Below are 72,089 nucleotides of genomic sequence, written 5' to 3' on the forward strand. Positions count from 1 at the left end.
CACAGAGTTGCAGACCTCTAGAACAAGGAATTATAAATAGTAGACCAGGCCTCAGGAGTCCACCCGACTGTGGGGTTATAGCTGTATCCTTGCAGGTGGGGTTGGGCTAGACCCTTATGCAGCCTGTTTCACATAAAGCCAGCAAACCAAGAGCATAGTGTGGGGTATGTTTGGAGAGGCTTCGCACTAGTCCTTCTGTTTAGGGAGGCCTTTATATCGAAGGCCTTGGGACATATCTGAATTCTGTGCAGGACTTCCTTTTCTTCCTTCCACATATATTTTAATGCCTGGCACTGGGCCAGAAAGCCTTCAGTTCTGTGTTGCAGGAGATGCTCTTCACACAATATTCTGTGTCATGGTCTAGAAGGCATTTGATATCATGTGTATCCAAACAGTACTACCAGGCTTCCCATCTTGCCTGCTATGTAAAGATCAATGAAAAGCATCTATCTTCTTTTGACTATCTGGTTATATCCATCTATCTAAACTTGCTGTAAATTACATCCAACAAATATCTTAGAATGCCTACTCTGTTACAGGCATGCCAGTTACCACTGGGACTGGTCATTGGAAAAGCCCTTTGGCAACAGGAAAAGCACCCTCAGGGTGACCTAACGATGGAGAATTATTCCATTTCTGAGCACTGGATCTCCCTCTTTACAAAACTTTCTCTCCATCTTCTGCCATCACATTCATAGTACAGCTCATCTTATGGCTTGAGCACAAAGGTGAGATGGGACAAACTCACAACAGTGCGGGAAGTGAACTCATTCCATTAGCTGATTGGTTCATTCATCAGTTCAATATTTATTGCACACCTTATGTGTGTCAGACACCATGTTGAATGTTGGTAGTATATGGACTAGTGCAAAGACTAGCAGATACAGTCTTTGTCCTTAATGAACTCACCATCCAACGGTGGAAGCAAGTGAATGAACAGCTACAATAATGTGAGTGATAGATGGTAAGGTAGAAGAATACATAGGCCAATATCTAATTTCTTGAGGAGCATAAATTCTCTGAGAGAAATGGTGTTTGTCTTTCATAGTTCCTAACAACATGATCTGTAGAGGGTGAGTACTCATAAAGAGTCAAAAGGCCTAGATTCTGGTCCCAGTTCTGTCTTTGACTAGCTGTCTATCCTTTATGTTAGTTCAGCTTTCTGAGCCTCAGTTTCCTCATCTGTAATGTGTGACGGACACTAGTCCTGCTTACCTCAGTGGGTTATTGTGAAGATCAATGGTCATGAGAGTGATTTTTAAATTAATTGTAAAGATCTCTATGAAATAAAATATGCAATCGTAAGTTACATTCTTAAATGTTCTTTTGAATTTTAAAACAGATGTTCAACACTTCAGTAAGTGCTGAATAATCCTTCTCTTAAAAGAAAAAAAAAGGAAAGGAAGGAAGGAAGAAGGAAAGAAAGAAAGAAAGGAAGGAAGGAAGAAGGAAAGAAAGAAAGAAAGAAAACCAGCAGGTAAGGGTCACTGTTGCCACCTTCACAGTTCAAAGTAGGTCTGACTTGATCTTTTCAGCACACTAGATATTTACTATTATCCCCGTTTTACAAATTAGAGACGTGAGGCGCCAAAGAATTTATGCAAGAGCACGGTCTCTTCAAAACCCAAGCCTGGGTTACTTGCCAAGGTCTTTACAAGTCAACAAAAGTCAAAAGGACCAAAGCCTCACGGTTCCGCAGCATCTTTTTCACTGAAAGCCCCGCTGAGCATGGGAAGGGCTGGCCGAGGCTTCGACTCCGCCCCGTGACGCATAGGACCCCGCCTTCAGGCCCTCCACCTCTCGCGGGATCTCTCGAGAAGACGGCCGGGGTCAGGTTCCGTCATGGCGGCTGAAGAGGCGGATGTGGATGTCGAAGGGGACGTGGTGCCAGCGGCGGCACAGTCTGGGTGAGGCGTAGAGACTGGGTCTTGCAGAGACGAGGAGGGGCGCAGATGTGAGGAGGGTATCCTAGAAAGGCCGCGGTTCCGGCAGGGGCCAGGGGAGCGGAAGACCATCCGCTGGGCCAGGGTCTCCTAGCGGCGAGGGAGACGCCTCGCCCATCCCGCTTGCGGGCTCCTCCTGAGCCCAGGTTGCGGGTACCGGAGGCTAGTGACCGACGGCCCTTTAACCTTTTACCGGCATGCCGTGAGGGCGCCGGCCGCGCCTAGCACGTTGTCCACTCTTCAGCAATTAGATTCCTTCTTCCATTACTGCCACCGCCCAACAATAACTAGAACAAGGGCGGCCCCTGGACAGTACCCGAGCTTAGGAGTCTTGTTCCATCGCTTGCAGGCCGTGTGACCTTGGGCGTGTCGTTTTATCCCTACCGGCCACCGGTTACCTTTTCCATGTAGGGATAGTTAAGAAAAACTTCCCGAGAAGCAGCGTGACTTGAAGGAAAGGGGCTGGACTTTAGAGTTGGACAGCTCAGGGTTGACCCTGCCAGTTACTAGCAGTGTGACCTTGGGCCTCAGCTCGTGTGTTAGCTGACAATCATGTTATGTACCTCATTGTGAAGATAAAATGAAATAATTATGGGATGTGCTCTAGCATAAGGTAGGTGCTCTGTAAATGTTGTGTTCTTTACCATCCCACCAGGGAAAGTATTTTGAGGACCCAGTGAGGGGGTCATAATTTATTTACCAATTCTTGCAGAGCAGGCCAGTGTGATTTTAAACAGCATCCTCCAGCTTGAGACATCTAGCTGTTTGACTCCTCGCTTGCAGAGAGAGAAGTTGATACATGCCATTTTAAAAATGTGCTTTCAGAATCTTCTTTTAGTAATGGAAGAGGCCTAGACTCTAGGCCTAGGAATAGGTCAGGAATCAGAAGACCTCAATTCTAAACTCAGCCATCTGTGTTGCTTGTAACTATGAACAACTTCATTAGAAGTCTCTAGGTTGAACCATGTAAAACTGCCAATCTTAGACCATTTTTGACCTATAAAATAGCAATTTCACATGGTCCAACCTGATAATAGCCCCTCTGTAAATTGTGGAGAAGAGGACTAACCCTGCTCATGAGGCCCCAAGATAGTGGGTTTAAAGTTCATGTAGTCATTCTCTCTCAAATCTTCAGGCGAAGCAGCCTGAGTCTGTACAAACGAATAGGAAGCCTTTAATAACAATCATTGTTCACATTTGTGTAGATCAAGTTAATCTTGATCAAGTGCTGTTACATGCATGATTTGATTTACTTTTCACAATAAGTCTGTGAAATAAATGGAGGGATTCTTATCTGCAGTCCAGAGAGAAGTGAGCTGGCCTTGGAAACACTAAAGATCATCTGAGAGCATTGGCTTTACCCCTTTCCATGGGTTCTTCTTTATTTTTCTGATCGTGTTTTATTTCTCTTTTTCCTTTTTCTTTCCTTTCTGATTATTCTGCTGAGCCTTAAGTCTGCTGGTGGCACCTGTAATCATATTAGTCTCAGGCAACCAATAACAGATTACTGGTTCCTGATGGTCAGAGCCATTGCCTTACACAATTCCACAGAGCATCATTAACATTATATTCTGGTGAAAGTTGCTCCTTGGTGTTGGGGGCTCTGATCATATGGTATTTGGTGTGAGCGAACACTTAGTTGCCTCTCTGAATTGTGTAGTTACAGCTGATTATAACATCTGTGGAACCCTTGAGGATTAAGTGAAAACACTTTTAAGTCCTTGCTAAGTGCTGGTTACCAAAGTTAGAAGATGACGTTGAAATGTTTTGGTTTCCCTTCTTTGTCATCCTCCATTTCTTCTGCTTATTCTTTAAATCATAATGTTCCAAGGGATTTTTGTCGTAAGACTTCTCACTAACCACACAGTCCCATCTCTCAAGACTTAAATTTCTGTTAAGTTGGACCATATGAAATTTTCCCAACGTTCCACCATTTTTGACTTACAAAAACAACAGTTTCTTAAGTTCCACCCAATACATGCTGATGTTTCCCAAATCTCTTTCCTGAGCTTCACATCCATTTATCCAATTCTCTGAATCTTTTTGCCCTTGGACTTTCCACAAGCACCTCAGCTTCACTTTATAGAAACTTTCCTTACCCAACCTGCCTCTCCAAGTTCCCCAGTTCAATGAGTGGCACCATCCACCTAGTCATGCAAGGCACAGACCTAGATTTTATCCCTTTTCCTTACCTCTCTCCTTCTATCAAAGTCTGTTGATTCTGAGTATTCTCTCAAATGTGATCACTTCTTCCTGTTCACAGTTTGTTCTTTAGGTCTGAATTACTGTCACCTCTCTCTAGTATCTATATAATCACTCCGTCTTAACCACTTCTTGTCTCTTTGACCCCCTTCTAGTCTTCTCTGAAGTTAGAGCAGTCTTTTCTTACATCCAGATCTTATCATGTTATTCCCTTCAGTCCTCAATTAGCTTTATGATAAAATATTCCTTAACTCCTAGAGACCTGTGTGATCCATGCCCCACCTATCTTGTTCATTCAGTCATTCAGCGAATATTGATTATCTTTTATATGCCAAGCCCTGGGTATATAGCAGTCATCCAAACTAAGTACTTGCTCTCATGGAGCTAACATTCTTATTGGATGAGACAGACAATAAACCTTATATATATGCCAGATGGAGAGAAACCTGTAGATAGGTTTTTGCAGTCTAAGAGGTACAAATTCTTTACACTAGACTGAGAAAAGTCAGTAACTAGGAAACTTTATAACCTCAAAACGTACAGAAGCAAATATTGAATTTAATTATATCACACATTGGGCCTCCTCAAACTTAACTATTCAGGCTTTTTCCATATGAAGTGAGCAGGGTGACTTTAGAAACTTCTAATTAGTGAAAAGAGTGAGAATTAAAGTTTAATCCCCCATGAACATAGAAAAGCCCCCAAGTAACCCAAGTTAATTTTTTTTTATGTGAGTTGTTACTAAAGCATCACATTTCTTATCTCTTCACTGTACTGCCCTCCTTTGAGTATTTTCTTTTGGTTCTTCTATCTGTTCTGGCTTTTTCTTCATTTTGAGGGTGGTACTGTTGATGGGTGGCTTCTATGCTTCAGATATAACTAAAAGAATTAATTGTAAAGTTGAATTCCTGTATACACATGCATATTCATCAAACGAAATCTGAAGTGTTGGTTCATAGCCACAGAATATGTTGTAGTTGCTGTTTGGAGGTATTTTTTCCCTCATGAAGTTGTTTATTGGGAGAAGGAGAAGTCTGATATTTAGCAATTGAAATAGGGTGGCTTAAAGCCACTATATATTTCACAGGCCAAAGGTAGAGCAGGCATCTGCAATGTTAAATCTGTTAAGGGGGGAAAGGAACTAAATATTTGCTTAACATCTGAAACCTTCCAGTCACTGTGCTCTGTAAATTATGTTCATTAACTGGTATAATCTCACTTTCATACCCATTTTCTTAATTATTACAGAAGTGATGAAAATACAGCATCTGTTTTACAAGACCACTATCTTGACTCATCGTGGAGAACTGAGAATGGTCTTATTGTAAGTATTTTATGGGAATATCAGGTGCATTAAGCCATTACTCAGTACCCAGAGTACCTCTTTTTTTTTTTTTAAACTTGGTGCTAGTTCTCAGCAGTCACAGAGGTAATATATTGAAACCTTTCTCCTTAAAAATAGAAGGAATTTATTCTTTCTTCTTTTGACTTTGAAAAAATGGCCTTTTAGGAATCAACTTAGGAGCCAGTTAGATTTAGGTATGAATCATTGCTCTACCACTTATCAGATTTGTGAACCTTAGTTTCTTCATCTAAAAAATCGGGATCATTGCATGCTTCGTTTCTTCATTTAACAGTTATTTATCAAGTACTTACTATGTGCCAGACACTAGGCCAAGTTTGGGGGATACACCTGTAATCAAGACAGACATGGTCCTGCTCTCAAGGAGCTTATATTCTAAAGGGGAGTCAGGTGGTAAACAAGTAGACTAATTATAGATCGTGAAGGACATAAGCAAGATGCTGACTGAGAGTTACAAGGTGGGGAGTCTACTTTAGATAAAGTTGGTGAGGGAAACTGAGGAGGTGACATTTAAGTTGAAAACAATAGATATGTGAAGAATTGATGAAAAATATTCTAGGCAGAAAGAATAGCAGCACAAAGGCTCTGGTTGAAACCCAGTGTCTAGAATATAGTGGGAAAGGGGAGGGGATGACAGCTGTGACAAGGTTGGAAAGGCAAATGAGGGGAATCAAAGAGACTAGTTAGGAAACATTTGTAGGAATCTAAGCACGATTTGGTGGTGGCTTGGCCTAAGGTTGTGGTAGAAGTTGACAGATTTGAATTATGTTTTGGAGGTAGAACTGCTTGGTAAATTGGGTGTGGGGATTGAGGAAAAAGGAAAGAATCCAGGATGATTCCTGGGTTTCTAGCTGGAATAGCTTGGTGACTAGTAGTACTGTTTACAAAATTGGGAAGGCAGGGGGAGAAGCAGGTGAATGTATGTTATGGTGAGTTTTATTTTGAATATGTTAAGTTTAAGAAACCTATTAGAGGGGCTTCCCTGGTGGCACAGTGGTTAAGAATCCGCCTGCCAATGCAGGGGACACGGGTTCGAGCCCCGGTCTGGGCAGACCCCACATGCTGCGGAGCAACTAAGCCCATGCACCCAAACTACTGAGCCTGCGCTCTAGAGCCCACGAGCCACAACTGCTGAGCCCACATGCCACAATCACTGAAGCCCATGAGCCTAGAGCCTGTGTTCTGCAACAAGAGAAGCCACTGCAGTGAGAAGCCCACACACCGCAATGAAGACCCAACACAGCCAAAAATAAAAAAATTAAATAAATTTATTTTTTTAAAAAAGAAGCCTATTAGAAATCCAAGTGGAAATTTTGAGTGAGCAGTTAGTTATAACAGTCTAAATAGAGCTTGGAGAAGAGACCTGGGCTGAAAATATTTAAGTTTTGAGAGTTAAAAAAGAGTATGATTATTTAAGGAGAGGTTGTGGCTTAAGGGAAAAAAAGAATTGTGGTGAGTTTTGGGAATAGGTGAAGTATCTAGCAAAATGCCTAATACGTAAAAGTTCCTCATACAGGATAGCCGTTATTACTTTATCATGGGTAGGAGCCTGAGCCTTGGAATCCAAGGCTCAAGTCTCTTCTCTCCTGCTTGAAATGTCAGTGAATGCCTTTATGGATGCATCTGTGAAGAAGTAATGCCTATCTCATAGCATTATTGTGGGCATCAAAGATATGTCTGTGTGCTCAGTAAATGGTAGCTTTATTATTTGTAATCATTGTATTGTGTATTTTTCTTTAACAAAACAGAAGATAATTTCAAAAAGCAGTAAATAAAGAAATTTATTCTTCCTTTTTTTAATAGCCTTGGACTCTGGATAGCACCATCAGTGAAGAGAACAGAGCTGTCATTGAGAAAATGTTGTTGGAAGAAGAGTATCCTTTAATGATTATGAGGAAAGTAAAGATTTCAGGGTTAAAAATCCATAAATGCAAAACTTACAGAAGAGACCACTGTTAGTTACTAGATAGTATATAACTGCTAGTATATAATGTGTTACCTGCCTAATCTGTTTTACCACTAAGTCTCAGATCTGACTCAATATTTTTGAGTTTCTGTTGTCAACCAACTCTTTATACTATCTTAGTATTGAGTAGAAATTATAGAGTGTTTCATGTTTTAACTTTTTTTGGCCACGCCACGCAGCATGTGGGATCTTAGTTCCCTGACCAGGGATCGAACCTGTGCCCCCTGCAGCGGAAGCATGGAGTCCTAACCCCTGGACCGCCAGGGAATTCCCTGTAGAGTGTTTTAAATCAGCTAGAATCTTTAGTCGAAGTCCAAATCATTCAGTCTAAACCTCCATTTTCAGTTATATGAGACGTTAACTTGTCCAAGGACATAGAATTAAAATATGTAAAAGTTCTCACTTCTTACTCTACCGATTTACAGGTGTTAATGGGAGCAATCCAAGTAAAAAGTATAAAACTATAGAATGAAGATTTTTTCCACCAGAAGTTGTAGGTCCTTATTCACAGTTCAGCCACTGGCTTCTTGTCCTTATTTCTTTCATCTATTTGTGACATTTGCAACTTAACTTTTTTAGGACTCCATTTTTTATATGTAAAATGAAAGGATTGAACAAAAAGATTTCTGATTAATAAAGGTTATTAATACTACTCTAATGTTTATTTTCAACTCACCTGTGTTTCATGGATTTTTATCTCCTGTTTAAGCCAGAATATCCTTTTTATTACCATTTATTGCTACATTGTTTTCGGGGTGTCTTTGTACCTTTAATTATCATAGGTTAGCCCTTTCTAGGCTTTCTTACTCTCTAACTCTCCCCAAACATGACAGTTATAGCCCAGATCATTGCTTTTCAGTAGAAAAATAGTGCAAGTCACATATCATTTACAGTTTCTAGTAGCCACATAATTGTAATAACATTTTATTTAACCCAGTATATTTAAAATATTGTTTCAACATTTAATCACTATATAAACATTACTGAGATGTTTTGCATTCTTTGTTTTATACTCTTTGAAATCCAGTGTGTATTTTATACTTACAGTACATCTCAGTTTGTACTAACCACATTTCACGTACTCAGTAGCTACACATGTGGCTATTGGCTAATACGTTGAACAGTGCCATTCTAGATTAATGAATATTTAAGTAGTCACTGGTTCATTTCCAGATTTGGAAACAAAATAATGAGAATAAAAGCTATGTGAGCTCTTGGAGGACAGGGTTAATGTTTTCTCTCTTTGTCCTCAGCACCTAGTACCTAGCATAGTGCCTCATGTACACAATACATGTACACAAAATACAATATTTGTTAAGTGAAGAATATCTCAGACTAAAGTATTGCAGTATAGGCTAGGTTTAAAAAGTCTGAGAGGGAGACTCTCTGGTAAATTTGACCCAAGCGTTTGTTATTTTTATTAGGATAGAGAGCAACCCTAAACTCTTCTCTGTTACTTTCAGAAATATGAAAGCAAATACTCCTAAATTACCCTGGACAACCAATCAGATTCATCTGTTACATTCTCCATGTGTTTTAGGAAAAAAGATTTAAATAAAACATTGAGGATATATCTTCTCTTAGCCACTAAATAAGGAAGAGAAACTAACTTTTATGTAGCACACATTTTGTGCAGGTACTGTGTCATGTGTGACTTCACATGTAATATTTAATCCATATAACAACCCTGTGAAGTATAAACATTTTTGTCATAATTTTTGCAGACCTGGTTTAGCTAGAATTCAAGTGTGACTTTCACAAGTATGTGAGTGCCTGCTTTAAGTTGCATAAAAATTATAGGACTTTATTATTTTTTTAAAAGTTCCTTAATAATTACACAGGTATTATTTATCCAAAAAGTCACTTCCAGGAAAATTCTGGCTTGATCAAAAGGAAGATGATAAAAAATACATGAAGAGGTAAAATCAATTTATAATACTTTCAAAAGTCTGAATTGTATTTTTAAAAACTTCTTCACAAGCTTCCTTATTTTCTTTTTTCATGTGATGCAGTCTGCAGAAACCAGCAAAAATCATGTATGTACTTATGTTTTATATTTTAAAATCTTTTTGATTAGTTAAAAGTTATGGAAAAATTAAGCAAAAAGTTACAGCTGACCTGTAGAAAAGCCCTCTTGACCTTGGGTTATACAAAAATATAAAGTCAAAATTTCTTGTACAGATGTTGGAATGTCACAAGATAATTTTATTATTATTATTTATTTGTCGGAATTTTTTTAGGGCCCTACAAAAAGGTGGTTTTCTAGGGATTTGTGGGGAACATTTTTATAAAGCTGCCCTTTAATATGTTAGGAATTGACTTGATTCCTGTTGCCCTGTCAGTTAGTTTTCAGTCGTTTCAAACAAAAATTTAAATTGAATTTGTGGCTTTCAAAAATTATCTAGAGAAATTAAGCATTAACTGTTTTATAAACATCCTTTCCCTACAATTGAAGAAAGTTTGATGTTATTTAGTGTTTCTAAACTTTCATGTTTATAATCCCTTAGAGGGTAGATTTCCAATTACCAACAGTTTGAGCCCTGAGCAGACTTTGGCTTTTGCATTTTGCTGAACAAACAACAGAAACCAAATGGTTTGCTTGAATTAAATTAGTGAGTTTTATCACTTTTTAATTTCTTAATGTCCTGCATTTCAAAAGCAATAAATGTAATGTCATAGTATTTTTACCTGTTTTCTGGCTTGATATTTACATAGATTTACATAGAAGAATAAGAGATGATATTTCTGGAGCCAATTTAAACTCTGACATGCCAGTTGACAAGCCAATTTAAACTCTGGATTTGGAAACATATTAACATCTGCTGCTTTGTGTCCAGTCTGAGGAAGCCTATTTGTTATCACATTGACTTCCTTTGATGTCTTTTAGTATTATCTTCACTCAGACCCAAGGATTATGTTTTTGGGGGCTCCTATCATCCTGAGCTAGAGAAGTATACAAGACAGGGCAAATCTGTTCCCCCAGGTGGAGACTGCAGCCTTCTTCTTCTCTTTTTAATTCTTAGACTCAAAGTATTAAATTTAGCCCATGGCTATGTATAACCTTTGACTGCATAAATATGGAATGTTCCATTTCAGAAATTTTTTTTGCAACTCCTCTTTTTCCCCTCAGGGTACACTCTCCTACAAAACCAGCCAGTTACTCAGTAAAGTGGACGATAGAAGAAAAAGAGCTGTTTGAACAAGGGCTGGTAAATAGAGCAATTTTTAATTTATAGTAAAATAATTCTAGAAGCAAATATTGATAGAATTATAAGGTTAAATTAATTTATAGAGACTGGAAATTTCTTTCTAATTACAGTGATCATAGTTTTTCTGTAGTTACAGTGATGTTTGTAGTATAATGTAAGTGAATTCCTTTTAACTCATACCTAAGTAAATAAAATATTAAAATAGATTTGGATCATTATTGATTTTCACCCCTTTTTTGTATTAATAAAATCCAAGAAATTGTACTATATCTGCATACATGACACCAACTACCTGGATTAAAAGGCAAAATTATTTGGTTACCTGATCTTTTCTCTAGGGAAAAAACGTATATTTGGAACCGTCTGGGTGATCAGCTGAGTTTTTTTTTTTAATTCAGATATTTGGCATTGTGCACACAGTCTAAATATTTTAGTGGATGTAATTAAAGACCAGAAACATTATTTTTGCATGAATGTTTCACTGAGATCTATTTAAACGTCCACAAGTTGCATAATGGAAAAAAATATGTGCATAAGTTTCTGATTATGAGAAAACTCCGTAATATAATGAAGCTTAACAAAACATGCAGGAATTTTTTTTAACTGTCAATAGTAGATTATATCTTTTTCTTACATGTTACCCAGTATTGTACTAATTTTAATTTTGAAATTATATATATTTATATATTACATATATAGAATATTTATGTAATATTATGTAGGATTCATGAATGCAAATTGAAACATCATTGTTAATATTTCTGCAGATGACAGGAAATAAAATGTGTTTGTATTTTTATAGTTAACATCACCATGACATCTATGTTCTGTGATGTTTTATATAAATACATAAACTACTTTGAGGGTTTTATCTCCTGAGATTTTTCTCCTGTACTGTTGATGTTTTTTATATTGGTATTTTAGTCTGTTGCATGATTATCATTTATATAATCTAATTAACTAGTCATTTATTTAAGATTGCTGACAACTTTGGTGTTTTGTTCATTACCAAAGATCAGAACACACACACACACCCATACACACACACGGGTTGTGAATTTTTAAGTTATTGTTGACTTTGGTGGTAGTTATAAAGGCTGTATCTGCATGGTTCAAAATTCAAATGGTACGTAAAGTTGTAGGGTGTTAAGTCTCCCTCTGACTCCTGTCTCAACCTTTAGTTCTCTTTGCCTCAGGTAACCATTGTCATCTGTTCTTGTATATCCTTCCAGAGGTACTTTGTCCCTGTAAAAGCAAGTGTCTGTTTATTTAGGTACATATGTAGATATCTATATCTTTATCTACCTATCTATCTATATACATAGATATTTTAAATCTAGAATATTTTCCCACAAAAATACATGGAACCATTGGTTGTATTCCCAGCTTTTTAACCTATTAGTATCATTTGTTTATAGACTGAATTCTGTCAGGTTTGAGAGAAGGAAATTATGTGGTACTGAATGATGAAAGATTTTTCCTTCTTTGTCTTGTCCCTTTGCTCTCTTTTTAAATTGGTGAATGTTTTCTTTGCTCCTCTTGTTAGTGTCCCCTCTCCAATTTTCGTAGTGTCCAAGCCCCTGCAATCCTAACTAGTCAAACTTTATCCAAATCCTTCCTGTTTCCAAAAGTGATCTATGCTACCACGTTACCTATTTGCCTTCATCACACAATACAGATAACTAAATCTTCAGTAAGTTGATCTCAGTTAGGTATTAGTTAAGAACAATCTTAAATAATTAATTTATACTTAGTAATCATTTTCTCAGAAGTACTTTCAGTTTTAAGAAATTGTCCATATGTCAGATTTTCTAATGAATACCAGAAATAAGTGTATAAATTAAGGTTTATCATTTAGGTCAGAACTTTGAAGATGATTTATTGCCGTAAGTCATGACTGTCTGACCTGTAAATCTGACCCTGGAATCAGCTTCTCTGAATTGTTGTGGTTTTTTTTTTTTTTTCTTTAAATAGTTTTAAGAATTCTAAGAAAGGATTGTTGAGCTACTTTGAGAAGTAGAGAATATCTTGTGTTGTAGATAATGTAAAGGAGATTTATGTATCAGATGATAGGCTTGATACCTAAAAATCCTGTCTCGGTTTAAAATTATAATGCGTTCCTATCTGTACTGCAGAACACACCAGAGCTCCCTCAAGTTCTCAGTTTTTCCCTGCACAGCTTCAGTATAAGTAGGTATACAGCCTTTGACAGTGGAGGGGTGTAGGGAGATGTTGGTTGCAGGTCGCTTCATTTGTGATTCACTCTTGTAAGTCAGTTTACTGTGATATCTGTATAGTGTAAAAGTATCTGCTATGGAACATGTAATAGTTACTGTAACAGATGGAATCTGGGTAAAAAAAAAAATATTTTGAAATTAGTGTCAGAACATATTCAGTTGATTCTACAATTGGAAAATATAACCTGCCTCCCTTTTAGGCACTTTTTTTTAAGTTATCTTAAATTTGGAACATCATAATGTATACTACTAATACATAATGTTAGGAATACATAGAAGTGATGGGTCTTCATTTAGGTAGCTATAAAAAGAAAACAAATTTCTAAATCATTTTGGTCTGTTTTCAGATGTCAAGATTTGAAAAGAAGAATGTGGGCTTTGATTTTAGGAGTCTTAACTGTATTGTACGTGAGGCTTCATTGTGTGCTTTAGAAAATAAATAAAGATAGGGTTTTTTTATTTTTAATATGGCAGTAGTTTGGAATATTAAGTAAGCTAATCAAAAGCTATTTCTTTTCCATTTTGATAACATAGGCTAAATTTGGCCGAAGGTGGACCAAAATTGCAAAGCTAGTTGGAAGTCGCAGTGTTTTACAAGTGAAGAGTTATGCCAGACAGTACTTTAAAAATAAGGTAAGCAGAATATAAATACCCTAGTGATAATATTTTAAATAAATAAAATTAATAAGCAGAAATAATTCTTTAGTTCAAGCATTAAAGTCTTAATGTTCAAAGTTTTTATAGTGAAAGTACTTATACCCATAAAGTACCCTATAAATGTTTGTCTTCAAAAATCTCAAAGCATATATTCAATGTATTGAGTAATGCTATTAAATAGGCATTATTATTTTACTCCATTTAATTTCATGCAGTTAAATAGGACAAAATATTAATTGCTCAAAAACATCCTATAAAGCAAATAATATTCCAAAGAGAAAACCTTAGAAGTCATTGTTTCCTGGAAATTTAAATTTCTTTTCAAATATTTGCATTAAACTTTTAAGAATGATTAGAACTTAGGGGCCAAAAATGCTAACATGATTCTAAAATCTTTTTAATAGCAATGAAACTTGTACAATTATTATGAAGAATTGTCTGAAAACTTGCAGTGTTCAGAAATGTACAGTTATGGTCTAGTTCCTTAGTCTTTCAAGTAATTTGTGCTATATTCAACCATGAAATTTTGATACTTAGAATTTTTCTAATATGTTCTGCTTGAGTTCTCGAAACATAATTATATAGAATTTGAAAGTATTTTAAGTGAAATTTGGTGTTTTAATGTAAATAGAGTTGGCCCTTAAGTGAAATTTGGTGTTTTCTTTTAATGTAAATAGATAAGGTTGACTCTGTTTACATTTTTTTTTTTTTTTTTTTTTTTTTTTTGCGGTACACGGGCCTCTCACTGCTGTGGCCTCTCCCATTGCGGAGCACAGGCTCCGGACGCGCAGGCTCAGAGGCCATGGCTCACAGGCCCAGCCACTCCGCGGCATGTGGGATCCTCCCAGACCGGGGCACGAACCCATGTCCCCTGCATCGGCAGGTGGACTCTCAACCACTGCGCCACCAGGGAAGCCCTACATTTTATTTTAATGTAAATAGGATTTGAACTGAGCAGGTCCACTTCTATGTGGATTTTTTTCAATAGTAAATACTATAGCACTGCACAATCTGCTGGTGCGGAATTGCAGATGTGGAAGAACTGGAGATGGTGAGGAACCGCGTATACGGAGGGCCAACTATAAGTTATATGCAGATTTTCAACTGTGTGGACGGTTGGCACCCCTAACCCTCTTTTTGTTCAAGGGTCAGCTGTAATGGGGTTTACCCTGTATACAAGATTTATCTAACTTAGTGTCATTTGGGCATAGGAAGTAAGTAATGGAATGGATTCATTGTAAATCAGTCATCTACTACCTCTTTTAATCAGCAAAAGCATTTTCAAGACAGCCTGCTAAGGTTAAGGTATTATGGAACAGAATAAGCCTAATTTAGTTATTCTTTTTTTTTTTTTTTTTAAATAAATTTATTTATTTATTTTTGGCTGTGTTGGGTCTTCGTTTCTGTGCGAGGGCTTTCTCCAGTTGCGGCGAGCGGGGCCACTCTTCATCGTGGTGCGCAGGCCTCTCACTGTTGCGGCCTCTTGTTGTGGAGCACAGGCTCCAGACGCGCATGCTCAGTAGTTGTGGCTCACGGGCCTAGTTGCTCCACGGCATGTGGGATCCTCCCAGACCAGGGCTCGAACCCGTGTCCCCTGCATTGGCAGGCAGATTCTCAACCACTGCCACCAGGGAAGCCCCTAATTTAGTTATTCTTACTCCTGTGCTCCTCAGACTAGAATGTGTGGGGCATCTTGTAGTGTCAGTTTTACTCAAAGGCTTGAGGTGAAAGGATACATTTTAATATTAAAAGAAACAATATATAATGAAATATAATGCAAAATTTTATCTAAATTCTTAAGCTAAAAACTGGAGACTTCAAATAAATAGCAAGGTTGTTAAAGGCTATTTCAGGCTAAATGTCCAAATCTCCTTTTCCCTCCTGCTACCTTTTCCTTCTCCTCTACATAGTAAGCCAGTTAACCTCAAATATGACATCCTGGGAGTCTATTGTGATAAAGGATCTAGAAATAATCTCTCTTTAGAAGCTCTCATCCCTTGGGTATATCAGTTGTACAAGATTTTTCAAAAACTCTATATGTAACAAAGGTTTTATTTCAAATCATATATACTCATTGACATTTATTTTCTTTTCCTTATTGCATTACAAGATATTTATGTTTATAATAGCAGATATGATAGATAATTTCATGCCTTAAATTATAAGTTCTATAATATTGGAGCTACATTAAATGAACCTGCAAAAACCAGTTTGTTTCTATTGTCTTTGTATTTAAATAAAAGATGATTTTAATTTACTAAGTGAAGATATGTGAGATAGACTCCTTTAACTAAAGGATTTTTTAGCATTATAAAAAATGATCAGCTGAGGTATCAGACATTCTGAGAAATAAGCCTTTACAAATATCTTAGAGAATACCTTGTATGACGGTTGTTTGGTTCATTCTTTATGGCTGATCTGAGCCAGATTCCTGTTTTAAACTTAATATTGAAAATTAAGTATTGAATAGTAGGTCATGATTATTTGATTAATAAAAATCACCAGACCATGAATGAGTCAAATATATTTATGGAAATTTGAAATGATCTTTTACATTTAAAATGCAGTTGTAAACCCTTCAAAGAAAAGAACAGTAAAGGTATAATATACCATTGACGTGTACTCAGTTTAATAATTTTGTATCTATCCTATTTTTTTGTGCCAGTGATTACATTTTAAAATGCTAATATTATGGAGGTTTTATCTTGATTTTTAATAAGGTAAAATCAGATGGTCCAGAGAAGGAAACAGCAAATCAGAAAAACAGCAGTGGTTTTCAGATGAAAAATGAAGCTGAAGGCACAAAGGCATGGACACCATCAGGTTTAAGGGGTCGTGCTGATCCCAACTGGAATGCTGTAAAAATTGAAAAGTTATCTGATGATGAAGAAGTAGACATCACAGATGAGGCAGATGAGTTGACTTCTCAAGCTCCCCAAAAGAATCTTAGCAGTGATCTCTTATTAGATATCTCTAAAAATAAAAGTCATGAAACCAGTAAAGGAGAATTCATTGCTTCTGACAGCCAGGAAGATCCCATTTCTAAATCTTCCAAGGAGTATCTTCAGAATATAAAGCAAGGTGAGATGGAAACACTTTCAAGCTCAGGAAATACATTTTGGACTGAAAATCACACCACCAGTGACCAAAAATCAGTTGAATTATATGATCAGAAATGTAATAAACTGATGAAAAACTGTAATAAGCATGATGGAAATGGAATAATAGATGATGCCAGGCCGTTACCTTCTCCAGAGCCTTGTGAAGTTCAGAAAGACTTGAGTGATAATGAATTGCTTTTTCATTCTTCCTGCCAAATGGAGGAGGAGAGCCATGAGGAAGAAGAGCTTAAGCCACCAGAACAAGAAATAGAAATTGATAGAAATATCATTCAAGAGGAAGAAAAACAAGCAATTCCTGAGTTTTTTGAGGGACGCCAAGCTAAAACACCAGAACGCTATTTGAAAATTCGGAATTATATTTTGGACCAGTGGTAAGGAAAAATTGTATTTTTGGTGCTGGTTTAAAACTTATGATACTCTAGAGTATTTACTTAGGCCTATGCAGAATTTAGATTTTATATTCCTAGTGTTCCAGAGAGCTTTAACATATTATATATTTCAATAGGCAAAACTTAAAATTTCTCATAATGAAATCTTTTGAAAGTTTTGGTAAATATTGTCATCTATAGCTATCTTAACCCATCTGTCTGTTCTTTAAGAGTCTGTGGTCCTAGAAGAAAAGGGATAGATGATTGCCTTAAGAAGCGGTTTCTTAGGACAATGTTAGGAAGATATAGAAAACACTAACTGCATGGGAAAAGGGGGAGAATGTCTTAGTTTATGATGTACTTTGAGGTACAAAGAGAGGAAACCTTGGTGACAGGATAGTATCATTAAATGTGGCTAGATTTCAGAAACCATTCTAAATAGCTGCCTTAAATGCTTTCAACTTTGAACTTGTGACATAATGTGTTAATAATTCCTTCATCAGGATATAGGAATTTTTTGATATATTAAGTTTACACTCTAAATTTTCAGTGCCTTTTATTTGAATTATTTACTCAGGGATGGGGAACAAACCAAAAACTTCCCACCTTATTAGCTTAAGTGCTCTGAAAGTGATTTGCATTTTTCATAATAGTTTAATTAAGACATCATCAAACATGCATAATTTTTATTGCTTTAGGAGCTACAGAATTGTGTAGAGCCATCTTTACAGAGGGCTTCTGCTGTAACCTAGGAAGATTACCAAAGGAAAACAACCAGGCTTACTAAATTAGTAACTTTCATTTTACCCACACAATATTAAGTATTTTGAAATCTAAAGATAGCCCTATTCTAAAAGAAAGAATTTTTTCTTGTTCTTGACTCTCGTTTATCTTACAAATGGTTGAGGTTAGGAAAATTCTAGGTAAGGGTGGTATCAAAGTAAAGAATACCTATGAGGAACCACTCCTGACATTTGTATAGTGTTTTATAGTTTACAGAAAGCTTTTCTCTGTCATCTGATTCCTCACAACAATCTTGTAAAATAGGCAGGTGGTATTTTCTCTATTTGATAGAATGATCTTGAGGTCAGGAGAGATTTAGGGAGCCGCCTTGAATTATACAGACCAGCTGCTGACAAAAGAAGGACTTCAGTGCAAGTCTCAACTCTGTAAATCACTCTTTCCATTATTCCACGTTGCCTAATTCACACTATTAAAAAAGACAAATTAAATTAAATCTCTGTTGGTATCTAATTTTTTTTTTGGAAATAAGAGCATGAATGGCCAAAATAAAAGTGCTTCAAAATAATGACTAACTCAAAAGTGTCTATAAATTATCAGTGACTACTTAATGTTACTGTAATCAAATTTCATTTGTTACTTTGAATTTTGGATTTATGAGGCAGAATAATTTATATGGATAGCATAAATTATATGGCAGTAGTTTCCTAACGTCATTTGCCTTAGTTCATGAAACCAGTTAAATATTGCTGTTTCAGTATGATGATTTAGCCAGACATTGTGAAAGCAAAAAGGAATGTTTTGAACAGGAACTCAAACCTATTCTCTTCAGAAATAGAAGAGAGTGTTTAGAGACTAGAGGCAGTATTAAAAAAAATAGAAGAGTTAAAGTTTTAAAGATAAAAAAAGTCCTGCTAGATTTGTTTGTTGCTAAAAGATCCTTTGCAGTTAACTCCCTGTTTAGGGGAATATTTTATTAGAATAGTAATCAGTATCATTATTGAATACTTACCAAATGCAATGCATTGTATTTAAGTCATCTCTAGTCCTCTTGACAGCCTTGTCCTCATTTTACAGATGAGCAAAATGAGGTTCAGAGAGGAAAAGGAACTTGTTCCAGGTCACATTAGGTGAAGATGATTCCAGAGACTGCAGTCTTGACCCATTATTTTCACACTTTCAACTCTGGGCCTTGACTGACTTTTCATGCTGCCTTGCATGTTTCCCTCCCGCCCCCGCCCCCCCCCCCCCCCCCCCCCGCCAGATCTTGGTGAATCTTGCTTCCTCTTCTCTTTCAGTTCTGCTCAAGGGAAATTAGAGGCTTTCTCTGACCACCCTGTGTCTATAGTAACTCACATATCTCCTCCCTCTCATTCTCTAACCCTGCATTTTATGTATCTTATAGAACTTATTACCACTGAAAATATTATATTTTTATTTGTGTGTTGTCTCCTCTCTCCCCAACCCCCCATGATAATGTAGGCTCCATGTTCATTGTTCATTGTTACGTCCCTAGTGCTTAGAACAATGCTTGGAATACAGAGGCAGATTGAAAGAGTGAATCATCATTATATCATAAACAGATATTTGTAGAGGCCTAACTATTTGTTCAGTGCTGTACTAGTACTAAGCTCTTTGTTTAAAGCCTTTCAATTTGGATAATCTTTAATTAGACCAATACAGTTTATAGATTCGTATAGTTTTTTGATAGCTGGGTATACCATGCCCATTCCAGCTTTCTTGCTTTCATTTGCACAGTTTGTTTACTTTTCTTTCAAGATACACTGAAATCTCACCTTTCTAATGGAACTTCTGATACCCTCCCACATCACAGATTACTTTTTACCCTCCCTGAAATTCTATAGAATTTATGATTTTCAATTTGGTTTCTGCTTAGGCCTTCCCTAAACACCCTATCTAAAATAGTCTGTATATATTTCTATCCCCTTATCCTTTTTACTGTCTTCCTAGCACATACTGCTACCTGACAACATAGTATATATTATTCATTAATTTATTGACTATTAGAATGTAAGGTCTGTAAGTTCAGGAACTTCAGATTCATCTCTGTATCCTTAGTGCCTAGAACAGTGCCTGGTGTATAGGACACAAAATAAATATTTGTAGAATAAAGATTGATTAAGAAATACCTATGTTATATGATATATCTGAATACTTGGTTTATAAAGTCTGTGTTTGAATCTTGTCAGTTTCTTAAGTCAGTGCTTTAATCCCTCTCACCTACTTGTTTCCTTTCCTCTAAAATAAGAATGATAAAATCTGCTTTGTAGAGTTGTATATAACCCTTAGTACAGCATGTTATAAGCACTCAGTAATTGTTACTGTTATTAAGTTCTCTGTTACTTAAACTTTATGTTGTACCATCTAACATGGTACATTAAGTATATTTAGTAAATACGTGTTTTGTTATGGAAACCTCTTATTTCTTTCATAGTCTTTGTGCGTTTCTTGATTCCTTTAGAATGCCGTGTAGTATCTGTTTCTGTTTTCCACTGAGAGCACTTAATATTTACTAGCATAATGATTAAAATCTAATATAAAACTTTTAAGCATTTACAAGGTAGCTTGTAATTAAAAGATGTTGTCCAGCAAAGTAAAAGAACCTAAGCAATTTCTTAAAAATTAGAGTGTCTAATACTAAATATTTTCAATATATTATGAATATACCCTTTTTATTCAAAGATTCAGGCTTGCATTTGGATCTGTAGATAAATAACGCTCTAACTTCAGAGTTCTGGGATAACTGAAATCTATTGAATTTAATATTGGGGAAGAAATGATACTTGTAAAACTCACACTATACTTGTAAGTTACTGTATCATTGAAAGATATTTTATTTCAGAAAAGAAAGTACACTTGGGTATTATGTATTAACGTCTGTACACATTACATATTGAGAGGGGGTACATTTTTAAAATATTTCAAATATTAAAAGTTTCCCCCAGAAATCTTCTTTTATGTTTTTATTTATCCAAAATAATTGTACTTCCATCTCTTAGGGAGATATGCAAACCGAAATACTTAAATAAGACCTCAGTACGTCCTGGCCTGAAGAACTGTGGGGATGTTAATTGTATTGGACGGATTCATACATACCTCGAGTTGATAGGAGCAATCAATTTTGGATGTGGTAAAAATAAAAACCCAACAACATCTTTTACTCGACATTTTTTATCCTTATAGCACCCATTAATTTCTTTGATAGTTAGAATTCAAGTTAGACTTATTATAGATATAGAATACAGAAAGATGCTATAACGTTATAGAATAAATGTATTATTGAGATTTTGTTTTGAAACAGATTTCTGTTGATAAACTATATTTCCTTTTAACCTACATTGAAAATTGGTGGTATGATTTTAAAGGAAGAATATTCAGTCTAACTGGTAGAAATGATTTAAGGATGCAGTTCTTTGTCAAGTAAAAGTAATTTTATGAAAAGTCCAATCAAAGCCCATTTGATTTGGAAATACTGTGTTAATGCTAGAAATACTGTCTAGCAGTGTTTAAATAAAGAAAATAATTTATGAACCTCTACACTTAAATGTAATAAAAGTGCCAAAATATTTTTCGTGGTAGAAAGTTTCTTTCACCCTAGTTTTTCTCAAATTTAAGCATATTTTTAAATGTATTCCTCCCTTTTATTGAATTAACATGACAATTTTGAAGAAAGATAATAACTATAGTTGCAAAGTGATAAGTTAATTAGAAGCTTGTAACCCATAGTTTGAGAGGAGTATATTCTGTATTCTGTGTCTATGGAAAGACAACCAGAAAACTTCCTGTCAGAGATTATTTCATTTCATGTAGAGAGAGAATTTATAGTCTGCCCTGGGATCTGTCCTCCATTTCAGCATCCTTGTTTGCCCAAAGCACGGTGTTAGGACTGGCTTTACAGGAAAACTAAGGTGTCATACCTTCCTTAGCCACTAAAAGAAAAATGAAATCATGTTTACTGTATTAGACTTGCAAAGTTAACAAAGTGGGCTTAGCACTCATTTAATCAGAAATTAAACAAATGACCCATTTCCTAAATGTTTCATTTTATTGCGATTTCCTTATAATAACAGCATACTTTTATGTGAGAACTACCAAGTAGCACATCAAATGTGTATTGTGGAAATAAGCTCATATTTTTTAAAAAACTTAGATATTGGCTTATAATTAATAGTATAGATGTGCCTTCCTATTTAACAAATGAGTTCCACAAAATAATAGATTGTTTTGTTTTTCCTGGATTCCAATAGAACAGGCTGTATATAACAGGCCACAACCAGTTGATAAAGTACGAATCAGAGACAGAAAAGACACAGTAGAAGCGTACCAACTTGCCCAGCGTCTGCAATCTATGGTAAGCAGTCCCTTCTCTCACTAAATGATCTTTCCTGATTGCTCCTTACCCTGTTAAGAAAGATATGCCTACTTCTCTTCCCCTGTTTAACAAATGGCAATCTAGTAGAAGAACATGTTTTCGCTTTTATTTCACCCAAGCCATTCACTTTTTTGGTTTCCATTCAGTTTCATGTTGATTTATGAGGCAAAAAACAAACCCCCAAAATTTAAAAATTCACACACAAACTTCACACAGAAGCATGATGTTTCGCTAAAGTGGTCTTAGACTGCTTTGTTTTGATTTCTGTATCTAATATATCTTTTTTTTGAATATATCTTTTAAAACTGTACAGTTTAGCTTTTTTCTCTTTCATTTGTTTTTTGTTTGCTGAAAATTCTTACCGTAAGATTTAGCTTTGTAGAAGTGCCATTCAAAATATTTTAGCCTTTATTTTTTAATTCTTGACGTTAGTGAATTTTATAGTATCTTAAAATGCATGCATCTTATTTTGAAAATAAGTGATCCAACAAGTCTCCTAAAAGGCAGAGTCATATTGTGGTCTTGTTGACTTTACTGATAAAATAGGTTAAATTGGTAATAGGTAAGATAAATGGAAAAAGTATAGATGATAGAGTAGGTATTTTTCTCAGTGTTTAGGTTGTAAACCATTTCTACCTAGGTTATTTTTTTAAGAAAGGGTGTTTTCATATACAGTTGCTGGAGGTGGTGCTAGTCATACACTGGCTTCTGGCAGCCAGTCCGTTTTAAAGGCTTCAGTACTGATGTTTGCAAAACTGGATATTACTAATCCAGTCAACCAACTTTATAATTTTTTACTATTTGTATTAACTAGGCAATCTTTTCCTAAGCCTGAGATATAATTATTTTGCTTCTAGTTTTCAATATTATACCTCTGGCTGTGTGTTCTTGCAAGTTTTCTACCACAAAGTCATTTTCATGGTGATTCTTTTTGGTCCTAAAAAATATTCTTGTCCTAGAGTTGTAACTCCCAAATGGTGAAAGGAAATGAAAACTAAAGAGAAATTGAAATAAGATTTAGAAAATCATCACTGATTTATTTCTGAGCAGAGTGCTAACTATTCAATGTAAATTAATAAAATATAGTCAGGCATTGCTGATCAGGTATTACAGTATTTTAATGGAGAAATTGAATTTTAGAAAATTATCATTTTGGTTTTGTATATTAATGTGCTGTGATTTGTCCAAGCTAATCTTGTGACCTTTTGCTTTATTTTTAATTTCATCACAGCGCACAAGGAGACGTAGGGTCCGAGACCCGTGGGGAAATTGGTGTGATGCAAAAGACTTAGAAGGACAAACGTTTGAGGTAACTTTGATCCCTTCAGGTGACTCAAAAGTGAAAGTTGTTTTGTCAGTATACATTTGTATATCTTAATGTCACATATATTACCCTTGTTTTATGTGTGTGTGTGTGTATATATATGTCTCTTTCCCATGTTAATTTGTCTAGAAGTCATCAGTAAACAACAAAGAAGGCACTGATGGTACAGTTAACTAGGAGTTTGACTAATTTTCAGAACTTTGATTATCTGTCTCTATATTCTGGTCTCTAGCTCCAGAATATCTGCCAAGGTGCCAGGGAGTTGTGCCCTGTTCATTTCAGTAAAGTCATTGAATGATGTTCTGATATACCAATTAAAATGTCGTTCCATGCATTAGACATAAATTGAATTACAAACGTTAAAGTATTATTTCTACTAACAAAAATTATGCTCCTAAAAAGAAACATAGGCAGTGAGTATATGTGTGTATGTGTGCGCGTGTGTTCTGTGCATATATAATTTGTTTGTGAACAACCAGTGCAGTCAAATGGAAATAATATGTGAATGTGTACTTACTGGCTTTGTTACCTTGGGTAACTGTACCGAATCTTAGGGCTTTATTTATGAAGTGTGGATAATAACATCTCCCTCAAAGATTGTTGTGAGAATTAAGTGAAATAAAATGTATGAAGGTCCTAATACTCGGTACTCAGTAAGCCTTTGCATACACCAGGTACTCAGTAAATGTTAGTTCTCTTCTTTCTCTTCCCCATTCCCTGCACCCAGCCTCACATCTGAGCATTATTCTAGGCAAAACAATTAGTAACACATGGTTCCTGCCTACCAGGAACTTACATTTCTAGTAGGAAAGGTAAAACCTATGGTAAATTCCATGAGATTGGTCCCAAGAAATATAAGGTCCTCCCAAAGGGTGTGATCAGGGAAGGTTTCACAGAAGATGTGATTTTTCATCTGTGACTTGAAGGATGAGCAAGAGAATCTCAAAATGTGGAAATGTGGATGAGGCAACCCCAAGCTGAAGGAGAGGCATAAGCAAAGGTACAGACATAGGAAAATACCAGATATATTCTGGAAAAGGTACATAGTTCATAAGAGCTGGAATATAAGATTGGTAATAGAAATGAAATGACAGAGAATTATTTTATTTTATATTTATAAAGGACTTACTGTGTCAGACATTATTGTCAATATTTTGGAAACATTAACTCATTTAATCTTCACAATAACATCATGACATTGTTATTATTACTATTATTGTTCTTATTTTAAAGATGAGGAAAACTGAAACACAGAAAGCTTCAGTGACTTGGCCAGGGTGCTGCCGAATCTGTGCTCTTTAGCTTTATGCTGTTTTGTCTCTTTATTAACTTTCCCTCTCAGTGGTTGATGGACTCTTTGATCAAATGGTATTTTTTTTTTTTTAGCATCTCTCTGCTGAGGAGTTGGCAAGAAGAAGAGAAGAGGAAAAATGCAAACCTGGTAAATCTTCAAAAGTGCCAAGGCCAACAAAAAGGTATAGTGTGACATTATATAAGTGTGATTTTTTGTTTTTTTTAAACTTATCACAAATGATTAGAAAATGTATGGAAGGGATATCTGATATTGCAACATTACATTGTCCACATTAAGTTTAAAAATACTGCTGGGGCTTCCCTGGTGGCGCAGTGGTTGAGAGTCCACCTGCCGATGCAGGGAACACAGGTTCGTGCCCTGGTCCGGGAAGATCCCACATGCCGCAGAGTGGCTGGGCCTGTGAGCCATGGCCGCTGAGCCTGCACGTCCAGAGCCTGTGCTCCGCAAAGGGAGAGGCCACAACAGTGAGAGGCCCGTGTACCGCCAAAAAAAAAAAAAAAAAAAAAAAAAAAATACTGCTGAAGGGGCTTCCCTGGTGGTGCAATGGTTGAGAGTCCAGAATCCGCCTGCCAGTGCAAGGGACATGGGTTCGGTCCTTGGTCCGGGAAGATCCCATGTGCCACGGAGCAGCTAAACCTGTGTGCCACAACTACTGAGCCTGCACTCTAGAACCCATGAGCCACAACTACTGAGCCTGCGTGCCACAACTACTGAAGCCCGCGCACCTAGAGCCTGTGCTCTGCAACAAGAGAAGCCACCACAATGAGAAGCCTGTGCACCGCGACGAAGAGTAGCCCCTGCTCGCCGCAACCAGAGAAAAGCCTGCGCATAGCAACGAAGACCCAACACAGCCAGAAACAATAAAAAAATAAAATAATAAAATAAATTTAAAAGAAAAACTACTGAAATTTTTAATTTCACTGATTATTAATTTGGGAGACCTTTAGCAAAAGTGTTAATTTGTTCATGTTCAGTGAATATAGGATCCAACGTATGTTGTAAGGGGGCCTTGTTTGTGACAGGTGGTCATTTAACTCCTAGACATTATGAACAGGTAACCTCATGAAATGACTAATTCTCTCTTTGATTGATGCTGAATGTTAGGTTTTTTTCTTTAATAATTTAAAATATTTAACTTGTAACATTAAGGGTCACCAAATAAGTTAAATGCCTTGATTTTGTAGACCCTCACTTCCTGCAGATGACCCATGAAATACACTATAGTTTTTTGGGTTTTTTTTTGTTTGGTTGGTTGGTTGGTTTTTTTTGTGGTACCCGGGCCTCGCACTGCTACGGCCTCTCCCGTTGTGGAGCACAGGCTCCGGACGCGCAGGCTCAGCGGCCATGGCTCATGGGCCCAGCCGCTCCGCGGCATGTGGGATCTTCCCAGACCGGGGCACGAACCCGTGTGCCCTGCATTGGCAGGCGGACTCTCAACTACTGCGCCACCAGGGAAGCCCTAGACTATAGTTTTGTCAGCGTCCCTTTAAAACAAGACATCCAGGAATGCCACTTGGTTATTTTCAATGGAAAGAGCCCTAATACTCAACCAGTTGTATGTCCCTGGGTAAGTTACACAAAGCCTTTATAAGCCTTGGGTCCTCATTTATAAAATAATATCTAAAATAGCTAACACTGTTGGCTATGTTTTAAGCACTTCATATATATTAACTCATTTAATCCTCATAACAACCCTCTGAAGTAGTTAATGTAATCATTCCCATTTTATAGATGAGGAAACTGAGAGGCACAGAGGTTGTGTGACTTGCCCATGCTTGTTAATGGTGGTGTTGTGATTTAACCCAGGCATTAAGGCTTAAGAATCCATACTCCTAACCATTACATTATATATCACCTCTCTAAAATTAAAATCAAAACTTAGAGTTGTGAGAATAAATTAAATGAGATTAACTATGGAAGAAAATACAGTTGTCCATAAGCTAGGACTCCTCATCTAGTGTCCACACATTTGATTTTCTGGATCTAAATGTGAGACATACTTATTGTAATTTCAAGTCATTCTTCCAGTTTGTGAGGACCTTTTTGAATCCAGATCCACTTTTCTTCGTAGCTTTGAATCAACATTTCAATAAACTTGCCTTTTCTATCATTGATCACTGATTAAAATGTTTAACTGAGACAAATGTAAACCTCAGACATCATTGTTCAATGAGCTATATATTAACACAATTAACTCTATTTCTTCATCTTATGCAGAAGAATAATCATAGCAGATGTCTTGCTTACATTTAGTAACAGTATATTTGAGTCTTTATGAGTCTGCTAGTTTCTAGCAGATCATTCCTATCAAAAATGAAATTTAGGCATACCTGTCATGACATATTTTCATGAACCCATTATTGTTCTTAGTAGTCACCTCTTCACTTGTTAAAGGCTCACAAATCAGCTGTTTAATAACCTTTTCTAGAATTTTCCTGATACTCAACATTTAATTCCTCTGCTTCTTTTTTTGTGTTTTGAAAACAGACCCAATAATTGCCTATTCCTAGTCCTCCAATAATTTTTTCATTCTCTGTGGTTCCTCAAAAAGGGTCGATGGTGGTTTCACATGATGGTTCTTCAAAGTGCTCTGGGATGCATATGCTTTCTTTTTATTTTCTCATCTATCTTGATCTTTCATTTCTTTTTATTTGCTTTGACTAAGCACTTTCTAACTTGAAGATCTTCCTCATTCAGCAAACACTTTTTGAATGCCTGCTGTGTGTCAAGCACTGTTCTAGGTACTTGCAATACAGTATTCAGCAAAACAAAGTGTCTGATCTCCTAGCACTAAGTGTTTGGTAGAATAGGGACTAAATAGTTCTGCTCTTTTCCAGTTGTTAAAATGAACATATTCGCTGTTTGTTTTCTCTGACCGTAGCCTAAAAACACTTTAAATATTTTTCTCAAACCTCAATTCTTTATTGGCCAAAGCCTTTCTAATATTTCTCTCAAATTTGCACATGCTTTTGTATCTAGCCTTGCTTAGGCGTCCCTCTTTCCATCTTTTATACTTTTTCATTTTAAAAGATGAGTTTACCATAGAACTTTTGATATCCATTAATTTCTTTAACAGAACTGTTTGTCATTTATTAATTCAACAAATACTTACTGAGTCCCTACTCTGCTGAACACATTGTACTGACAGAAGTGTTTCTGAGAAACTTCCATCTTTCTTGAACTTTCTTTCCTATCTTATGTCAGGTTTAGGTTTTCATTGAACTTTTGAAACCTACTTTCAGTGTAGGACACATGTCTGGCCATTTATAATGTTCTCCTCTTTGGGTGTTAAAAGAAATTAAGACAACAAAATTACTTTTTCCCAAAGGTTATGCTGTTCCCCAAATATTTAATCAAGTCCGAAAGAAAAGTGCTTCTTTCAAAAGGGTTGTATCACAAGAAGTTCTCCTAGTTTAATATTTTTTTCACTTAGACAGAATTTAGATTATTGGTACACATTTTCAAATTTGTAAATGAATGTTATTTTCCTGATTATGTTATTGAAATTATATTAGGAATGATTTTTTTTTCTTTTTCCTTTTCCAGCTCATTCGATCCCTTCCAACTGATACCTTGTAATTTTTTCAGTGAAGAAAAGCAGGTACTACTTATTCATCACTGAATGGCCGTAAATAATACCCTCCTCTCAGACATGAAATATTTCTTCTTTTTCTGTGTGTGCAAGGCATGTGTATAAGAAAGGTTGGATAAGGCAGGGTACACTGAAGGTCAGATGAGTGATACAGATGGAAAATGAGAAAAGAATTTCTGCATGCTAGGGCTTTGAATTGTACATGTATTTCTTTAAAAGTCTGATTTGTGCTGAGCCTTGGTTGGTGGTGAGAACTTGGTGTGATAAAGGAGAAAAGGGTGGGCATTCCGATAGGAAGAACAAAATCTCTATTTTTATGCTCCCCCATTTTTTTTTTTTTTTTTTTATATTTCAGGAGCCATTTCAGGTGAAAGTGGCTTCAGAAGCACTTTTAATAATGGATTTGGTAAGGATATTATATTGTGTTTACTTAGTTATTCTGATTTCTATTCTTGTGTATTTTTATTGCAGGCATAAGAGAGAGTATGGAAGACGTGTATTTTGGATCTTAACTATCCTCCTTTACAAGGAATCTAAAAAATAAGTCTTTTCTTTTGGAGAAAAGCCAAACAATTGCATGTTTCCATATTTTAGAGAAAATAAATTAATGTGAGTTTTTGCAGACTGTTTATCATCATTAACCCGATTTTAATTTCCTAGTATTCTTGTCTGCTGCCTTCTAGATAACTGCAGCAAAGCACAACTCTTATAATTTGGAGACTCCTTGTTTTGCACTAAACTACAGAGATCTCCAATGGTTGTGTGTGTTTATGGTGTTTTCTATAGGAGGACCCAGAGTGATTTTTACTTTGTATCCTTATGATACCTTTCCCAGTAGGCGGGGCAAATGGTATCTTCATTTTGTAAATGAAAAAAATGGCATCTTGGAGTGTTTCAATGTTTGGTTCAAAGCCTCTCAGCTGGCAGTACAGATAGGTCTAAAATCTTAAGTCTCTGTGTGCTGAGCCTAGCATCTGGTTCCTCTACTATGCTATTTCATTTTAGAGAAGCATAATTACCGTACTTGTAAATGACTCTTCTATGACAAGTGAGATTTATTCTGATTTTTTGGTCAGGTGGGTTTGGTTTGTATGTTTGGGCTAAGTCTTATCTTGTATTTCTTTTAGCATGCTCATGTTTCTATGGCAGAAGTGATTGGTCTGTTAGGAGGAAGATACTCAGAAGTTGATAAGATAGTTGAGGTAAGTTTTCTCTTAAAATTTTTAAAATTATTTAGCCCTGCTGCCATACCAAATATTTTTATAGATTTCAGTGTGTATAATTAACATATAAACCTTATCTATGATATAAATGAGAATACGCAAATGTGGACAGTTATATATTCCCAGAGGTGACTGAACATTCCATATATTGAGCACCTGTTTCCTTTTACCACTGAGAAAGAGGGAACATTACCAGGCCTCAGTTCTTCATTGCCTTTGCCAATTAAAAGCTTCAACTCCTAAGAGGCCAGAGACCAGGAAACATGCGCTAACCTTATAATTGAAACTTGGTATACATCATTTTGCTAGAAATTATTATCATAAGTAATAGGGGTCATCAAAAGACTGTGTTTAAACAGATAGTATACAGGCCGACCTGGAAGACTAACCTGTAACTTGTCTTGAGTAGGAAAATGGATTTTGAGTTCCTTGCATACAATCACACTTTTGGAGAGTAATTCGTTTGCAAGTTAAAGGCTGCCTACTATATAGGCAGATAAAAGGCTTGGCTTTTAAAAGTTTCTGTATCTCTGTATGAAAGCACTGAAACAGTAGAATTAACAAGATTTCAGTATAATCATTTAAGGATTAATCCTTTATAGGTCTGTGCAGCAGAACCGTGTAACAGTCTGAGTACAGGACTACAGTGTGAGATGGATCCCGTCTCACAAACACAAGCCTCGGAAACCTTGGCTGTCAGGGGCTATAGTGTTATTGGATGGTATCATTCTCATCCTGCCTTTGATCCTAATCCTTCCTTACGAGATATTGACACTCAAGCCAAATACCAGGTGTGTTTATAGGTCTTTTTGTATGTAGTCTGTAAATGATTGCATATTTTCTCCCCTCTCGTTGTTTTCTGTTAAATAAATACACTTTTAACATTTCTAGCAAAGTGATTACAAGAGTAATACATGTTTATTTAAACACTTAGAAAATTAGCTATTCTGTTTAATATAAACAAGACATCAAAGTAACAGTGATAATTCCCCCCAGAGCCTTTAAAAATGAAGGAGATAACTAAGACAGGGACTGGGTACAATTGAAATAATTGGAAATATAATATATTTTGCACCTCTGGAAAAAACAGAGTTTTGTTTTATTCTGCAATTTTATGTTTGATATCTGGATGTTTCTGCTGTAGGCAGCTGTTTGTAAATTATTACCATATAGATAAAGATTACAGCTGAGGGGCTAGTGAATATAATTTGTAAATGCATTCATGGCAAATATAGATTTTGCAGGCCAGGTGATCTTTTTAAGGGTGATCTTTAAAAAAAGGATCTGTTCAGGTTGGGTTGGACATGTTTTGGCCTGAAGATTTTAGGGTATGGAATAAATTTAGTTGCTGTTTGGAAGTGAAGTACTTTTGCATTCCATTTTCCTCTGTTGGATGTTTAAAATGTTGGTATGGGTAAATACTGAGTTTTAAATTTATGTGGTTGAAACTAATTATACTTTTTTTTAAATTGTAGAGTTACTTCTCCAGAGGCGGTGCAAAGTTCATTGGAATGATTGTTAGTCCTTATAATAGAAATAATCCTTTACCTTATTCTCAGATTACCTGCCTGGTTATAAGTGATGAAATTAGCCCAGATGGCTCTTATCGTAAGTTTTCAACAAAAACAGTCCTACTTCTACTTTCATTTTTTTTTTGAATCTTACAAATCACAGAATTTATACCTGTTGAAAGCAATTTGATGGAAAAGTTTTTGTCCTCAACTAGGGAATCACTGTTTGCATACCATGTAGTGCAGCCACGCTCTTTCCTTTTATGATTTCCTTCTGCATTAAAGTTCCCACTGTGTTACCATGGCCACTGGGCAAAAACATTACAATGTAGAGAAAGCTTATGGCCAAGCAGTGTGTGTGTATTAGGTCCTGGAGACATTGCAGTAAGCAAAACAGACAAAGTCTCTTCTGTTCTCTTGAAAATTCTTGATAAATGCAGATTGGCTTTCTCTGCAATGACATTCAAATGAAAAAATAATAATAATGAAGAATAATGACCACCCTACCACTAGCTATCCATGATCTCCCAGTTTAGGCTCAACAGTGCCTAACTATTTTTATATCTGTCTCTCTCAAGAAAGAATTTGGTTGGTTTAGCCCATCATATGACTTGCTTCCTCTGGGATTTATGTCCACTGCTGTTCAGTCAACTGGCTGGATAGAGAATTAGTGTAGCAGACTAGGAAAAGTAGGGGAGTGTAAGAAGCGAGTGTGGATGGAAGGAAAAGATTAGAGGAAACAATTACGTCTCTAGGATACTCTCTTTTCGTCCTTAATACCACTGCTCTAGTTGACTGTCCTCTCTGGATACTGTCACTCTACATTTTACTCTTCCCCATTAGCTCATGAGCCCCTTGAAGGTAGATATGATATTGTACTCATTTTTCTATTCTCAGTTTCTAGCACAGGGCCTAGCATAAAGTAGATACTAAATGAATGTTTAACAAATTAATTTCTTCATTCTTAATAATGTCACTCAGATACCCTCTCTTAATAATGTCACAAAAATACCCTCTTTGGTAAAGACGCCAGCACTACCACCCCTCATGTCATTTACTATTAGTTGCTCTATTCTTTGTGCACCTGCAACATTTGTTTCCTGCCTTCGTGGTTGCTTTCGTGTTTTAATATAATTTATTTATTTAGCCTGTCTCACTAAATTGTGAGCCCCAAAGAGCAGGAACTATGTCTTCTTTGTATCTCCTGTAGTACCTAATCAGTTGCCTTACACCTAAGGAGTGGTCAGTGCTCTGTAGGTTTTTGTTGAATGAATAGTATTGACATTAACTTTAGTCCAAAATGCCCATTTTGAACATATCACATATATACGTCATTCTTTACGCCAGTATAATTTTACAAAAAGTTAACAAAAGGAAGAATCACAATGAACTTGTTCTCAATTTAAACCGTGTCTTACTGTCACATTCTGCTAGATTTGGGGAGTGAGCCTCTACTCTGATGCTGTCTAATACAGTCACGTGGCTATGCGTGACTGTTTAAATTAATTAGAATTAAATGAAGTTTAAAATTCAGTTCCTAGAATCCTACTGCTGGCCAAAATGAAGTAACAAGGACCTGTCTGAAACAACCAAAAAACTGGACAAAATATAGAGAACAGTGGTACTTAGGATATAACATCAGACAGTGAAAGAATATGATTCCTGAGAGATGGGAAACAAAGTGAGCCCAAGTTAACCTAGCTTATTGACTTAAAAGAACTTCCAGGTGTGGCACAAGGCGGAAACCCATCCAGAGCCTAGCAGACCCTGAGTTGAGGTGATGGAGGTAAGAGCAAGGAGACCAGGGCAACTAAATTTGCAAGACATTGTACCAGAGAGCAGAAAGCTGCCTAGAGAGCAGACTCCAAAGATTTGTAGAAGGTTCAAATTTATTATTTAGCAAGATAAAGACCGATGCCTGTGTGTGAACAGACTACCCCAAATGGGAAAGAATCACCTGAAAGATTAGTGGGCACAGTGCTGGATTCTCACATAAGCTACCGTCACAACACACAAGTATTCCACGTTATCATCATTGCAGAAAGTTCTCTTGGGCAGAGCTGCCTCTTACATGACTTGACCATTGTTAACACTGCTTGTTAGGTCTTAATCCTCGGTTCTTCTCTTTGTTCTTCTTGGAAACCTTCTGGTTCAAGAATTAAAATTTCCTAGAAGCCCTGGGATACCTTGTGTTACAGTACTTTGAACTGGATCCTTTACTTATTTATTTGTTCATTCATTGATTCATTCTTTTTTTTCCCCCCTCTATTAGGTGTGTACCCAAGTTCTATCTTTACAGTATGTCTAATGGTTAATCATTTTCTCTATTTGTAATAGGCCAGAAATATACTTAGTGATTCGTTTTATTCTGACACTTTAGTGAATAAAAACAGTCAGTACATATATGTATAATTGAACCACTTTGCTATATACACTTGAAAATAACACAACATTGTAAATTAACTATACCTCAATTAAAAAAATAATAAGCATATCAAAAAATAATCAGTACAAAAAGAAATTTTTACTGGTTTTAGTGCCGTTTTTTTTAACTTAGAAGATATTCTTAATACCAAATAGAGATGTATGACGTGTTGTGTGTGTGTGTGTATTTTCATGTTTTTCTTATGAGCACAGACTGAAAATGTATTTGTTTATTTACCTCTCTTTTAGTCTCATTTTTTACTTTCATTAAGAGTAGGAGTTGCTTACCTGGATTCAGATCCCAACTCTGATATTTATTAGTTATTTTACCTTGGGCAGGTTACTTAATCCCTCTCATTCTCATTTACCAAATCTGTAAAATGAGAAAAAATTATTAACTTGCTTACAGGAGGTTGTAGAGGCTGTCGGTAATGTATGTGAAGTGCTTAGTAAATAATAGGTCTAAAATAGGTAGTTATGATCATAGCTATTGTCTGTGCTTAGTAGGTAATCAAAACATATCAAGTAAATGATTGTTATCACAGAAGGAGTTTGTGTAATAGCTTATGTACTATAATGTGTCACTCTTCTTAAGTTCCTGGAGGGGGAAAATGAAATGGAAGAGAATTGAGAAATGAAAAAAGGTCAGTTATCATCAGACTTTCTGTTCCTTTCTCTCCTTCCATACACCTGAAAAAAAAATGGGGAGAAAAAAGCCTTTTTAGGGCACATTGACAAGTTATGCTTGTATTGTGTGGAAGTAGAATTATGATTTTTTTCTTAATACCTTCCCTAATACCTTCTGATTTGCTGACATTTTGTTTACTCGAAAAGCCTACGATGGCAAAAATGCAAGTTGATAGGCAGTATAATGTGAACATAAACTCGAGCCAGACTGCCTGGGTTCAAATCCTGGCTCTACCTCTTACTAATTAGATGTGTCCAAGAACAGGTTATTTAATAACTAACCTTTCTGTGGCTCAGTATCCTCGTCAAAAAAAAAAAAAACATTGGGGACAACACTGGTAGCTAGTTTATGTAACTGGCCGTACATCTATATAAAAAGCATAAAGCCTGGCACATAGTAAGCATTATATAAGTGTTATTATTATTATGGTATTGGCCTTTGGTAATGAATCAGCTGAGCCTTTAATATACTGCAAATACAATTACATGGAGATTTTGAAAGATATGTGAGAAATGTCTAAGTAGGCTCATCTTTTGGTATTTTTTCCTTTCTGACTTATGTACATGATATCTACCCCTTGGACTTGTTTCCTCCAGAGTTTAGCATGACTCAAGTGCAGTTACTGCCTCTCCAGAGTTAAACCTAGCCCCTGTCTAGTCTTAGATCAGCGTGTAGAGGGAGGTGGCATGAATGTGGGCTCAGAAGTCGGGCAAGCCTGGTGGGATTTGAAATCCAAGCTCTTTGCTTTACTAGTGGAAAGAGCTTATTCAACCTGTCTCAGCCTCAGTTTTATCTGTTAAATAGGAATAATGCTACCTACCTTATAGCAGTGCTGTAAGCTTGATAACGTGTGTTTAAAAACAAAAAGCACTGGGTTGGAATATATCCTGGTTCGCCCAGGTCAGTCCCCATTTAAGCCCGTGGCTCCGGCACAGTTATCAGTAGTGCCAGCTTCCACTCCGAAAGTGTCTTGGTTTGGATGACAAATTATGTGATCGTCTTACCTGTCACAGTTCCTTGCATAGAATTGGCATGCAAATGGCACTTTTACTTTTCTTTATTAATTGCTTGGCATTAATATACTTGATGAACCAAGTTCAGCCAGGCAGTGCATATTTAATGAATGCCCACTATGTTTAACGTGCTGTTTAGCTGGTCTGCCAAGCTGCGGTTATGAAAACACGGAAGGGAATTTTAAGTAATTAAAAGGAGATTGGAGATTTAAGAAAATGTAAAATGTAAAAATGTGCTGCTTTATGCTTTTCTAGGTTTACCTTATAAATTTGAAGTACAACAGATGTTAGAAGAACCTCGGTGGGGATTAGTGCTTGAAAAGACAAAATGGATAATAGAAAAATACAGGCTATCCCGGAGGTATGTACTGTGGTTTGAGATGGTTGCACATCTGCAGTGTTTCTCATTAAATCACATTTTGGGGAAAACCCAAGTTAAATATAAAATTGTGATGTATGGCATCAGTGATAGTTTATTACAAAACTGATTCGTTTATAGTATTTGTTTCATTGGTTTGTTTTCATATTTCTTCCAACAGCAGTGTCCCCATGGATAAAATCTTTCGCCGGGATTCTGACCTGACTTGTTTGCAGAAAGTAAGCTGCCTTCACTTTAATTGGTTTCATTGCTCACAGATTCTAAAGCTATTCATCTTGATGTGTTTTCCCATGATGCCTAATGCTTTGTGGATACGCTTTTCTGTGTATTTCCTTTATTGCTTTTTCCTTTCTAAAATTAATTTCTAGGAGATAATTAGTAATATGTTTTGGCACCCATGCTTGCATATAGAAATAATGCTGTTTTAGAAAAAATTTGTCCATGTTGGCTGATAAATTTCTTAGCACATTATTATTGTACACAATGGAGAACATTTTTCTTATTTTATTAAATTCAAAAGTGCCATGTTTCCATTTAGCTTTAACAATTGATCATTTTTAAAAACGGTAGTATAAACCTAACAATTAAATTTAAATGGTCATTTTACTTAACTTTCTGGTAGGAAAAAAGAGTCTTGAATTATTTTATTTCACTTCTAGTTTTGTTTCTGTGAGTATAATGAATTTCAGTAAGATTGGCAACATTGGTCTTCTTTTCCTTTGGTAACAGTTTGGGAATAGAAAATTTTTAAATTTCTTTTTAATTTTTTTTTTTGGCTGCGTTGGGTCTTCATTGCTGCACGTGGGCTTTCTCTGGTTGCAGCGAGCCGGGGCTACTCTTACTGCAGTGCACGGGCTTCTTATTGCAGTGGCTTCTCTCGTCGTGGAGCACGGGCTCTAGGTGGGCGGGCTTCAGTGGTTGCAGCATGCGGGCCCTAGAGCATGCAGCCTTCAGTAGTGTGGCACGCGGGCTCAGTAGTTGTGGCTCTCAGGCTTAGTTATTCGTGGGATCTCCTGGGACCAGGGATCGAACCCATGTCCCCTGCATTGGCAGGCGGATTCTTAACCACTGTGCCACCAGGGAAGTCCCTCTTTTTAATATTTTTTACCCCCTCCTATTATAGCCACTTTTTCTTTGCTCTGTTGGAAGATTAATACGCACATTTCCCAGGAAATAGACTCCATCATCCTATTTTTGAAATGGTAGAATCCTGTATTTTTATGTCCATAGATTTTTATCCCATAGGATTCATGGCTTTGTAAATAAAACTACTAAAAAAAGAAGCAAAGTCACAAGTTTGTCCAAAGTAGAAAGCATCATACATGCAATTTCAGTTTTATCTCCTTATATAAAATCAGAAAGGAACTGCACCTCACCTCCTCCGGCCTCTACTGCGAGGCCCTGGGGCTCTGGGCCAACGCCTGGCAGCTGCAGGCCCAGCTGGTGTCCCCTCAGGCCCAGACCGCCCTCTGCTGACCCTGGTGGGGCTGGCTGTGTGCCACCAGGAGCTGGAGGACCCCGGGGAGTCCTGGGCACGCTGTGAGAAGGCCCTACAGCTGCTGGGGGACAAGAGCCCTCACCCTTTTCTGGTACCCTTTCTGGAGGCCACAGCTCTCCTGGCACCTGGGCCTGGACAAATGCCAGTCAGAGGCCCGGCTCCAGGCCCTGCAAGAGGCAGGCCTGACGCCCACACCACCCCCCAAGGAGGTGCTGGACTAACATACCTAGATTTAAGGCCGCTGTGGGGAGAGGCGCTGCCCCAGGATGGGGGTGGGGTGAGGGCAGATGAGGACATGGACAGCAGTTGGGAGGCGCCTGGGGTCCTGGGAACCCATAGAAGTTCCACAAACAATTTGTAGCAGACTGAAGAATGTGCTGCTTCTGTTGAGCTGGACTCAGGACAAGCTTTGCTAAGCATTCCTCAGCAATGGCTTCCTGCACTTCAGCTGTACAGTTATTAAACACATGTCTATCCTCAATCACCTTTAAGGAGAATGTTTCTCGTTTAAGCATTAGAAAATGGGAGATTTGGAAAGGGATAAAATAGTGATAGTGATGCAAACCCTCTTCTCACCACTTTTTGTGTTTAAATATAAAACTTTTCTTTTCAACTAGCTTTTGGAGTGTCTGAGGAAAACTCTGAGCAAAGTGACCAATTGCTTCATTGCTGAAGAATTCTTGACTCAAATAGAAAATTTATTCCTTTCCAATTACAAAAGCCAGCCAGAGAATGGAGTGGCCGAAGAGAAGTGTGCTGTGGAGCCAAAGGCGCTGTTAACGTGACTATTTTAAAGTAAGACGTCTTAACCGCGACACAGTAGACCGTACTTTCAGAGTTATAGCCTTGAAATTATTGTAATTTAGTTAATAGTGGCACAGCTTTGATTTTTTTTGTGTGTGTGCTAGTTCACGAAATCCAAATTTTGCCACATAAACCATGTGACAAGAAAGAGACATGGACTTGGACTTGTTTTCATATGTGGCTCTTAGTCCTCCTCGGCCTGGTCAGCAGGGTGTGGACTGAAGGGCAGCCTCCCTGCTGTCTTCAGATTGATAAGTGCACTGTGCCTCAGATTTTTATTTCCCCCTGAACTAGTCATTCCAGTTTTGCTATCTCCTGTCTTGTGAGGAGCACTTCCATTCTTTTCATGTGTTTTGGTGAGGCTTGTTTATGGTTCCAAATGAGATACGGGTGGGTGGTCACAGTGTAATTAACATGGTTGAGAACTGCTGGTTTAATGAATCTAAGGACATGCTGTGGGAGGACAGGGGAGGCATCAGAAGAAAATCTTCAAAACAGACAGGAGATCTAAAGGAGAGAATCAAATTACCAGTTTTTTAATTACAGATATTTGCTTCCATTTTATTGTATAACAACACTACTATAGGATATGCCATTTTCTCAGCTGAAACATTTTGTATGGATTTCAGATACATAACATAATAAGCTTCAACTATAGGTCCACTTATGTTCATTTGTGTGATAAAGGCTCGGTTAACTAGAACACAGGTAATCATAACTCTTAAACTAGACTTTTTTTTTTTCCTACTACCTGCTATGAGGAAAAGAGGCAGATTACAATAAAGCTTAAATAAATCAGACTTAATTTTAAAAACAAAAAATCCTTCCAGGACATATTATGTATTCTGCCCCGTTTCATATACTTGCTGAATCCAGAACAGGGATCAGTGGACTTTTTATGAAAAGGGGCAATTAGTCAGTAACTTAGGCTTTGCAGGCTACACACCATCTCTATCAGACATTCTTCTTTATGTTTTTTAACAGCGCTTTAAAAACATAAAACCATTCTTAGCTCATGAGCCTCACAGAAAACAGGTTGCTGGCCATTATCTTCCAAACCCTGCTCCAGAGAATTGCAAACATTTAGAATTTATTTTCAAATGCATGAGCCTGAGACATTGAAAGGTCTTGCATCATCTTCAAACAACAATAAAACTAAAAATTGTGATTTACATTTAAATTTGTTTTCAAATGAAAGTTAGTAGTGATGCTGCCTGATTTATTCTGATAGATTTTAGTGTACTTCTGTTAACTAAAGAATTGACTTACGTCCTTTTCCCAAGCATTCTTATTAATATCAGTTTTATTACTTCTAATCTGCATATGATTCTGTATTTTTACCTTTTTTGGTTTAATGAATATCCAAGGAAAATAAGTCAATATTGGAAGGAGCAGTGAGCCAGTTTTAGATGACCTGGGTCTTCACTCAACCTTGTGATTTGAGGGATATAGTTTACCTTCTCTGGGCCAAAATTCATGTGTAACCGAGGTCTAAATTATCTGCCCTGCATCCTTTCAGGTCTAGAATCTTATGATTCACTCTGATTGTTGGACGTACCCACCTGGAGCTTGTATTTTGAGATGTTACAGTTTCCAAATTAATGAATGTTTTTAAAGAAAAATGGTAGTATTTTCCATTTTTCTATATGTATTTAGGATAAACGGTGAAACATAACTTACAAAGCAGTTACTTTTGGGACTGGGCTTATTAGAGCTATAGACCAAGAATCAGGAAACCTGAGTTCTTACCCTAATTCTTTTACCAGCTTTGTTGTGTGGCAGTGGTAAGATCACATAAACTTCTGGACCTCAGAATCTTCACCTATAATTCAAGGGCAGAAAGTCTGTGATTCTGTAAAAGGGTAGTGATTTGTTCCTTTCTACCCCTCCTTTTGACATACTTTCTTCGTTGTATCAGGAACAGATCCTAGAAAGTGGTATTAGTTAGCTTTCTTGATTGACATTTCCCAGTAATATCGATGAATTGGGGTTGGAAAATAGTGGAAATTGTTAAAAGTTCTGTTCTCAGCCTGGGTCCTCTGCATGCTAGTGGTTCACCACATTTAGTAACCTAAGCCATACTGTGAGGAGCTCTCAAAGGTGGTAATATTCAGAGTTTAGAGCTTTGAGAGAACAATTTTTAAAATAATACTTTTTTTTCTCATGATAGAGTACATTTATGAGAAAATATTTTTTAAAAAGCAGAGAGCACAGTTAACATTTTGGTATAAATCTTTCCCCATTTTTTTTTGCATCATGTAATTTCATATTAAAATCTGATATCTTCCTCCCCTCCTCCCTCATTCATTGTTTTTTTTTTTTCTCATCATATTCTTAAAACATTTTTGTAACTACAGGTGCCCACATTCATGCCACTGCCAACCTTGGCCTGCTGAGGGCAGTAGGAGCCAGGCCTTGAGAAGCACAGAGGAAGTCTAGGGCTGAGGGTGGCAGTGTAATGCAGGAAGTTTAGGAGGCAGGGTCTCAGAGGGAAACCTACCTCTAGTAATGTCTACAGAGTGAAGATGGGACTTGAAAACATCCAAGTCTCTTCATCCTGATTTGGTTCTTTCTTTTGCACAGTGACAATAAAATAATGAGCTTAATTTATTTTCCTTTTCCAGCTTGCCTGGTGGAAATTGACACAAATACTTCACTCGTATTTGACCTAGCACTCTTAAAAATCTAATCCCAAAGTAACATTCAAAAAAAGAAAAATCAGTGGAATAAGACCCACAAGATGAGACTCTCCTTACCCCTCTGTAATTTTAGCCTTGAACCATTGGCCCTCAAAGCAGCTTTATGATTTTCATAGGCCTTAGACACTTTTGCCTTCTTAGGCCTCTTCTTGCATAAAAAATTAGAAATTAATGTTACGGTTGCATTTGTATAAAATGAATTTTATATATAAACACATCCTTAAATCTAAAAGTTTGGTTTTTTTCTTATGAATTTAAAAGAAATTAAAACATTTTGGGGGGCCTCTAAATGTATTATGGGCCTGAGACCTGGTGCCTAATAGATAAGTTGGCCCTGCCTATACTATGAAGGGTACTATTGGGAAAATGGCAGCCACTACCCTCTCCCCTATAAGCCCACCTCACAAACCCTAGAGGAGCTTTGCCACACAGCCAAGAACATTGCAGTACCTGCAGCTTTAGATCCATAGACTTGAACTTTGTTCTTTACTGATGTGACCAAAATTCAAGAGTGTTACTTGGGACCATTCATCCCCCAAAGAACGATAGGCCGCTGTGGCTAACTTCAGTTTTCAGGTAGATATTTTATTCTATTTTTAATCAATAGTTTTGAAACTCATGCCACATGTCCCGCCGTCTTTTCTTCCTGCATTTCCCTCAAGCCCTTTATTTTCATCCTCACTCCCTCACTTCTTACCTGACAGTGTATAGGTACAAGATCCTTCATTGTCATGTGTTGAAAGCGGGGCCTGAAGAATAGAGTTGAACAAACCCATTCATATTTCCCAGAAGCTGACTAATGCTGCCCCAGCCCTCTCTCCATAACTTTCCTCCCCCAAAGGACTGGGGCAAGGGCTGTGACATGCAGACCATCTGGGCAGCAGAGGAGGCTGTGGTCTCAGCATGCCAACCTGAGTGGGCTTCCTGCTCTTCAGTTTACCTTCTTCTTTGTCTTGCTGGGTCCTAATGAAGTGAGCTGGAGGACCTGGAGGAACTGATGCAGTCAGGAGGCCCTAGAACTGATGCTTTGTTCTGTCCCTACAAAAGAGCCATAGGACACCTGGCCACCCGGAAGGTAGCTACCATCCTCAGGTCATCAACAAGCATCCAGTTGGTGGGTTTCTCAGTAGAAATTAAGTCAGGGTACCCAAATGTTGTGGGTTTTTTTTTTTTTTTTTTTTTTACCTACACTCTTCTCTACCCAGAGCTAGGCACTAAATCTATAGAGTCACAGATTATGACATTTAGGAAAACTTTTTTCTCACAAGCACGAAGAAAAAACCACATACATTTGTAACATCATCTGTTTCATCAGGGTTAATACAAAATTTAACAAAGAAATTTGATCTGCATCTCCAATTTACCAGTGGTTTAATAGTTTTCTTACAAATTAATACCACATTTTGCAATATTTCCAGAAAATCACTGTGGAGAATAATGTAATATACTTTAGCTTAATTCCTGACCTTTTCTTAAATGGTTTTATGTGTGCTGTTCCCCCAAACTCTTGTTTTTTCATTTAACCTATAATTTGTGCTTTCTGGTATTTTCTAAATCTTACCTTTTAAGCTACCTTAAATCCTTTCTGGAACAAGGCAAAGAATAAATATGTCATCCCCCCTAAGTCAGGAGAAAGTCAGAATATCCCAGAGAAGCTGTGATTATGCCAGGGGCTCTATACCAAACTAAATTTGAACAGGTAAAATGAACTCATGGTATCTGGGTTGTTTTATTTTTATACCTTTGACTATATTTATGAATATATTCATAAGAACTTTAATTTCAGCAAAAAATGCCTGATCTGCCGTCTTTGAGGTTTCCTGGGGTACTCTCTTAGGAATTAAGAAGTATGTTAATTATGATTTTATAGTTTGTATTCCTGTTTCATAGGTTACCACAGAACATTTGTTTCAACCTATGGATTATAAAATAGTATTTAGATTGTAGCATGATTTAAATAGATAGGTCATATATATCTTTAAATTTGTGGATTTGATGTGTAAATTGTGTATTATGTATAAGTTTACTATGATTATTGGTAAACCTGTTGCTCTTGTTTTCCCCAAATGTTATCAGTGTTTATGGATTTATTAGTTTGAATTTTGGAATGTTCTGTAATAAGATATAATGATTTCAACTATTTTGTGCTTTTAAATATGCCATGTTGTCTATATCTGTAATAAAGAATATTGTAAATATTAATGTTTGTACAATTATTAAAGCTTTTCTTCAAAATGATTGAACTCTCCTCCTTGTACTTATTTTATGTACTGTGACATAAAATATATCATTTTGAGCTTTGGGGTTTTAGCTTGTAAAATTTAAAGGGAAACATTCTGAAGATTCTATATAAATAAAATTTTGAAAGTAAAGTGGTGAATCATTTGGTTGCTTTCTAAATCATCAGCAGCATGGACACTGAATTACAAACAATGCCCCATTAATTCAGCAAACATTTGTTGCGCATTGTAGGGGCACAAAGATGAATGTCTTGCTTTCTTTCCACAAGAATCCTACTACCTACTACCTAATAAGTGGGCAACATAAAACCTAACATAGGTAGCTAAGACACTAGGATACAAACTGAACTGATTATAAATGCCTGTAAGACTTCAAGGGTAAGAGGTGTTTAGATAAATGAGAATTCTCTAGAATGTAAGCAGTGAGATTAATTGCTTGGAAGAGATTGCCTTTAAACCAAAATGACATTTGGGGAAGATGTTCTGTAGGGAAGTGATCTTAGAGCATAGGCATGGAGGTAAGGAATGAAAAAAGATTTAGAGTGGCGAGTCTTTGGCCAGAGGGTAGGGTACATGAAGATGTTAATTATGAAGGTAATTCACATTCAGTCAACTAAGGATAGGAAAGGTATAAATTAACAGAAAATTCTCACCTTAGAATTAACTCATTAACTGGTCTTTAACTTCCCAGTCCTTATTTTCTGCAAAACCTATCAATTTCAAAAACAGAACAGGATCAGACTTGTGTATATTCAGTACACATGTATCTTCAATGTCTGTCCTTTTATTGAGGACTTCTTTCCGTCTCAGCACATAAACATCTGTTCATTCTTTGCAAGAGGTACATAGCATTCTGTAGTATAGATTTGCCATAATTAATTTGATCAGTTTTCAACTGATGAACTTTAGATGTTCCCATTTCTCTATGAAAAATAACTTTTGTTTGCACACTTCTAAAATTTCTCTGAATAGATTCCTAGGTGCTTAATTGCTAGATAAAGATCTATGTACCCCTTACATTTTGTTAGTATCTACAAAAAAGAATTTCAATTTCCACAAGCTAATTTTTCTCATAGTAGTACAGCTACGTTCATCATCTTGTTTACAGAACCAATTTGAATTCAGGCTCCTAAATGAAAGTAATTTAGGTGGCAAAGTATAATAAAATCCTAGGAGTGCCAATTCCACGAGGCTGTACAGCTGTTATGGATTCCTGCTAATTAAGCATTTGCTATAATTTTCTGATTGGCCAGCGTCATAGCCTGTAGCTCCAGACCAGCATTGTCCCACAATCCAATTTGTACTGTAATAATGGTTTTTCTTACTGTTGCTGATGTGTTTCTACATCAATGATTCTCAATTATCTTCCTATAGAATGCTAGCTTAAATACAATATTGTCAATATTTGCAAAGAGATATAGCTAAATAAAAAACTTGCTTTTGTCTTCCATATTTTCCCTGCTATCAAAAACGAACCTTATCAGTTAATAACTCTGATAGCTGTTACTGGGTATAATCCATGATTCCTCTCCCACCTTCCCCCATTAACAAGTTCACCTCAAAATGCGGAAGAATTGGACAGTTTCTGAAAGCGAGTTCACTGCTTAGTTCATTTTACCTAGATTAGTGATCATTGAACATTCTTTTGTTCCAAAACACCTCATAATTAGGACTCAGCAGTAACTGTGGCATCTTGAACCATCAATAACCAGAAGATTGTCCACATCAGACTCCCTTTGTGTAACAAAATAAAGGAAATCTTGATAAGACCTTTTTCAGAACCATCTTCCTAATCACAAAACAATGAGTAGACTAATCCTCTCTGTCACAACCCCCGCCCCCACCCCCAACCCCCCGCACCGCCAGACAGAGAGAGACAGGGAGATTCCTTTCAGGCAAAACCTCTGGATTGCAACGTCACAGATTTGGAGAGTATGTTAGGATAATTAAAGCTAGCTGCTAGAACAAACCACCCCTAATTTTCAGTGTCTTAACACTGTAGGTTTATTTCTCACACAAAGTGCACTGCAGCTGTTCTGATTGGGTGGCTCCCCTGAGCAGCTCAACTCCCACAGGTAATTCGGGTACCCAGATTCCTTTCACATGTAGCTCTGGCATCTTGTGACTCTAAGTAGCACAGGTGTAATCCATTTGAGGACAGGTCGAGAAAAAACAGAATCACACATGATAATTGACCTTGGCTTGGAGTACACACATCGGTTTTGCTCACATTTCTTTAAGAACTAGTCATATGGTCCTACGTTGATGCCAAGAGGGGCTGCTCAATGGAGTCCTGATTGCACAGCTGCTTCACAAGATTCTACACTGTGGAAGGAGAACACGAATCTTTGTTAGTGACTAGCCATCTCTGTTACAGATGGCTAAGGTTGGTTTTATAAAATGTTATGAATTCATCTTCAAATGGACTTTAAATTACTGTGCCAGAGCCCTAGTATTAAAAGAAAATGGATAACGTATCCGCCTAAAATCAAAGAATCTTAAAAGTTGGAAAGGACCTTGGAAACGTTTAGGCTTAGAGTTCTAATATGAAGAAACCGAGGTCCATGGAAATGAAGCAAGGCATCGCCCAGTCATACAGTCAAGTTTGTAGAAAGGCTACGTCTAGAAAAACCACAGTTTTGCTATTGCACCATTCTTTTGAGTGATTCCAAATTATTTTTAATTTCATGGCATAAAGAACTACTCTGAAGATATGTGCAATTCAAATCTTCAATATAATTTATGTTTTAATTTAAAATGTAATTTTGTCTTTCAGAACTGCAAGATCTAATAAATGCCCAGAACATGACTTTCATGGAAAAGTTGACTAAAGAATTACTATTAGAAGTGATATAATTAATGGCCCTTTATTAGCTTTAATCTAAGATTAGCTTTATTAGCTTTATCTAAGATTAACGAACCCCAAATCTTTGCTGTTAGCTTATAAATCCACAAAGCTACATTTGTTCAATCTTTTTAATGAAAATGTTAATATCTAAAGCCATTAGAGGGCCCTCCATCACAGTCTATGAGCACGATGATCTCAGCCCTGCAGTGTTGATTGGCTTTACAAAGTCAGAGAAGGTTGTACATCAGGCTGAATGTGTAAACACTGTAAATCATTTGGTTGCCTAGTGCCTTGACATTGTGTGATCTTGGGGTGAGCATCCTTGTTTCATGGTATCTACAGTGTAGCCATTTTCATTTCTCAAGGTTTCATTTTGAAGGTATTATAATAATAGCATCATCCATTTATAGTTACAGTTCTAAATGCTATACAAAACAGTATAACATTTAATCCCCACATCAACGCTGAAAGAAGTTTCATTATCCCCATTTTAAACTTAGCTTTAGGAGACTGGTACAAGATGTTGGAGTAGAAGGATGTGCGCTCACTCTCTCTTGCAAGAGCACCAGAATCACAAGTAACTGCTGAACAATCATCGACAGGAAGACACTGGAACTCACCAAAAAAAGACACCCCACATCCAAAGAAAAAGGAGAATCCTCAGTGAGACAGTAGGAGGGGCACAATCACAATAATACCAAATCCCCTTAACTGCTGGGTGGGTGACTCACAAATTGGAGAACAATTATATCACAGAAGTCCACCCACTGGATTGAAGGTTCTGAGCACCATGTTAGGCTTCCCAACCTGGGGGTCTGGCAACAGGAGGAGGAATTCCCAGAGAATCAGACTTTGAAGGCTAGACGGATTTGATTGCAGGACTTTGACAGGACTGGGGGAAACAGAGACTCCACTCTTGGAAGGCACACACAAAGTAGTGTGTGCATCAGGACCCAGGGGAAGGAGTAGTGACACCATAGGAGACTGAGGCAGACCTACCTGGTTGTGTTGGAGGATCTCCTGCAGAGGCAGGGAAAGGCTATGTCTCACAATGGGGACACGGACACTGGCAGCAGAAGTTCTGGAAAGTACTACTTGGCAGGAGCCCTCCCAGAGTCTGCCATTGGCCCCTCCAAAGAGCCTGCAGTCTCCAGTGTTGGGTCACCTCAGGCCAAACAACCAACAGAGAGGGAACTCAGCCCCACCCATCAGCAGACAAGTGGATTAAAGTTTTACTGAGCTCTGCCCACCAGAGCAATACCCAGCTCTACCCACCACAAGTCCCTTCCATCAGGAAGCTTGCACAAGCCCCTTAGGTAGCCTCACCCACCAGAGGGCAGACAGCAGAAGCAAGAAGAACTACAATCCTTCAGCCTGTGAAAGAAAACCACATTCACAGGAAGATAGACAAAATGAAAAGGCAGAGGAATATGTACCAGATGAAGGAACAAGATAAAACCCAGGAATATCAACTAAATGAAGTGGAACTAGGCAATGTTCCAGAAAAAAAAAACTCAGAATAATGATGGTGAAGATGATCCAGGACCTTGAAAAAGAATGGAGGCAAAGATCGAGAAGATGCAAGGAATGTTTAACAAAGACCTAGAAGAATTAAAGAACAAACACCTATAAGAATAAAAGAACAAACAAACAGAGATGAACAGTACAATAACTGAAATGAAAAACACACTAGAAGGAATCAATAGCAGAATAACTGAGGCAGAAGAACAGATAAATGACCTGGAGGACAGAATGGTGGAAATCACTGCCACAGAACAGAAGAAAAAAGAACGAAAAGAAATGAAGACAGCCTAAGAGACCTCTGGGACAACATGAAACACACCAACATCAACATTATAGGGGTCCCAGAAGGAGAAAAGAGAAAGAAAGGACCTCAGAAAATATTTTAAAAGATTATAGTCGAAAACTTCCCTAACATGAGAAAGAAAATAGCTACCCAAGTCCAGGAAGCACAGAGAGTCCCAGGAAAGATAAACCCAAGGTTAAACATGCCGAGACACATAGTAATCAAACTGACAAAAATTAAAGACAAAGAAAAATTATTAAAAGCAACAGGGAAAAATGACAAATAACATACAAGGGAACTCCCATAAGGTTAACAGCTGATTTCTCAGCAGAAACTCTACAAGCCAGAAGGGAGTGGCATGATACATTTAAAGTGATGAAAGGGAAGAACCTACAGCCAAGATTACTCCACCCAGCAAAGATCTCATTCAGATTTGATGGAGATTGAAAGCTTTACAGACAAGCAAAAGCTAAGAGAATTCAGCAACACCAAACCAGCTCTACAACAAATGGTAAAGGAAATTCTCTAAGTAGGAAACACAAGAGAAGAAAACGACCTACAAAAACAAACCGAAAACAATTAAGAAAATGGTAATAGGAACATACATATTGATAATTACCTTAAACGTGAGTGGATCAAATGCTCCAACCAAAAGACACAGGCTCGCTGAATGGATACAAAAACAAGACCCCTATATATGCTGTCTACAAGAGACCCACTTCAGACCTAGGGACACATACAGACTGAAACTGAGGGGAGGGAAAAGGTATTCCATGTAAATGGAAATCAAAAGAAAGCTGCAGTAGCAATACTCATATCAGATAAAATAGACTTTAAAATAAAGAATGTTACAAGAGACAAGGAAAGGCACTACATAATGATCAAGGGATCAATCCAAGAAGAAGATATAACAATTATAAATATATATGCACCCAACACAGGAGCACCTCAATACATAAGGCAAATGCTAACAGCTGTAAAAGAGGAAATTGACAGTAACACAATAATAGTGGGGGACTTTAATACCTCACTGACACCAATGGAGAGATCATCCAGACAGAAAATTAATAAGGAAACACAAGCTTTAAATGACACAATAGACCAGACAGGTTTAATTGATACTTATATAGGACATTCCATCCAAAAACAGCAGATATCACAGTTTCTTCTCAAGTGCGCACAGAACGTTCTCCAGGATAGATCACATCTTGTGTCACAAAACAAGCCTCAGTAAGTTTAAGAAAATTGAAACCATATCAAGCATCTTTTCTAACCACAATGCTATGAGATTAGAAATCAATTACAGGGAAAAAAAATGTAAAAACCCCAAACACATGGAGGTTGAACAATACGTTACTAAATAACCAAGAGATCACTGAAGAAATCAAAGAGGAATTCAAAAATTACCTGGAGGGCTTCCCTGGTGGCGCAGTGGTTGGGGGTCCGCCTGACGGTGCGGGGGACGCGGGTTCGTGCCCCGGTCCGGGAGGATCCCGCGTGCCACGGAGCGGCTGGGCTCGTGGGCCGTGGCCGCTGGGCCTGCGCGTCCGGAGCCTGTGTTCCGCGGCGGGAGAGGCCACAACAGTGAGAGGCCCGCGTACCGCAAAAAAAAAAAAAAAAAAAAAATTACCTGGAGACAAATGACAACAAAAACACGATGATCCAAAACCTACGGGATGCAGCAAAAGCAGTTCTAAGAGGGAAGTTTAGAGCAATGCAATCCTACCTCAAGAAACAAGAAAAACCACAATCGAAGCTTACACCTAAAGGAACTAGAGAAACAAGAACAAACAAAACCCAAAGTTAGTAGAAGGAAAGAAATCATAAAGATCAGAGCAGAAATAAATGAAATAGAAACAAAGAAAACAATAGCAAAGATCAATAAAGCGAAAAGCTGGTTCTTTGAGAAGATAAACAAAATAGATAAAACTTTAGCCAGACTCATCAAGAAGAAGAGGTAGAGGACTCAAATCAATAAAATTAGAAATGAAAAAGAAGTTACAATGGACATTGCAGAAATACAAAGCATCCTGAGAGACTACTACAAGCAACTCTATGCCAATAGAATGGACAACCTGGAAGAAATGGACAAATTCTTAGAAAGGTATAACCTTCCAAGACTGAAGGAGGAAGAAATATAAAATATGAACAGACCAATCACAAGTAATTGAAACTGTGATAAAAATTCTTCCAACAAACAAAAGTCCAGGACCAGATGGCTTCACAGGTGAATTCTATCAAACATTTAGAGAAGAGCTAACACCCATCCTTCTCAAACTCTTCTAAAAAAATTGCAGAGGAAGAATCACTCCCAAACTCATTCTACGAGGCCACCATCACCCTGGTACCAAAACCAGACAAAGATACTACAAAAAAAATTACAGACCAATATCACTGATGAATATAGATGCAAACGTCCTCAACCAAATACTAGCAAACAGAATCCAACAACACATTAAAAGGATCATACACCATGACCAAGTGGGATTTATCCCAGGGATACAACAATTCTTCACTATATGCAAATTAAGCAATGTGATACATCATATTAACCAATTGAAGAATAAAAACCATATGATCATCTCAATAGATGCGGAAAAAGCTTTTGACAAAATTCAACACCCAGTTATGATAAAAGCTCTCCAGAAAGAGGGCATAGAGGGAACCTACCTCAACATCATAAAAACCACATACAACAAACTCACAACCAGCATCATTCTCAATGGTGAAAAACTGAAAGCATTTCCTCTAAGATCAGGAACAAGACAAGGATGTTCGTTTTCACTACTCTTATTCAACATAATTTTGGAAGTCCTAGCCACAGCAGTCAGAGAAGAAAAAGAAATAAAAGTAATACAAATTGGAAAAGAAGAAGTAAATCTGTCACTGTTTGCAGATGACATGATACTATACATAGAAAATCCTAAAGATGGCACGAGAAAACTACTAGAGCTAATCAATGAATTTGGTAAAGTTGTAGGATACAAAATTAATGCACAGAAAGCTCTTCCATTCCTATACACTAATAACAAAAGATCAGAAAGAGAAATTAAGGATACAGTCCCATTCACCATTACAACAAAAAGAATAAAATACCAAGGAATAATCCTACCTAAGGAGGTAAAAGACCTTACTCAGAAAACGATAAGACACTGATGAAAGAAATCAAAGATGACACAAACAGATGGAGAGGTATAACATGTTCTTGGATTGGAAGGATCAATATTTTGAAAATAACTATACTACACAAAGCAATCTGCAGATTCAATGCAATCACTATCAAATTACCAATGGCATTTTTTACAGAACTAGAACAAAACAATCTTAAAATTTGTATGGAGACACAAAAGGCTCCAAATAGCTGAAACAATCTTGAGGGTGAAAACAGAGCTGAAGTAATCAGTCTCTCTGATTTCAGACTATACTACAAAGCTACAGTAATCAAGACAATATCGTACTGGCACAAAAACAGAAATATAGATCAATGGAACAGGGTAGAAAGCCCAGAGATAAACCCACGTACCTATGGTCAATTAATCTATGACAAAGGAGGCAAGAATATACAATGCAGAAAAGACAGTCTCTTCAATAATTGGTGCTGGGAAAACTGGACAGCTACGTGTAAAATAATTAAATTAGAACACTCCCTAACACCATACACAAAAATAAACTCATAATGGATTAGAGACTTAAATGTAAGACCGGACACTATAAAACTATTAGAGGAAAACATAGGAAGAATACTCTTTGACATAAGTCAAAGCAAGATCCCTTTTGACCCACCTCCTAGAGTAATGGAAATAAAACCAAAAATAAACAAATGGGACCTAATGAAACTTAAAAGCTTTTGCACAGCAAAGGAAACTATAATTAAGACGAAAAGACAACCCTCAGAATGGTAGCAAATATTTGCAAATGAAGCAGAAGATAAAGGATTAACCTCCAAAATATACAAACAGCTCATGTAGCTCAATATTAAAAAAACAAACAACCCAATCAAAAAATAGGCAGAAGACCTAAATAGACATTTTTCCAACGAGGACATACAGATGGCACATGAAAAGCTGCTCAACATCACTAATTATTAGAGAAATGCAAATCAAAACTACAATGAGGTATCACCTCACATCAGTTAGAATGGGCATCATCAGAAAATCTACAAATAACAAATGTTGGAGGAGGTGTGGAGAAAAGGGAACCCTCTTTCAGTGTTGGTAGGAATGTAAATTAATACAGCCACTATGGAGAACAGTATGGAGGTTCCTTAAAAAACTAAAAATAGAATTACCATATGACCCAGCAATCTCACTACTGGGCATATACCCAGAGAAAACCATAAATCAAAAAGACACATGCACCCCAATGTTCATTGCAGCACTATTTACAATAGCCAGGTCATGGAAGCAACCTAAATGCCCATCAACAGATGAATGGATAAAGAAGTTGTGGTACATATATACAATGGAATATTACTCATCCATAAAAAAGAACAAAATTGTGTCATTTGTAGAGACATCGATGGATCTAGAGACTGTCATACAGAGTGAAGTAAGTCAGAAAGAGAAAAACAAATATCGTATATTAACGCATATATGTGGAACCTAGAAAAATGGTACAGATGAATCCGTTTGCAAGGCAGAAATAAAGACACAGATGTAGAGAATGAACGTATGGGTACCAAGGGGGGAAAGTGGGGGCATGTTCTGGCGGTGCTGGGATCAATTGCGAGATTGGGATTGACATATATACACTAGTATGTATAAAATAGATAACTAATAAGAACCTGCTGCTATAAAAAAATTAATTAAATTTAAAAAAATAATATAAAATAAACTTAGCTTTAGGGAATTCCCTGGAGGTCCAGTGGTTAGGACTTGGCGCTTTCACTGCCAAGGGCTCGGGTTCAATCGCTGGTTGGGGAACTAAGATCCCGCAAGCTGCATGGCACAGCCAAAGATAGATAGATAGATAGATAGATAGATAAATAGATAGATAGATAGATATAGATAGGTAGATGATAGATAGATAGATATATAGATAGGTAGATGATAGATAGATATAGATAGGTAGATGATAGATAGATAGATAGATATAGATAGGTAGATGATAGATAGATAGATATAGATAGGTAGATGATAGATAGATAGATAGATTATAAACTTAGCTTTAGAATGTTTAGGTAACTTACCCAAGGTCTTGCAGTGAGAAGTAGCAAAAACAGAATTCAAACTGAGATCCATGATTCTACAATCAGCTCTCCAAACTATCATGTTATTGGTTTCAGAGCTGCAAGAAACCTAAGGAACAATTTAGTTCAATCTCTTCATTTTTGGATGAGAGAACTAATACCCAAAGATGAGAAGTGACTTGTCCAAGTCACAAACCCAGTCAAGGCCAGATTGGGAAGTCAAGGTCTTCCCATTGCCAGGGCTCCTGGATCACACCTCATGGGAATCCCTGACTTCTCTGCATAACCAAAGAAATCCTGTGCTCATAGACTCTGCACCACATTGTACCCTAACACAGCCGATTAAGCCATGGGATTATTAGTCTGTTACCTAAGAACAGAAGAAATGGGCCTCATGGATAGAAATTTGCTCCAACATGGTTCCCTGTCTTTTCCATTACAGCCAAGCCTGGGAGAAGTGAATTCATAAAAACACCTTGCATTTTTAAAAGTAATTAATCTCTCTGCCTCCAATAGGTCCCCCTGCCTCCTCCATACTGCAGCCAGAAGGATTTTTTTTATGAAGCACAAATATGAGCATGTCATTTCTTGGTTAAAATTCTCCAATGGCTCACCAAGCTTTCTGCACCAAGTCCAACATGGAAGCTGAGAAGACCATTATGATGTGCCCTTAACCATTCTCCACCTCACCTCTTACGAGCCCCCCAGCCCTTCCAATCCAACACACACACACACACACACACACACATACACACACACACACACACACACACACACACACTTGAACTCTTTGCTCTAGTCATACTGAACCACTGGGTGAATCCAAACACGTGCAGCTCCACCCTGCAGCCTATCCATGCCTTTCCCCTACATGCGACACCTCCCCTTGTCCCACCGTTGTCTTACTTCTTTGTGAACTTCAAACTCAAACACCACCTCTGCCCTAGAAGCCTGCTCTTCATTATTCTACTCTTCCACCCTTCCCTCCAGACTGGGTTGATCCTTTCAGCTGAGCCCCTCTGACACCCTCTTCTTACCTCAGTCACGGCCCCAAGCACGCTGGCTTTCACTTGTCTCTGCTTTTCTGCCACGTTCACGGTCCTGTGAGCTTCTGACTAGCATGGACCCTAACTTTTTAAACTTTGTATCCGCAGTGCCTACTATGATACCTAGCATGAATTAATAAGGCACCAAATGGCAGTTTGATGAATGAATAAAGGATTGAATGAATGAAAGAAAACAATAAGAAAAAACGGAAGGCAGATCTTTTGGCGGGGGGCAGGGGCGAATCAGTTTTTTCACACTCAGATGCCAGGTGTTTTTGTTTCCTATTATAAGGAGGAAAAAAGAATGGAGGCAGGAATGTTTGTTCCGAAAATGAGCCCCAGAGTGGGGCGGAGGGCAGGTGGAGCAGAGGGCCTGGGAGAAGCAGCATCTCTTCATTAGCGTAAGTGCGTTGAGAGCTTCTAGAGACATGAATCAACCGATTAGCAAGGGTCGCTTGCTCCAGAAGACACATCCTCCTGCAGTTTCCTCAGAAACACAAAGACAGGTGAGATCATAACACTATAAACGTAACTGCATTTTCTCATCAAAAGTGCAACAGAACTTGGATAATTATGAGGCTTCAGTAACTTTACCATTTTACATCCTGTGTATTTTCATCACTGAAAGCTGGTGGGGGGGAGGGGTGGTGCTCAATCACTCTGATCCATCACATCATGTTCTTTTCCGTGGCACCTACACATGGAGAAATCAACTCGGAGTGGTAGAGCAGGCAGTGAGATAGCCTCCATTTCAAGACGACAAAGATGCCTTGGTAATTTGAGGTCAGGCAGCGAAGTGGGCTCCCTATTCTGTGGGCAAGTGGTATTTCTCTGTCAGGCAAATGGGGACCACAGGGCATCATCCTTAGACCTGGCTGAGTGGTGCAGGTGAGGCAGCGGCAGCTCACATCCAAGGCCTTTCTCCACTTTGATGGATGCCCTTGAACAGCACTATCTTTTCATCCAGGGAGCCAGCATAGCCCCAGGCGAAAGGGAGGGTGACCTAAGTGTCCACTGACAGATGAATGGATAAAGAAGAGGTGGCATATATATACAATGGAATATTACTCAGCCATAAAAAGAAACGAAATTGAGTCATTTGTAGTGAGGTGGATGGACCTAGAGAGTCTGTCATACGGAGTGAAGTAAGTCAGAAAGAGAAAAACAAATACCGTATGCTAACACATATATATGGAATCTAAAAAACAAAGGTTCTGAAGAACTTAGGAGCAGGATAGGAATAAAGACGCAGACGTAGAGAATGGACTTGAGGACATGGGGAGGGGGAAGGGTAAGCTGGGATGGAGTGGGAGGTTGGCATGGACATGTGTACACTACCCGGTGTGAAGCCGGTGGCTGGTGGGAAACGGCTGCGTGATGCGGGGAGATCAGCTCGGTGCTTTGTGACCACCTAGAGGGGTGGGATAGGGAGGGTGGGAGGGAGATGCAAGAGGGAAGGGATATGGGGATATATGTATATGTATAGCTGATTCACTTTGTTATACAGCAAAAACTAACACACCATTGTAAAGCAATTATACTCCAATAAAGATGTTAAAAAAATAATTTGAAAAAATAAAAGAAATTATGATTCAAAAGAAAAAAGGGAGGGCAGAGTATTCTCCAGGCCGACTGGGATCTCTGGACCCAGAACTGACTGAACTCTCCTCTGTAGGAGAGAGAACATCTACAGTAAAAAACAGAAAAACAAAAGAAAAAACAGGACTTTGTGGGACTGGAGGGCTTTCTAATGGCTGCAGAAGGAAAAGAAAGGATCCTGTCAAGCCCAACCGCCTCCCCAAGATTTAGGTGTGCAACAGTCCTTCCTCCTGGCCCTCAGACAGAGGACCCAGCTGTGCACTTTGCAAAGTTCCGCATAGCAGGTATTTTTTTTTTTATTTTGAAGAGAGGGCCACTTGGAGGGAGCCCTGGATTTCTAGACAAAAGATAGCTCTGTAAAATGGAGAGCAGAATTTGGACAGTCAGAGAAAGGCATTCTGGGTAGAAGGTACTGGGGCAGCAGTGGCACAGTGACAAGAGAAGACAGTGCCGCATGGGGTGACATGAAGATTCCATGCGGCTGGTACACACTGCATGGGGTGCCACATAGATGTGGAAATCGGGTCAGACCTTGAGGGTGTCAGGAGCCATCCTAGAGAGAGGTGTATTCATAATCCTCATGAAAAGATTTAGGCAATCAACAGCCACCATCTTCAAATCCTAAAATGAAGAGATTCCACTAAGTCAGTAATGTTCAGGCTTTTATTTAGCTAGAGATCTCTGTTTAAAGAAAAGCTTACATAAAGACCAAGCTATTATGACAGATGATAAACCAAGTATTATCTGTAAAACAGATAATAGCCCCAAAGTAGAAACAACCAATTTGGCCATCAACTGGAAAATGGATAAATGAAATGTGGTCTATCCATACAGTGGAATGGTATTCCGCCATTAAAAGGAATGAGGTACCAATAGATGCTACACAACAGAGAAGGGCCTTGAAAACATTGTGCTCAGTGAAAGAAGCCAATCGCAATCCAAGCATATGGAATGTCCAGAATAGGCCAATGATAGAAACAGAAAGTAGATTAATGGTTGCTAGGGTCCTGGGGGAGGAAGGAATGGGGAGTGACTGTAATGGATATAGGGTTTCTATCTGCAATGATGAAAATGTTCAGGAATTAGATGGTGGCGATGATGATTGAACAACCTTGTGACTTTACTAAGAACCACTGAACATACTAAAAACCATACTTTAAAATGGTGAATTTTATGGTATGTGGATTTTTGTCTCAAAACAAAACAAAACCAAGAGCAGATAAAGCAGAACTGATGTGGGGAAGGGAGGAGACACCGTAGCCCTCCCAGCTGCCCTGATCATTTCGTGTCCTTTCCAATCTCCCATCCAGAGCTTTCAAGCCTGGCTTCCAGAGCCCTGGGGAGCCAAGTAGGAGAAAAAGTGATGGTCCTAAAATTGAGAAAGTAAACTCTCACTTAATTCTCCTGTTTCCCCCCCAATCCAGAAAAGTTCTGCTTCCCCCTCTCCGGGTGCCAAACAGGCAGTGACCTAGTGGCGTTAGGGAGGGTCAGTTACCTGCCAAGGGAGCAGGAAGGCACTGAGAGGTAACTGCTTCTTAAAAGTACGTTTTACCCGTCCGCACCTCTTTAGCCTCATCTTCATCTCTAATTCCAGCTGTGCTGCGTGCTATAAATTCCTGAGCCCTGATGGGTCGGAGAGGTTCTACAAGGCAAATGGGTTACTTCTCGCCTTCCCCCGACTTTCCTAGGTCTGCTAAGTCAGGACTCTCCTGCTTATCTGCTACATCACACCTGTCAGTACAAACCAACCACCACCACCTTGCCGTGCTTTACGGGTGTTCCAGGAGGGAACGGAGGTTAACTGTGCATAATCTTTCATCTTTAACCCAGAGTCTGCCATGGTTTTCTATATTTCTTAAATTCCCTTCAATTAGCACATATTAGTTGTATAATTGGGGGGGAAAAAAAGAAGGAGAAACATGAACATTTTGGAGGTCAGTTTGAAATCATTTGGAAAGTGCAAACAGACTTGAGAGAGAGGCAGGAGTCCAGAGAGATGGAAGGGCAGGGGTGCCATTGGCAGACATCTGCAGTCGGAGATCAGAAACAGGTTCGATGGTGATCAGCCAGAGTTACGTTGCTCCATTCCTAGGGGAGGGATTCATCTCTGAGCTATGACCACAGGGCACATGGGGAAAGATCAGCTTTCCAGAATGACCAATTGGCTGTGCAGTGTCACCAGGGCCTGACCCAATGCCCCAGGTGCCCCTGACCTTGGAAGGTGGAGCCACTTGACACCCTGCTGCCCTGCACGCAGGCTCAGCCCTTCCCTATACCAGAACCAGTTCGAACGTAATGGGAGTGGGTGAGATACAGGACATCCTGGGCTCTGGAGCGGTTAGCATCCAGGAAGCCATAAATTCCCCTGTGACTCACACCTCAACCCTAATAACCATCCAGTGAAAAAGGCCCCACCTTACAGTCCAATTCTAGCACCAGCCTACCCAAACACACTTCTATATTTTTATTAATTTAATTTATTTTTTTAGACAGCAGGTTCTTATTAGTCATCCATTTTATATACATCAGTGTATACATGTCAATCCCAATCGTCCAATTCAGCACACCACCCTCTGCCACTTTCCCCCGTTGGTGTCCATATGTTTGTTCTCTACATCTGTGTCTCAATTTATGCCCTGCAAACCGGTTCATCTGTACCATTTCTCTAGGTTCCACATATATGCATTAATATATGGTATTTGTTTTTCTCTTTCTGACTTACTTCACTCTGTATGACAGTCTCTAGATCCATCCACATCTCTACAAATGACCCAATTTCGTTCCTTTTTATGGTTGAGTAATATTCCATTGTATCTATGTACCACATCTTCTTTATCCATTCATCTGTCGATGGGCATTTAGGTTGCTTCTGTGACCTGGTTATTGTAAATAGTGCTGCAATGAACATTGGGGTGCATGTGTCTTTTTGAATTTACCCAAACACACTTCTAAGTCCACATGTTGCTGGGCCTTCCACCAAGGCCTGAAATCTAAGGCAAAACACACACCTGGTAGCTAGATCCCTGTTACCTGCTGCCAATCGTCTCTGATAAGCCCTTTGATGTTTCTCCAGACCCCCCACCCACCTCTCATCCAGAACCAAAGTGCTGCTTCACCCAGGCACATTCATGATCAACAAGACAAAGTAGCCAACATCGTCTCCACCCCAGGAGGCTTGAGGTCTTGACTCAGCAGTAAGAGAAAGAAGTGTGCCTTACCTGAGACAGCTGCTCCAGATTTACCCGCAAATGGATCTCAACCCCTAGGCTTAGCCCAGACCTGGCTAGTCTTTCTGGAGATTTCTGGGGCACTTAAAAGTTTGATGATTTCTTCCCAATGCCAATAGACACACTTTCCTCTTGCCCAATTTAGGCCTGGGAAGGCCCTATCTAGAGCTTGCTCAGCCATTTTTGCAATGTAAATTCAGAGGAGAGACTACACATGAGCCATAATAATGAGATTGCATTTCCTATAATCGGATCTTACTGGTTCTCTAGTAGTAATTAAAATAAGTGCTGTTAAAAGGTTAAAGCCAGTGAGGGGCCAGGGAGTCCTAGGGTAAGGCAAGAGAAACAGATGACACATCTAAGAAAGACATCTTCCTGGCTGTTGTTATTTTTGTGGTACTGCCCAGGTTAAATCCATGCCACCACTCACTCAGTGTGTGACCTTGGGCAATCTCAGGCACCAATACTGCCTAACTCATAAGGTTGCTGAAAGGAATAAATGAGTTAACACATGCAAAACAGTTAGGACAATTCCTGGGATGAAGCAGGAGCTCAGTAAATGTTACTTATCATCATTATTGCCTTTATCACTCTTATTATGATTACAAATTATATTAGTATTATTATTTAAATACTATTATTTATTTATCACTATTATTTAAATATTATTTAAATCAGTCAAGTTTCCGTGTGGCAAAGAGAAACCACTGTAGGTGTTTTATGCAAGAGGAGATTTAACACAGGAACTTAGATGCTTACAAAACGACTGGAAAAGGGGTGAAGGTGTGGACACCAGCCAAGGCCTCCAGGAATGACCACCAGGTGATTCGCTAGGACCTCTGAGGCTGCCACTGGAGCCTGCTGGAATTAGAATCCCACCACTGCTGCTTCCGCTGCCCCTGAGTGTGGGGAGGCCATGGTAGTGACCACCCAGGGGTCAAGATGCCAGTAAAGGAGCCCTCAGACACCAGAAGGCACAGAAAACTCTCATCTCTACACTTGCAGCAGCATCATCCCAAAGAGGCAGGAAGAGGGCTTTCTCCTCACTTCCACCTGCCAGGTCTCCTGAAAAAATATGTAAATGGCAGGACCTAATCTGCATGTGAAACTCTGAGAGCCTGGGAAGTGCAGTTGCTCATTTTCCAACTGTTCCAATGAGAAGGAACAGGAACAGAGGTGGGGAGAGACAATCCACGCAGGCAACTGAGTGAGAAGACCATCCTAAGTAGAAGGCACACCTGTGTCTAGAGAGTGGGCTTCACCTGAAGGGGGAAACCGTTCCTAATGTTGGTGCATCAAACCAGATGAGGATAGAAAAGGCACGTATGTATGAGCAGAGCGGGTCTCACTCTCTTGGCCTTCACCATGAAGTTGGGTCTGTTATGAGTAGAAATATATCCTCTAAGAAAACACAGGAGAAAGTTCTTATAATGCTTTCCTTTCAGGCAAAGCACAAAACCCAGAAGCCACAAGAAAAAAGATGGACCTGTTTAACCAAAGAAAAAACCTAAAATAAAAATACAAGCCAAAGTTGGAGAGGAAATATTTGCAATTTAACTAAACAGTTAATATCCACACTATATCAAAAGCTCCTTTAAGAACATAGGATTGAAATATTCAACTGGAGCAGGTAACCTAAAAACTTTTCATAGCTTGGTGTGTTGCGTATGCTGTGTCCTCTGTCTGAAGAGCCTTTTCCCCCTCACCCACCTGGAAAAACCTCTATTAATATCTGAAGACTCTAATACTAACCCCTCTCCTTACTCATGAACTGATTTTCCCTCTGTAGTGGATAGCATGGTGCACAGCCATTCTGAAGTCATTCCCTTCAGAATGGCGGCATACTGTCCTTAGCTACAGGAGAGCTGAGTCTTGTACAAGAATTGCCCTCTGGGGAAAGAAGTTGCCCTATCCAAGGCTACACTACTTTCCTGCGGGCAGCTTGCAACCAAGATGGTGGATACAGGAGTACAAATGCCCAGAGCCCTTTGACAGCTAGGAGAACTAAGTAGAGCCACGCCAGCTCCAGAGATGATTATGGGACTAGCTAAGATCTCTTCAGATTTTCTGTGTCCAACCAACTTTTCCTCCCTCACCCCTCACGAGTATTGGTCCAGAGAGCACTTCCCAATAAACCTCCTGCAGACAAATCTCAGAGTCCTGGGTTCTGTTTTCCTGGGAAGCTGAACTATGACAATCTCCTATTGATGGTTTATAGATTTTTTCCATAGTGATATGTGTTAATTTATTTTGTCCATCTTGATAGCATCTTATTGTACAAACATACCACAATTTAGTTATTCTTCCCTTTTTATGGATACGTAGTTCACTTCCCTTTCTCTGGCTCTTATACACAGTGTTTCTATTAATATCTTTTTACGTATCTCCATGAGCACTTGCGAGTGTCTCTGGGATGTATACCTGGAGAAGTGGAACTGTGGAGTCAGAGATATATGCAGCTCCAAGTTTAGAGATATCACCAAGTCTCTCTGTAAAGTTATATTACCCATCGACACTCCCACCAGCCTTGCATCATAGTGCCTACTTCCCCACACCTACCCAGGTATTGTCAGACTTTTACATGTTTGCCAATCAGATGGGAGGGAAAGGGCATTTCATTGTTTTTTGAATTGTAATTTCCTTGGTTACTAGTGAGCTTGAGCATCTTTTTGTGGAGGGTGGTGGCCTATTCCTCTCTAGGAATTACTTGTTCATACCTTTTGCCCATTCTTGTATGAGGTTGTTCGGCTTTTCTTATTGATTTTTAAGAGTTCTTTATATTTGGGCTAAATAGGGACCATTTGTTGGTCGAATGCAGCACAAAATCACCTTCCTCTCTAGTTTCTCCATTAATTTTCTTAGACTTCTTCACATATATAACTTTTACATATACAATTCTTTATGACTTTTGTGGTTTTAGGTAGGAAAAGCTGGTTTCCTCCCCGAAGACCATAAAAATATGTTCTTATATTTTCTATAACAGGTGATTTTTGTGTGTAGTTTTTTCCATATGAATAGCTAACTGTCTCACCCCATTTATTTATGACCTCTCCCACTGATTTATAATGCCACATCTGTCATGTATCCAACCCCCATATTTGCCTGGCTCTATTCTGGGCTCACTATTCTCTCCCATTAGTTTGTCTATCCCTGTGACAATTCCGTACCACTTTGGTTTCTAGAGCTTTATAAGTCCTAACAGTTGGTGCAGCAAGTTCCTCTCCTTATTCTTTTTTTTCCTCTTTTTTTTTTTTTCAAAAGTATGACAAGTTTCACCAAGAAAACAACAACCACCCTTTGGGAGTTTGACTGGAATTGCTTTGACTCTACAGAAAATGTTGAGGACAATTGACATCTTTAGAATATTAAGTATTCTTATCTATGAAGATGTATATGTCCCTATCTTTATCACAGCAACTTTAACATCAATTTTGTTAATATCTTACAATTAAATTTTATACTTTTATCCATAAAGGTCTTACATACGTTTTATTCTTAAAGTGTACAAATAATATATTTATTTTCAATACCTTAATTTTTGATATTGGTGTATAGAAATGCAGTTGACTTTCACATATGGATTTATACATATAAGCCTTCATAAGTTATAGATTTTCATAGGTTTTAGAAAATCATATCATCTTTAAATAGTGACACTTTTTTTTCTTTCTTACTAATCCTTATACCTCTTATTTCTTTCCTGATCTTATCATGCTGTCTAGGACCATCAATAAAATTCTGAGAGAAAAAAGGGGGTAATAAAGATGACCTTGTTTTTTTTTTTTAAAGTTGGTCTTAATGTTATGCTATGAAGTAATATTGTGTGTGTGTATTTGTTTCCTGCAGCTACTGAAACCTTCCTTGGCCTTCAGTTGCTTTAGAGCAACACAGAGATATGTGAAGTATGCTAGGATATTGTCTCTAATGCAGCTCCCCATGACTTGATGGAGATGGGACCAAGGAAAGTTTTCTATGAACCCATCACAACCTTTTAATGTAGGAAACTAGAGAGAAATCTAGACTAGCTCTGATTGGCAAAATGGGTGGTAGGGAATTTGATATTCAGAGTCAGAAACATTTTCTGATCTGCCCGGAAGAAAGCCTCTTCTCTAAGGTCACCGTAAACAATGCCCTCCAATTACTGAGAGTAACCAATATTAAACATTGAGATTATTGGCATCCTTGGTACAGAGATCACTGGCCAAGGATGCAAGACCCGGGAAATGAGAATGAGCTCCTCTTGGACCAGCGGAGGCCAATGGCTATGCTTTGTGGAACCTTCTGATCTAAGCTTAATCAGACGGAAGCCAAACTTATTTCCATTGCTTAAGAAATTGGAAGAGGAGGAAGCTAAGTCTTGTCTCCATGAAAGGAAAGCACACAATGTAAAACTGGTACCTACCAGCTGAGAACTTAATAGCTGCACACACATTTCGTATAAGGGAGGATAGAGACCACACTGGTGTTCATGCCTCTGGAGGGCAGTGGGGCAAAAGGAGCTCGGGTGATCCATAAGGTGAGCCTAATGCCCATAGGAGAACGTACAGGTAAAAGTGCCACCACATAATCAAATGCAGAGGGGTCCTGACAAGGCTGAGACAGGAACATCTCCCAAGCATAAGTTGAGAACTCATCATTCTAACTTACTTGGAGCACAGAGGAAAGTAGACCAGGAGTGAAAGTGAACATGTGGGAGATGACAGTCTTGGGAAGCAAATACTTCAATGTCACAGAGTCTCAATACTCATGTGCAAGCCAATTAACCTTGACTGGTAGGAAGTAGAACGGAAAGCTCAGTGGGAGGCCTGGGGAAGTAAAGAGCAGCGCCAGATAAAGAAAGCAAATAATACACATATGTCTTGGCTCACTCAGACCTTCAGGGAACCTGAGAAAATACCACCACCCGGTTATACAGTTTCACATGTAGTAATTTCTCTCCCAGGGAGAGCAGCTGGGAACGCGGACTTGGTTTCCACCTTGTGGAAGATGAGCAGTACCATCAATCTCATTATTCATAGTAGCTATGATGAAGAAAGTTGCCGTGTACACTGAATTAGTGAATACTGAATCATTGCTCCTAAGGGAGATAGAGGGTTGGGTTCCTACGAGCCCCTGGTCACAACATCTTCGCCAACTAATCAATACATTACACTGTTGCAGGTGTGTTTCTATTGAAAAACACTTTATTAACATATTCTATTGCTTCATTAACAGTGAACCACAGTCTCCAGCACTATAACTCATGCCTGATCTGAGCTTATCTAGCATGTGTATTTTCTCCGTCAGGGACATCACAGCTTTCTTACACATAGGAACACTTGACAGCACTTCAGCACTACACTTGGGGGGCTATATTAAACAGCAAAATCACCAGTTAAAAGCATAAAAATTTTAAAAACATGGCACTAAATAGACTACAAAAAGGACACGTTTATAATCTGAGCTGAAACAGGAAGGCAGAGCCTCGCCTTGTTGAACCTCAGCTGAGAATGTGAGGTTTGGGCGACTCAAATTATTTTCTGCTCTATGCATATCCACAAATGACCACAAAAGCACCTCAATTATTCCTTTTGGAGTTCTAAATACATTTTAGTGAGCGGGAAAATTCATGCTCACTAAATCCATGAATGTGAAATAAATGAAATCAAATACGAAATATTTCCAAATATGAAATCCATGAATAACAAGGATAGACTCTACATCTTTTGTAGGCACACAAGATGTGCACATCTTGTGCACAAGATGTGAGGAGAAATATAAGCTCCAGAGAACTAGGGTGGGGTCTTAGACACCTGTCAGGGAGGAGGAAACATAGCAGGGAAAGCCCTTGCACTCCTACTTTGGTGTATGATGAGGACCTTCTGCAAGCTCTCCCTGGAGCTGGTAGACTCACTCTCTTACACTTCTATTATAACCAGCTTTGTGTCTATCTCATATTATAGTTAATATTATGCATAACTTCCTCTAGACTATGAGAGATCCTGGGTACAGGAAAATTATATATTTTGTGGTTTCCCACCACCAGGGCCTAGAGCATGGCAGGCACACAGCAAATGTCTTTTCAGTAAATATAAAGCTGGGAATCTTAAAACTGAGTTGCCCATGAGTAAGTATCCAATTTCATACAATGGCAAAGTACTTTTCACTTTGCAATGTACCTTCACATCCATTGTGCTATTTAATCCTCACAGTGACCTTGCAAGAAAAGTCTTGTTTTTCTTCTTTGTAGGTGAGGAAACATTTCCAGTCCAAACTGCTCTTCTGCACTCCAGGCCATGTTTCAGACATCTGGGATGACCCACGAGCATTCCAAGCATCATGCATCCAGAGAGGAATTCAGTGAGCTCCCATTCCCCATTGATCCAAACCAGAACATGCTCATCCTCCAGAATTGCCCATTTCAGTTCATGGCACCACCACTTACCTACTCAGGTAGGCAGAAACTTGCAAGACAGTTCACTCTCCTTCTCTCCTTCCCCTCCCCCATGCCATCTGTCTGTGAAGTTTCCTCCCAGTTCCATATCTCTCAGTCCCTCTTCTCCAAACCACTCTTCCTGTGTTAGCTCAGACCCTGATCACCTCTCCTGGGCTAATGCGTTAGCCTGGATGCTATTTCGAACTCCTGTCTTGTCAATCTCACTCCTACCTCATCCCAGCTCTAGTTCCCCTGCCTTCTAGACCACACATCCCAATGCTGACAGCACGGTTTCTATAAATGCCAATTTGATGGCGTCCCTGTTCTCCTTTAAACAATTCAATATCCCATTACCATTAGGACAAATTCCAAATTCCTTTAGCTTATCATGGCTCCTTCTGTTTTCAACTCAGCTCTCCATTCTGGACTTAGCACTTCTTATTCCTAACTTGAGTCTGTATCCCAGTCTTACTCAGCTATTCATAGCTCACTAATGTGCCCCATCTTTCAAGACTCCATCCCTATTCATATTTTATTCTTTCTGCCTGGAATTTTGCTCTTTCCACCTGACTGGTTTAGCATCAACTTCTCTACCAAGTTTCACCTGACTTCCCTGGTCCCAACATAGAACTAAGACCCTTGGCACATTTGATGGAGTTCCAATGCTTACTACGATACTTGGATATGAATTGTTGTTTTCTCTCTTTTCCACTAGAGGGAGCGCTCCTTGGCAGCTGGAATTGCTCATCCCTATCTCTAGGGTCTAGCAGAGTGGCTGTCACATAGTAAGTGCTTAGTAAATGTTAAATGGGTGGATGGATGGATGGATGGATGAATAGGTCCCCTGTTCAGATGGCATAGCCAGCAGACAGAATGACAATGCTCAAAACCAAACCTTCCTTTCATATTCTTACTTCTGAATTGCCTATCTTTAAAACCAGTTTTTCAACCTCCCATATCTCCCAAATTACACCTGCCATTGCAGGCTACAAATGATGATGATATGCCCTGAGAGCTCCAGTTGCTTAGATGAAGGACTCTGTGCCCAGTGAGTACAAGGTGGTAATTTGTCCAATGGGCTTCTTATGTCCTGGACTGAATGTTGCAGAACCAGCTAATGAAATCTACATTGTAATTAGGCAAAATATTCCTGCAGCAGGTTGGAGAGATAATTACTGCCTAATTGTATTTTCCCCCGGTATTTTAGCCCAATGGTCTAGAAAAATAATTTAGAATCATGATTTTTATAATTATCTTTTTTTTGAGAGGTCTGTCCAGAATTGTAAATACCATCTAACAGGTTTGAGAGCTAACTTTGGTGTAGGCACTACTCTAAGGGTTTTATGTGCATTATCTCATTTGATTATCTCAAAAACCCCATGAGGTAGGTCCTATTTGGCTTATTTTACAGTTGAGGAACTTGAGGCTAAGATGGGTCAAGAATCTTGTCTGAAGTTACCCCTGGTAACTGGGTTGAACTAGAATAGTCTGTCTGCTGCCAAAGGGCATGATCTTATCCATTTTTCTCTGCTGCCTCCACAGTTCTCAAAGGATTCACTTATTCAATTAATTTAGAAATTCTTTATTATTAAATAGTGGCAGGCTCTGTTTTAGGTGTTGGAGATACAATAGGGAGCAAAACAAAGTCTGTGTTTCCATGGAGCATATGCTCTGGGAACAGAAGAAGGCAAATAATTAATAAATAAATGTATGGTATATTATATATTGGTAAATGCTTATGTAGAAAGGTAAAGAGAGAATGTATAAGGAGAACTGTTTAAAGAATGAATGCATCTAAATTCCAAATCAGTAGTATCTTAGTCTAAGTTCCCTGGAGACATACTCTGAGCCTGGGATTGCCTGCAGAAGATTAACTGGGAAGTGCTCTCAGGAAAGGTACCTGTAAGGAAATGAGGACAGCTGGATTGGGCAGAGGAGAAGTTGAGCCATAATGCAATGCATCTGAGCTCTCAGTAGACACTACAGAGAACTTGCCATTGTGAGGGCTCTTTGGGGTTGTCTAAATCGAGGCAAAGGAGGCTGGGCCTTTGTGTCCCCACATCACCAGGCATTGGGCCCTGCTATCGCTGGGGGGAAGTGAAGCAGCTGCCTGTGACGAAGGGCAATGCCTACTGTGGGGCAGTTTTTGGAGTCCTGACTGTTGTTCCTGGACAGTGGGTATTTCCTGTCAAGCCTCTCTTGTAGGATTATTGGCTGATGCCAAAGAAAGAACTGAGTCTTCGTTCTTCATCTCTATAAGCCAGGAGGCATCTCTATATGGCATCTCTATATGCCAGAAGGGCTGCTGTAAGGGTAGGAAGGATAAAATGATGATAAATGACCATATAGAAATATAACAGAGATGAAATGAATTAAGGTCATCTATACTGTGGAATAGTATAGATCATGTGTGAAAAAAAAAGTGCCACTAGGCTTCTAATGAAACACAGCAAGCCCTTGTCCATCCTTGTTCCACATTCCAAAGGCAACCTCATTTAACTCATTAAGCTATCTTACCAGACAGTTACCTCTGTATTTCTAAACAATATGGTTATTTACTGTTTCCTGTTTTATCATATTTAGACATTATCTATTGTCTTTCTATTATGATCCAAGCATATAGCTTTCTTATACCACCCTCCCATCCCCAATCTGTCCCATAGTTTAAGTAAGATTGAAAATCAGGGTTTATATTATAATGACTGTGTAAATGGTTCTTTAACTTTTTAAAAACTCTTCATCAGATCTTCCATCTACCTGTTCATTGATTCATGTTTACAAACATTCTCATACTAGATACTCTATTTACCTTATTACTTCCTCTTTCTGTTTCCACATGGGGGCATCCCTCCAGGAGATTCTGTCCTCCTACTCTACCCTAGAGGGGTTATTCTCAAGGTCTACCACACAGCTGCCATCTGGAGGGGATCCTCTTGTTGTTCTCCTAGGTAGAATCCTCCGTTGCCTGGATTTCATGTCTTTTTCTCTTCCCAGTTTGGCTGGAGCACATCCTTAAGCAAGGAACTTGGCAGGAAGGGGTGTAAGTTTCATCTTTCCATCATCCTCTGGATGCCATATGTATTTGCATTTGGCCAAAAGCAAGATGGTTTGCTTCCTAGTAAGGTACCTCACACCCCTGAAGTTAAACAAGTATAAACAAAGCATTACATACTAATCCATTTATTTAACAAATACGGACTTGGCCCTGTCCGATGATCTGAAATCAATAAGGCAGGAACTCTGCTCTCAAGATGTTTTTTCACTAAGGAAAATACATAAACGGGCAATGACTTAATGTGATCAATACTATAGTAGAAACTTCATGAAAAGCTAAAATAGCACCCCCCGCCCCCAACAGCAACAACAAAAAAGGACTTAGGGAATTCTTAGAAGACTTCCTAGGACTGGAACTACCTAAATTGAGCCTAAAAACTGAGAATGCATGTTTATTTATCAAGTATATAGTTTAAAAGTGGATAAGATATTTTGCAAAATGCTTGTAACTGTTCTGGTATACTGAAATTCTTCTAGCTACCACGACTGTGTTGACATCTCCCTAATCTCCTGAGTTTCAACATTTTTCTCAGCGAACTGAATAGTGCCTGGCACATAATATAGAGTTATTGAATGAATGGATGTCAGATGTGGCATTATAAATCAGTGGAGGAAGCAAGTTCTTTAACAAGAACTTTTAATGAATTATCCTGGGACAGCTTACTATTAACACACAAAAGAAAACAATAAAACTAGTTCCTTGTTTTACCTTATTTACAAAGATAAATTCCAGATGAACTGGAAGGTAAAATTTTTTTAAACTTTTTGAAGACAATACAAAAGAACATCTTTATGACATCAGAGTAGGGAAAGATTAATTTAATAAGGCACAGTGTGTAAATCGCAACATCAAGATTGATCCAATGGACACCAAAAGACACTTATCACAGAGTATTGTCAAAAATTTCTCTTCCCCTGGACTTTGAAGGTCATGTTTGTCAGTCTGACAGACTTTGATTCTAAACATGACCTTGCTGTTTACCAGCTATGTGAGCTTGGTCAAATAATTTAACTTTTCTGAGTTCAGGTTGCCTCTTCTGCAAAGTAAGATATCATTTTGGAGCATTAAGTGATATGACGAATGTAAAGGTCTTGGCAGCATGCACGGTTCATTTTAGGTGTCCACTGTGCTAGGTGTTGAGGTTTTCAGGATAAATGAGCTGTGATCCCATCCTTCAACCTTGAAGAACTTATAGTCTATTGGGCAATTGAGACAAATAAATAGACACTTACCTATAGAGTGACAAGTGTCATCACAGTTCTCTTCACTTTGGCCTTTTGTAGATCAAGAAGCAATGGCATCCCCGTCTTGGGGGGTGGGCGGCAGGCCCCTCTTGGCCTCCTCTGTTAGTTCCATTCCCCAGGGCACTATTACAGCTCTCCTGTTCTCACCGTGCACTCTCTTCACACATGATCTCATCCACTTCTATGGCCATGAATGCCATCTCTACGTTGACACCTCCAAAAATCATCTCCAGCCAAGACCTGACACATCCACTTGAATTTCTAATACACATCTCACACTCAGTATGTCAGAAACTAAACTCAATCTTTCTATGTCCCTAAATAACCTCATTCTCCCCATTGGTCAAGCTCAACAAATAGTCCTCAACCCACTCATTTACTCCAATTACTCAAGACAAAAACCTGGGATCAGTCTTAATAACTGCCCCTCATGTATTGCCTAAACCAGGTTCACTCTCCCATCAAAATACTTCTTAAATCAAATTCATCTACTTGCCTCCACATGAACTTAACCAACCTGGTCTAAACCATCATTTTCTCTCACCTGGATTTCCACTATAACTACCTAACAAGCCTCCCTGAATCCCCTCTTATCCTTCTTCCCACCCTCATTCTTCACGCAAATAGTCTGAAAATGCAAATTAGATTGATATTTTCCTACACGAAAGCCTCAGTTGGCTTCCCATCATACTTAAAAGTCTAAATCTCTTGCCATGGTCCACAAAGCCATGAATTACCTAGCCTCCATGCACCGCAACTGCCTTGCCTCACTCCCTTTGCTCATCAGTCTTCCCTGACACTTGTCTTTTTCCAATTTCTGTAGCACATTATATTCTTTCTACTTCAGGCTATGGGCATACACTTTTCTCTCTGACTGAAACAATCCCTATCTCCCCCTTGGCCTAGCTAACCCATCTCATCCTTTTGGATCTCTTCTTAAATGTCATTTTCTTGCAGGAAATTTCCCTGTTGCCCCTATCAAAATCAGGTATTTTAACTTTCTAACCACCTCTTTCTTCTATACATATGTTTATCTATTTAAATATCTATTTAGTTTTATGATTATTGAGTATATTTATCTCACCTAAGTGACTAAAATTTTTATAGGGTAGAAACTATGTCAAATTTGTTCCCTATACTATTTTGTCCCTTGTTATAGTTCACCATACCAGCATAGTTTACTATACATAGTAGGGAACTGGTTATCAATCCTGGCTGCACAGGAGATTTTATAGGGTATTATGGGCTGAATATTTGTGTTCCTCCTTCCCAAATTCATATGTTGAAGTCTAACCTGCAGTGTGATGGTATTTGAGGGTGGGACCCTTAGGAGGTAATTAGGTTTAGATGAGGTCATGAGGGTGGGAGCCTCATGATGGGATTAGTGCCTTTATAAGAAGAGAAAGACAGAGATATCTTTCTCACCACATACAAGCACAGAGGAAAGGCCATGTATACAAGGAAGCTGGCCCTCACCAGGAACCAAATCTGCCAGCACCTTGATCTTGGACTTCCCAGCCTCAAGAACTGTGAGAAATAAATGTTGTTTAAGCCATCCAGTCTATGGTATTTTGCTGTAGTAGCCCAAGCTAACTAAGATAGGTGTTTAATAAATACATTTATTCGGGGGCTTCAAAAACCTACTGAATCAGGACCTTTTAGTAAAGGAGCCCAGAAATCTGTATTTTTAACACACTCCACAAGTGATTCCTATTTAGATAGCCCAGCTCTGATGTTTGGAATCTGCTGTTCTAGAGGAAAATGCCCAAGGTAAGAAATCAGAAGACACAGGTTTGAATTCTGCTCTGTAAATTTTTAGGTGTGACACTTAGGAAAGTTATTTAATATCTCTGATCTTCAGTTTCTTTTACTGTAAATTTGGAATAATAACATCTGTTTCAAAGCATAGTTGTAAGGCTCCAGTGGATGCTATATTTTATTATTTTTAAAAATTTTTTATAAATTTAATTATTGATTTATTTATTTTTGGCTGCATTGGGTCTTCGTTGCTGCACGCAGGCTTCCTCTAGTTTCAGCGAACGGAGGCTCTGTTGTGGTGCGTGGGTTTCTCATTGTGGTGGCTTCTCTTGTTGTGGAGCACGGGTTCTAGGCACGCGGGCTCAGTAGTTGGGGCTCACGGGCTGTAGAGCACAGGCTCAGTAGTTGTGGTGCACGGGCTTTGTTGCTCCGCGGCACATGGGATCTTCCCGGACCAGGGCTTGAACCCATGTCCCCTGCATTGGCAGGTGGATTCTTAACCACACTGCGCCACTAGGGAAGTCCCATGCTATATTTTAAAACACTTTGTAAACTGCATTGTAAAGAAATAGACTTTCCACTTGCTAAGGATCTCTTCTACATAGTGCTTACGTCATCATCTCTGACAATCTACCTGGTGCAGCCCACACTTCTTCAGTGAGATAGCATCCCTTTCTTCACACTTCTGAAAAAGGACCAATAATAGTAATTCACAGAGCCTTTGCCTCTCCAAAGTTCTGGGCCATCATTGTCCAGATACACATCGTAACACACCCACAGCCTCAATAGCACTTTTGCTTCTGGGGAAGAAACTGAGCTCAGGCAGCAGCAAAGCCGGGAGGAGAAGGCTTGGCCTCACCTCTATGGGGATGGCAAGGTCGAGTCTATGGAAAGTAATAAGGAAAAGCCACCACCAGGAATTGGGAGCTCTCTGAGCAGTGTCTTAACTGACATGCACATGCTGAATCCTTTGAAACCTTATTCTTTGGAG

The 72,089-nt window shown here is 38.4% G+C and overlaps 1 protein-coding gene and 1 pseudogene across 3 annotated transcripts; both read left to right on the plus strand.

The window, feature by feature from the left end:
- The first annotated feature begins 1,829 nt into the window (after positions 1–1,829).
- MYSM1 (Myb like, SWIRM and MPN domains 1) lies at positions 1,830–42,909 on the plus strand. Of its 3 annotated transcripts, XM_060139930.1 has the most exons (20): positions 1,830–1,907; positions 5,394–5,469; positions 7,312–7,382; positions 9,316–9,393; positions 9,487–9,510; positions 10,605–10,683; positions 13,455–13,553; positions 16,298–17,070; positions 20,829–20,959; positions 22,077–22,180; positions 23,433–23,510; positions 24,912–25,000; positions 28,387–28,441; positions 28,788–28,838; positions 29,560–29,634; positions 30,258–30,446; positions 31,131–31,263; positions 35,547–35,652; positions 35,831–35,888; positions 37,786–42,909. In XM_060139930.1, the coding sequence occupies exons 1-20, from the start codon at positions 1,843–1,845 to the stop codon at positions 37,951–37,953; spliced, it is 2,502 nt and encodes an 833-aa protein (XP_059995913.1). In that variant the 5' UTR covers positions 1,830–1,842; the 3' UTR covers positions 37,954–42,909. The 3 variants fall into 3 exon arrangements, with proteins under 3 accessions (XP_059995913.1, XP_059995911.1, XP_059995912.1); XM_060139928.1 differs by lacking the exons at positions 35,547–35,652; positions 35,831–35,888; positions 37,786–42,909 and having other exon boundaries at positions 31,215–34,228; XM_060139929.1 differs by lacking the exons at positions 13,455–13,553; positions 35,547–35,652; positions 35,831–35,888; positions 37,786–42,909 and having other exon boundaries at positions 31,131–34,228.
- Positions 36,349–37,389, plus strand: LOC132516462 (sorting nexin-21-like; annotated as a pseudogene).
- Positions 42,910–72,089: the final 29,180 nt, after the last annotated feature.

The sequence above is a fragment of the Lagenorhynchus albirostris genome, chromosome 2 (genome assembly GCF_949774975.1).
Source record: "Lagenorhynchus albirostris chromosome 2, mLagAlb1.1, whole genome shotgun sequence".
Taxonomy (NCBI): domain Eukaryota; kingdom Metazoa; phylum Chordata; class Mammalia; order Artiodactyla; family Delphinidae; genus Lagenorhynchus; species Lagenorhynchus albirostris.

Bases quoted from the DNA above. Each gene is read 5' to 3' on its own strand.
- MYSM1 (XM_060139930.1), top strand. From the start codon at position 1,843: ATGGCGGCTGAAGAGGCGGATGTGGATGTCGAAGGGGACGTGGTGCCA. The intron at 28,442-28,787 runs GTACTACTTATT...TTTATATTTCAG, and splicing joins TTTTCAGTGAAGAAAAGCAG to GAGCCATTTCAGGTGAAAGT. The intron at 31,264-35,546 runs GTAAGTTTTCAA...ATGCTTTTCTAG, and splicing joins TAGCCCAGATGGCTCTTATC to GTTTACCTTATAAATTTGAA.